Source organism: Leptodactylus fuscus, chromosome 6 (assembly GCF_031893055.1).
Source record: "Leptodactylus fuscus isolate aLepFus1 chromosome 6, aLepFus1.hap2, whole genome shotgun sequence".
NCBI classification, from domain to species: domain Eukaryota; kingdom Metazoa; phylum Chordata; class Amphibia; order Anura; family Leptodactylidae; genus Leptodactylus; species Leptodactylus fuscus.
Window position 1 is genome coordinate 21,403,072 of NC_134270.1, and position 60,948 is coordinate 21,464,019.

Genomic DNA, 60,948 nt, shown 5'->3' on the forward strand with positions numbered 1-60,948 from the left:
ATAACTGTTTTCTTTCTTCAGTTTCATTTTCCTTCTTCCTTTCTTCTTCCTCTTCTTCTCTTGCAGGACGGCAGGAGCTCGGCAGGGATAAGCCCCGCCTCCTCCTCTCATTGGTGGGCAGAGGACAGGCAGAGAAAGGGAGGGGGGAGAGAGGGGGAGCGTCCTGCAGCGCTGAGAGGAGCCAGACCTGCAGCTCCTGTGTCTCAGCCGTTGCTGCAGCTTCGGGGCCCCCTGTTGGTGGAAAGTATTCCACCAACAGGGGGGTCCTGATCATTGTACTCGGAGGTCCGAAAAGACCTCAGAGAAAAATGATAGCAGCGGTAGCAGCTGTCACCGGGCCCCTAATGTCCCGGGCCCTGTGGCAGCTGCCTCTGCTGCCTCCGTGGTAGTTACGCCACTGGTTGGGAGCTATGCCTCATGTATTCATGGGTTTTTAGCATGGTGATGGATTCACAGGTCAAAAAATATCTCCATTTGCCATTAATAGGTATTTGTAAGGCCTCATTATTTTACTTCCGTGTGCCTTGGCTGTAAAACGGCCAGGAAAAGGAGCTGTCCTGAGTTTCCAGAATTTCTTGCGCAAAGTAAACCAAATTTAAAATAGAGTAAACTTAGTTGGCAATTTCTTTTCACATTGGAAAGAAAGATAGATTTATGAATAAGTACGGGTATAATAATAATAACAACTTTATTTACATAGCTCCCAACCATTCCGGTGGGACAATCCTGATTATACACTGTTGTCCCCCCCCCCCCGGTCAGTGGGTGCAAGTCCAAGTGATCAGGCACATGAGCGCATGCAGATAATACAACAAACAGCGCTCCGAAAATAATTTGAAAAAGGTGAGTATTTCCTAGAGGTTTGTCCCGCTACGCCCTTGAAGTGTTTTACTGTTGATAAACTTTGATAGGGTAGAGTAAGGCTAAATGGTAGATGCTAAACCATAGTGGGCTATGATGTCATCATGACTCTGTGATCAGACTCTTGTGTGGGCGGAGCTATTCTGGATAATACAGGACAGTGCGGTGTTACATAGAAAGAGTAAGCTGCTGGGAATGGAGAATGGTGGAAGGTAAGGAGGAGAGAAGAGACAGCGTGACTGAGCAAGAGGGGGGAACTGGGAGCAGATGTAGGGGCAATTAAACTGAAGGCAGATGAAGGGGGACATTAAACTAGTGTCAGATGAAGGGGACATTAAATTGGTTATAGATGAAGGGGGGCAATTAAACTGGGGACAGATGAAGGGGGTCATTAAATTGGTGGCAGAAGAAGGGGGACATTCAACTGCGGACAGATAGAGGAGTGGCATTAAACTGGGATGGGGCCGATGGAGGGTGAGATTAAACTGGGGGCAACTGGAGGAGGACATTAAAGGGATTCTATCAGTAAAATGTTTTGTTTTTTTTTGTCCCTAACACGTAGGAATAGCCTTAAGAAAGGCTTCTTTAGATTTCTTCTCCGCGCTGCTGTTTGGTAGAAATCCTGGTTTTCTTCTGTATGCAAATGAGTTCTCTCGCAGCACTGGATGCATCCTAATGCTGCAAGAGAAATCTCCAGCTCCGTCTCCATCTTCTTCTGGAACAGCCTCTTGCTGCGTCTTCTTCTGGTGCTGGCTTCAAACTTCTAAGCATGCGCATTCGGCTCTGCCATCGTTCCTCGGGCAGAGCCGTCTGCACATGCCCGCAGCCATTTTCTTGTGGCTTCTTACCCCAGCTTAGTGTGTAAGTGGTCACAAAAAAATAGCCACGGGCATGTGCAGTCATCTCTGCCAGAGTCTCGATGGCAGAGCCAACTACGCATATGTAGAAGTTTGAACCCAGTTCTGGAAGAAGACACAGAGAGAGGCCATTCCACACGAAGATGGAGGTGGCGTTGGAGATTTCTCTCGCAGCATTGGGGACGTCCCGAGTGCTGCGAGAGAACACATTTGCATACTGAAGAAAACCGGGATTTCTACCGAACAGCATCGCGGAGAAGATATCTAAAGGTAGGAGAAAAATAGCCTTTCTTAAGGCTATTCCGACATGTTAGTGAGAAAAAATAGCATTTTAAGAATCCCTTTAAACCATGGGGTAGCTTGAGTGGGACATGTCGGCCTCTAGTTGCCCCCAGTTTAATGTCCCTCTCCAACTACCCCCATTGTTAAATGTTCCCCTCCAGTTACCCCAGTTTAATATCCCCCCCTCAAGTTTCCGCCAGTTTAAACTGGGGCATGAGGAGAGGGACTTAATACAGTTGGGCAATTGAAGGGGAACACTATAATGTGGGGGCATATAATGTTAGGGTGACTGTAGGAGGATTATACTGTGTGGAGCTAAATTTGCCGCACTGCACATTTTATCCCTCTTTCTGTCCTTTGGAAGTTGGGACGTCTGTATTTACATAGCGGCAACATATTCTGCAGCGCTTTACAAATCAGAGGACACATGAACATATAATATTTGACATTATGATATGACTTACAAACAATAGGATTGAGGGCCCTGCTCAGTATTGACTAATGTGCCCCAATGTCTTTACCAGCTGCCCTCTACTGAAAACCTCAGATAAAGGGGATGTTGGACCTTGGGCCTTTTTTGGGCTGGATGATCTGAGGGAGATTAGACTAAACACTGGTTTTAGCAGTAATAAATCTGAGGAGAGTTCTGAGTTTGAATCTTCGTGGACAGTGGCATAACTAAACCCTTGTGGGCCCCACTGCAAATGTTTACCGGTGCCCCTCTCTACAGCATACAGTTGTACTCCTGATAGTGATGGTTATGGGGGCTGCTGTGGAATCTCACAAACATGAAAGGGATATAACTACTGCAACTGCGGTTAACAAGAATACAGTGAGTGAATCCTGAAGAGCCCTGAAGGATGAGGGAACCAGGAGAGGTGAGTAGAAGCATTTCTTATTTGTAATCACCTCCGCTGGGCACAGTAGTATGCTAGTCCCTTATCCATTAACAAAATGTATAGCAATTGGGGAACCAAGCTTCCCCCGATCGGTATCATAGTTCTGTGGGGCACTACTAGCAATCTCCAGCTGGCCGCGTTCTGTGTACCACTCCGATCACACCCCCTGTGACCACCATCATTACACCCCTGTTCACTAATTTCCATAATACTAGTGCGACCACCAGTTCTCTGTGTATACTAGTGTGCATTGCCCATAAATGTGAACCACCAAATACGTGTGATCACCACACCTCACCAGCCATACATGTCTGCCATTCATATATACCAGTGTTTCTCAAACTTTCTGAAGGTGGGACCCACTTTTTAATCGGAATTTTGCCGGAGACCCCCCCCCCTCTTCTGTACTTAGTTGCATTTATGAAATGTCCCTACCTGTATTCTGCCTATTATTCCCTCTGTAGTCTTCCTTTTCTGCCTTTTAGCACTGTATTCTGCCTTTATGTTCTACTCTGACATTTTGGGGTCCCAAACTGGCACATTTGTGTGCCCCCCTTCCCCTGGATGTATCGTACAGTTTCCTTTCCTGTGGCCCCCTCAGTGCATATATAATGTTCCCTGGTGCTCCCCATACAGTATAAAATACTGCACAATGTCTCCACATGGTATGATGCTCTACAGTGGCCCCAAACAGTATTATACTCCGGAGCAGCCCCCATGGTATAATGCTCTACAATGGCTCCACACTGTTTAATACTTCAGAGCAGCCCCCACAGTACAATGCTCTACAGTGACCCCACACAGCTTATTACGCCACAGCAGCCCCCATGGTATAATGCTCCTCAATGGCCCCACACAGTATAATAATACTCCAGAGCAGACCCCACATTATGACGCTTTACAGTGGCCCCACACTGTATAATGCTGCACAATGTCTCCAGAGAAGTCGCCCACAGTATAATGCTCCACAGTGTCTCCACACAGTACAATATGCTCCACAGTAGCTTCATACAGTATAATGTTCCAGAGCAGTCGTAAATACGACTGGCGGCCGGAATAGCTATGGACACAGCTCTGCAGCTTCTTGTGCTTTGCTACTGATAGAAAGGAATGCCTAATGTGGAACAGCCAGACAAGCCCAGGTAACGTGGCTGTCAAATCACTCAGGACAGTCCGAGATCTGTGTTGTCTCCATCCATGTGCTGCTTCTACATCAGGTCATCTGGCTGCAGATCTCATAGTGTATGGAAACCATCAGCAGAGGTCATTCATTATGATGGGGGAATGGGGGGGGGGTGTAAAGTGGCCCCCTGTGTAAAGTCTGACTTCTCCCTGGCTGAGCGATGCTATCAAGTGGATTTTATTGCTGTTCTGTGATAATAGAAAGTTGTGTCCCAGATTTAGAATACAGTTGATTCCAGAGGTTACCAGATAGGTATATACCCATATCCTTCATTTCACAATGTGTCAGAGAACGTGGGCCGTAATACTTCAGTCTGGGGAAAGGCGCACGCCACTGTCGATATGTGGAGCACCAATTTAAGGACAGTCCATGGCTTTCATGGTCCACTTGGTCAATGCTCTGAGCAGCAGCAGCCACATTGCGGAAACGCAGGATCTAGTTCCACCATGATTGTGCCCCCCCCACCATAATTGTGCACCAGCTCTGGGGGAAGGGGCTCTTGGGGGCATATAATACTATGTGTGGGCCATTGTGGAGTATATAATACTGTGTAAGAGCCACTGTGCAGCATATAACGCTCTGTGTGGGCCATTCTGGAACATATACAGTCATGGCCAAAAGTTTTGAGAATGACACAAATCTTCTATTGTCACATGATCTGCTCCCTCTGGTTTTTCTGTGTGTTTGTCAGATGTTTTTATCACATACAGAAATAGAATTGCAATCATATTATGAGTAACAAAAGCTTATATTGACAGTTAGAATGAGTTAATGCAGCGTTGCAATATTTGCAGTGTTGACCCTTCTTCTTCAGGACCTCTGCAATTCTCCCTGGCATGCTCTCAATCAACTTCTGGACCAAATCCTGACTGATAGCAGTCCATTCTTGCACAATCAATGCTTGCATTTTGTCAGAATTTGTAGGTTTTTGTTTGTCCACCCATCTCTTGATGATTGACCACAAGTTCTCAATGGGATTAAGATCTGGGGAGTTTCCAGGCCATGGACCCAAAATCTCTCTGTTTTGTTCCCTGAGCCATTTAGTTATCACCTTTGCTTTATGGCAAGGTGCTCCATCATGCTGGAAAAGGCATTGTTGATCGCCAAACTGCTCTTGGATGGTTGGGAGAAGTTGATCTTGGAGGACATTCTGGTCCCATTCTTTATTCATGGCTGTGTTTTTAGGCAAGACTTTGAGAGAGCCGATTCCCTTGGCTGAGAAGCAACCCCACACATGAATGGTTTCAGGATGCTTTACAGTTGGCATGAGACAAGACTGGTGGTAGCGCTCACCTCGTCTTCTCCGAATAAGCTGTTTTCCAGATGTCCCAAACAATCGAAAAGGGGATTCATCAGAGAAAATAACTTTACCCCAGTCCTCAGCAGTCCACTCCCTGTACCTTTTGCAGAATATTAGTCTGTCCCTGATGTTTTTTCTGGAGAGAAGTGGCTTCTTTGCTGCCCTCCTTGAGACCAGGCCTTGCTCCAAGAGTCTCCGCCTCACAGTGCGTGCAGATGCACTCACACCTGCCTGCTGCCATTCCTGAGCAAGCTCTGCACTGCTGGTAGCCCGATCCCGCAGCTGAAACACTTTTAAGAGACGGTCCTGGCGCTTGCTGGTCTTTCTTGGGCGCCCTGGAGCCTTTTTGCCAACAATGGAACCTCTCTCCTTGAAGTTCTTGATGATGCGATAGATTGTTGACTGAGGTGCAATCTTTCTAGCTGCAATACTCTTCCCTGTTAGGCCATTTTTGTGCAGTGCAATGATGACTGCACGTGTTTCTTTAGAGATAACCATGGTTAACAGAAAAGAAACAATGATGCCAAGCACCAACCTCCTTTTAAAGTGGTGTCATTCTTACTTAATCATGACAGATTGATCTCCAGCCCTGTCCTCATCAACACCCACACCTGTGTTAATGGAGCAATCACTGAAACGATGTTAGCTGGTCCTTTTAAGGCAGGGCTGCAATGATGTTGAAATGTGTTTTGGGGCATAAAGTTCATTTTCTAGGCAAATATTGACATTGCAAGTAATTGCTGTTAAGCTGATCACTCTTTATAACATTCTGGAGTATATGCAAATTGCCATTAGGAAAACTGAAGCAGTAGACTTCGTAAAAATTAATATTTGTATCATTCTCAAAACTTTTGGCCATGACTGTAGTACTGTATAGGGGCCACTTTGGAGCACGTAATACTAAGCAGGGCCACAGAGGAGCACGTATGAGCCACTTGAAAAGCGATGAAGACCATGCCGGTATAACCTGGGTATATACTGTATATAATTATATATGTACAGCTGGTATATAGTTATACATCTTCTTGTATATAGTGATATGGACCATGCCGGTATAACCTGGGTATCTCCTGTATATAATGATATATATACAGCCGGTATACGTTACACATATTCTTGTATATAGTGATATATAGAAATATAAATGGTTAGGAAATAAAAAAAATAGTAAAAAAAAAAAGTGGATTTATTTTCCGTATTTTGAACAATATTAAATAACTTGTTTTTCTTGTACAAATGTTTGTGATAAGAAAAGTTGATCTGTCATATAAAATATCAGTTCGGTAAGTACATCCAGAATGCTGAATGCTCTGAAAATAAAGCCGATTCTTTGTACATTGTGGAATGTGAGACTAAAAACGTAGAAAACATTCTAAGCTGCCAGTCCTGCGTCTTTGGCCATCCCATAAAATATTCCTCTGGCTGCGATGAGATTCGTTGGCGTGTCGAATTCTGCGATCTGCCCTTTGTCCAGAACTAGAACTCTGAAAGAGATTAATAAAATTACTACAAGTAATATCAGACAGATATGAAGTACATGGCTGTGATAATAACCTGCAGTAACTAATAGTGGCCACTGGGGGCAGTGACAATAAATCATGGCTTCCTGGCTGTCAGTATACGGCTGACCCATCCTCCTCTTACATGTGGAAAGAAAACCATAAGTTGAAAATGGGGGAGCAGGGGATCAAAGAAGGCTGAAGCTCCTGGGTCCTAGTGCCAAACCTGTATTAGTGCGCCCTCCACCCCCAACACTTGCCTATGGTTTCCAAATAGTTCACATTTCTGGTTTCCTCAAACTTGTGGTTTTGTCAGTGCGTAGATGGTGCCACATACCTTGTGTAATCCATGATGGTGTTGAGCCGATGAGCGATGGTGAGCACCGTGCAGTCCTCAAACTGTGTCCTGATAGTCATCTGTATTAGGTCATCGGTTTCCAGGTCAATGGCGGCAGTGGCTTCATCCAATATCAGGATGCGGGTTTTGCGGAGGAGAGCGCGGGCCAAGCAGACAAGCTGCCGCTGACCAACACTGGAGAAGAACAGAGAAATCTCTTATAAGGCTAGGGCTACATGGAGACATATGGCGTCACGTGACAAGTGCCATATAAGTCACCAGCTAAACATGGTCACTGACTAATATAATCTCCAGTGAAAGATAGAAATTTAGCGGTGACTACCCGCCTCCCTCCATATTAGTCCTGCTGACAACCTGAGCATAGTAGATGAGGTTGGATGAAGACACCGGTCCATAGAAGGTAACCTACAACCCTACAGTGGTCCTACATACAGCAGTACTGTACAGATCTCAGCTAACTTCACTCCTATGGCATTGACTGATCGGGGAGGGATCAGCTGCATTTCCTTTATACGGGGGGCAGTATGGACGTTTGAGGCTTTTTGTACCTGAGGTTTTCGCCACCCTCTGAACATTCGTAGTCCAACTTCTCAGTTTGGCTGGAAACAAACTTTTTCAAATTGGACAGTTCCAGCGCTTTCCAGAGCTCGTCATCTGAATATTTATCAAAGGGGTCAAGGTTCATTCTGAGGGTGCCTGAGAAAAGGACCGGGTCCTGCAAAGACACAGACATAAAAAGAGGACATCATTCTGAGGAACACTGAAGCCCCCATAACTATTACATTCAGGTCAGCTGATGGGGGAGGAAGGAGTGGACCGGGATGGGCAGCCACGTTTAACTTTCATGGTCAGGTCTATTATCCTGTTACCTGTCCTGTACCCAGACAACTGACCCCAAGTAGCTCCGGACTGGGCTTTGCCCCTTATTGCCCTAGGTATCTGCAGGGAGCGGTGTCGGATTCGTATTCTCCTCATCTTCCGTACTCCAGTTTCGCGTTGCTCCAGGTTGTAAGGCTTTGGATCAGGCTAATTCGTTTTGGGTCTATCATTTGATCTGCCTCTACAATATCAGATTCATTCCAAGTGGAGTTCCCCTTTAATAATTGGCTCCATCTAAGAGATGTGCCCTGATCATCATGGCATGGCAGCTCACCTGTGGGATGATAGTCAGCATAGATCTGAGGTTGTGCAGCCCGATCTCTGAGATGTTTATGCCATCGATTTGGATGGTTCCTTCTGCTGCTTCCAAAATCCGGAAGAGACAAAGAGTCATGGAAGACTTCCCAGCTCCGGTCCTGCCAACGATTCCGACCTGTAAACCCATATGAGAAGTTATACAAAGGAATAGACTTTTACTAAGTAAGCTGTAGGCTGTAGTAGCTTATATAGAAGGCTGTAGGTCTATAATGGAATAATCTTACAATGACCTTTTCTCCTCCTTTTACAGATAGGCTCAAATTCTTTAGCACCAAATCCAAGCCGGGCCGGTATCGGACTGAGTAGTTCATGAGCTCGACCTCCCCTCTGCTTGGCCAGTCCTCTGGAGGTTTCTTATCTTCTATGATCCATGGAGCCTGGAGATAAGAGAAGGTAAAAGTCTTGTATGTGACCAGATGACATCAGCCAGGCCCCTATGAGAGTCTCAGTAGGAGCATAAGGAACCATGGACTCTCCTTAGGAGTAACCTTCAGCATTGTCCATGTTCCTCAAAATGTCCTATGTCTTCTACTGGTGGCAAACTCACCTCTGTTTCTGTCTCAGCGTATTCCTTGACACGTTCCACGGCCACGATGTTGGTCTCCAGGTCAGAGGTCATTCTCACCATCCAGTTTAATGACATTGTCACCTTAATAATAAATAATGGAAATGGTGTCAAGAATTTCTGTAACTTTCATTTGGTCTATAAGGAGAAACTACAGCCATATTAGACATTCTGGGCAGAGATGAGCTGGATCCCTGAACTTTCTCAACAACCTCACAATCTTCTAGGTGGAGGTCATACTGTATAGTGGTCATGCTCCAAGGACTGGTGAAATGGCTGATAACAGGGAGCAGGTGACTGTACGTACCTGTCCTACAGTTAGCCCCTACCTGGCCTCCACTTTGGATGTAGGACAATTTGGGTGACACCTGTAGGAATACAGTGAGGTAGTGAATCTATAAGACCTACCTGTAAGGCATAGGATACAGAGAGACCTACAAGACCCGGACTCAAATTCTCTCGACCAATCACAGCAAAGAGAGCAGCAAAGAGGACGACACAATTTCCCACAAACTCAACCCGGATTCCAAGCCACCTGGAACAATGGAAGAAACATTTCATCCCTTTGCAGACATGTTGCCACCTTGGCTATATGCCCTAAGATGTGCAGTCACAAGACAGGGGGTTGAGTACAATTGCAGCAGATTATTGTTTCATGTTGAGCCATGTTTTACCTGGAAATACATAGAAGCAGATTCTGAGTGCGGAGTCTGAGCGAGCGGCAGAGAGAGGGAAGCGGATGTAGCGGCTCCGGTCATGCAGGCAGCAAGAAAGTGAGAAAAGGCTGAAGAGATGGAGGAGAGGAAAGAAAGAAAAATCGCATCAGCCGGGCAGGACCCTAAGCAGCCGTGCACTGCCAGTATTCACACTGATTGTATAACTCCTCACCATTTTCAGATCTGCTTACTTGCAGTGAATGGAAACCTTCACCCTACATGATCTAGTCCTGCTCTTACAACATGGCAGTGTGAGAGACTGCTATCACCCTGGAGTATCTGACTCCCCCACCGGATACATTGTAGCAGTGCAACAGCAGGACCAGATCAGGGTGGGATTATAACCCTAAATTTAAAATGGGCCTCAAAGAAACAAGAAGAAACATCTGAAGCAGCGGCAGATTGGCTGTCCTGTGATTCTGTATATGGTCCTGGCTCATGGACCTTTATAGGCTGCTATGTAGACTCTGGGCCGTGAACCTGTGACAGGACAGTGTGCAGTGCGGGTTATAGGCAGTGACTGTGCAGTGACAGATCCTGTGACAGGACAGGGTGCAGTGCAGGTTATGGGCAGTGACAGATCCTGTGACAGGACAGTGTGCAGTGTGGGTTATGGGCAGTGACAGATCCTGTGACAGGGCAGTGTGCAGTGAGGGTTATGGGCAGTGACTGTGCAGTGACAGATCCTGTGACAGGGCAGGGTGCAGTGCAGGATATTGGCAGTGACTGTGCAGTGACAGATCCTGTGACAGGACAGTGTGCAGTGACAGATCCTGTGACAGGGCAGTGTGCAGTGACAGATCCTGTGACAGGGCAGTGTGCAGTGCGGGTTATGGGCAGTGACAGATCCCGTGACAGGACAGTGTGCAGTGCGGGTTATGGGCAGTGACTGTGCAGTGACAGATTCTGTGACAGGGCAGTGTGTAGTGCGGGTTATGGGCAGTGACAGATCCCGTGGCAGGACAGTGTGCAGTGCGGGTTATGGGCAGTGACAGATCCTGTGACAGGGCAGTGTGCAGTGCGGGTTATGGGCAGTGACTGTGCAGTGACAGATTCTGTGACAGGGCAGTGTGTAGTGCGGGTTATGGGCAGTGACAGATTCTGTGACAGGACAGTGTGCAGTGCGGGTTATGGGCAGTGACTGTGCAGTGACAGATCCTGTGACAGGGCAGTGTGCAGTGCAGGATACTGGCAGCAGTGGCAGTGACAGATCCTGTGACAGGGCAGTGTGCAGTGCGGGTTATGGGAGGTGACTGTGCAGTGACAGATCCTGTGACAGGGCAGTGTTCAGTGCGGGTTATGGGCAGTGACTGTGCAGTGACAGATCCTGTGACAGGGCAGTGTGCAGTGCAGGATACTGGCAGCAGTGGCAGTGACAGATCCTGTGACAGGGCAGTGTGCAGTGCGGGTTATGGGCAGTGACTGTGCAGTGACAGATCCTGTGACAGGACAGTGTGCAGTGCGGGTTATGGGCAGTGACAGTGCAGTGACAGATCCTGTGACAGGGCAGTGTGCAGTGCGGGATACTGGCAGCGGTGACAGTGGCAGTGACAGAGATCTGTGCTTGATGCAGCCAGAAACAAAAGCAGTAAAGCAGCAGGAAACACCAAGCCCCACAACATGAGCTACAATACAACACCAGAAACAACAACTGGAATAAAATTACAAATTGAAAACTGTTCTTTATTAGCTGACGGCTGTAGGTTACAGGCCCAGAGCCTGAGGCTGCACTACTGGAGTCTGGTGATAATTTATCAGGACTAGTTTTGCACACAATCCATCATCCACATCGATGCTCACAAATATCTGCCACTCTTCGGTCCAGGTAGGATATACTTATTGATGTAGATGGTGATCGGTATCTAGACATGGAACACCAGCTCTATTTCACCCTCAAGAATGGTCAGTTACACAGAATCTACTACCAAATGGCAGAAAAGATCCCAAACATTCACCATTCACTAGGCCGGAGGGCGTTGTAGCTACACATGGTCTATTTTTCTCAGTAGTGCAGCCTAGGCCAGGGTAATATCTAATATCATACTGGGGTCATGTTTCCCGTAGTGTCCGCCCTGAGGGTGTCCCCCATGATTCGCACCTGTTTGACGCTATGCCCGGGTAGTAGCTTTTCTGATTCTCATCCACTTTATGGTCACTGAGTAGAACGAAGCTGCTCTGGCGCCCGTAGGCCCGGATGATGCTGGCACCGGTGATGGTTTCTGAGAAATGAGAGTAGATAGGAGACCGGCTGACGGATTCCAGGCGCTTCAGCTGGCGGGACGTGGCCACGTAGAATCTCTGCAGTCACACAAGTGTATACGGTTAGTGGATTAGTCATGTAGGCTATATAGAGAACTGGTATTGTAAAGGGGCACTCCATGCTGGTCTCTGCCCGTTCCAATAAGACCGCTGAAGGAAGAGGAACCACATGGTTTCTACACATAGAAACATCAGGAAAAACACTTAAAGCGACAGTCCGCCTTCCAGCATCAGGAAATATCAGAATTTATCTTTATAGCAGTCACAGCTCCATTTTCCTAATACAAAGCTCCAAATCCCCTGCATAGACAACTAATAAATTACAGTAGATTCTAACTACTTGCTGCAACCATTAGAGGGAGCTCAAACACAGGTCATCAGTTACCCCATAGACGGTAAGCTCCTGAGCGCCTCTTACTGGTGGTGACCGCAGGAGGAATTTTTACTTCTAATTGCAGAGGATTTGGATCTCTTTATCAGACAATGCCGCTCCAACCTCTATAAGATGGATTATGAAATGTTTGCAGAATTTTAGACCTATCTAGATTTCGGTGATCTTGTTGTTGATCATTTATCTTTGTAAGGGGGTGCCCAGGTACAAGTCAGTAGCATGTGTGCACCAATTTCTCTTTTTTTTATGTATATTGTGAGCCCCGCATAGAGCTCACAATGTACATTTTTCCCTATCAGTATGTCTTTGGAATATGGGATGGAAATCCATGCAAACATGAGGAGAACATACAAACTTCTTGCAGATGGTTTTATGTCCTTGGCAGGATTTGAACACCAAGACCCAGCACTGCAAGGCTGCAGTGCTAACCACTGAGCCACCGTGTGGCCCCCTACCAATTTGTCTTTTATGGCATCTTAAAAATGAACTAAGACAAGTGCAGATTGACTTGTGGGACTAAGATGTCACCTATATGGCAGACATTGTAAAACGGATTCACTTGGCCTGTGATTGTTTTCTACCAGGGAACTTTAGTTCCATCTTCTGGTAAGAGCTGAGTTTGCAGTCCCCATAGAAGTTCTATTTGTAGAGACACTGCCCCCCCTAGAGCGAGGCTGGGAATGTGATGTCACATAGGTTATATAAGGACACGGGCCCAACCATGTGCTGCTGACCCTACCCCTGATGCTGCTGACAGATTATGTGGCTAAACAATTATATGGGTCATCTGTCCATTGTGGTGAGTAACTGGTTAATACTCTGGCACTGACCTGGACAAAGAAGTAGATGAAGGCCAGGGGTATGATGACCACTGCGAACAGCGGCGTGCTGCACACTATGACAATCATGGTGGAGACTGAGGTGAAGAATGTGGCCAGGAACATGAGGATGGTGGGAGGGATGACTTCATCGATAACATAAATGTCTTTGGAGAAGCGGTTGATGATACGACCGATGGGTGTGGTGTCGTAGAACGACTGCGGGGTGTGCATCTTGTTATCCAGCAGCGCTAAGTGCAACTTCCGGGCCGCACCAATCCCAGCCATGGCCAAGGTGAAGGAAGACGCCATCACCAGGACACCTAGACAAAGACAATGTTACATGTGACACATGCTGACTGACCCTGAAGATCTCACCGCTGACCCTCACATGTCCTGACCTTGTAATAACCCCAGGGCGGCGTACACCCCGACTCTCATCTGCGTGTTCTGCTGAGTCCCATTGATAACCGGCTCGTTCGACCAGTCGCTGAGCCACACGTTGGCCCCGATGGCGGAGGCGTTTTGGCAACAGTACAGGAAACAGATGAACAACGCAACCGCGAGTCCAACCGCCTTGATGTACTGCCAGAAGACTGTCATCTTCACCTGAGGGGCACAACGGGAGACATCAGTAAGATACACATGTAACCATCGCTCGTATCCAGTACGCAGGACTACTGCACTCACCCTGCCAGTCTCTGCGGTTTCTGTCTGAATCAGTTTCTCCATCGGAGGTCTTTTCACCGCTGCGGTTTCTGACGGTTTCCTTTCACAGAACTTTCTGCGGGTTGACATTGCATGTGATGGTTCTGAGTCGGAGGAGAGGACACTGATCTGTCTGGAGTTGAAAGAGTTAAACATGTTACATGATATTTCAGATCTTTCCAAGCCTGAGACCGTGTACCACAGGGGGGCAGCCCACCCCCCCCTATGTGTGAGCCCATCTGTCCCTATGCTGTCTCTCTTAGGACCCCTCGCCTCGCTGTTCGCCCCCTGCTGTCCAGACACATATTCCTCACCTGATGAACTTCTTCCGGGCCTCGTTAGCGACAGGCTCATTATCTACAAGATCCGTGTGGTTACTCAGTGTCTCCTCTGCCAGAAGGACTTCCTCCTCATCCTGGACTGAAATACAGAAGAAAATGGAATAAACTGGGAGCGATGTCTGGGAGATGTTGGGGGGCGCAGAGCCGTCACTTACTTGTCAGCTCTTCTTCCTCCACGTTGTCATCAAATGAGTAGTTACGTAAGAATTCAGCAAAAGCGCCATTCTGATCCATGAGCTCCTGGTAAGATCCCATCTCCGAGACTTTACCGTCCACAATCACCACAATATGGTCGACTTGGGGCAGAAAACTTATTCCATGTGTGACCAGGACCCGAGTCTGAGAGGAACATTGACAAGTCAGGATCAGTCAGGAGCGACCAAAATGTCTGATACATGGCAAAGGGATACAGAGAATGTAGATACGCAGCTCAGCAGACAGTATCACACATGATAGGATTAGATACACAGCTCAGCAGACAGCATCACACATGTTAGGATTAGATACACAGCTCAGCAGACAGCATCACACATGTTAGGATTAGATACACAGCTCAGCAGACAGCATCACACATGTTAGGATTAGATACACAGCTCAGCAGACAGTATCACACATGTTAGGATTAGATACACAGCTCAGCAGACAGCATCACACATGTTAGTATTAGATACACAGCTCAGCAGACAGTATCACACGATAGGATTAGATACACAGCTCAGCAGACAATATCACACATGATAGGATTAGATACACAGCTCAGTATACAGTATCACACATGATAGGATTAGATACACAGCTCAGCAGACAGTATCACACATGATAGGATTAGATACACAGCTCAGTATACAGTATCACACATGATGGATTAGATACACAGCTCAGCAGACAGTATCACACATGATAGGATTAGATACACAGCTCAGTATACAGTATCACACATGAGAGGATTAGATACACAGCTCAGCAGACAGTATCACACATGATGGATTAGATACACAGCTCAGCATACAGTATCACACATGAGAGGATTAGATACATCGCTCAGCAGAGTGTATCACACATGATAGGATTAGATACACAGCTCAGCAGACAGCATCACACATGATAGGATTAGATACACAGCTCAGCAGACAGTATCACACATGATAGGATTAGATACACAGCTCAGCAGACAGTATCACACATGATAGGATTAGATACACAGCTCAGTAGACAGTATCACACATGAGAGGATTAGATACACAGCTCAGCAGACAGTATCACACATGATGGATTAGATACATCGCTCAGCAGAGTGTATCACACATGATAGGATTAGATACACAGCTCAGCAGACAGCATCACACATGATAGGATTAGATACACAGCTCAGCAGACAGTATCACACATGATAGGATTAGATACACAGCTCAGCAGACAGTATCACACATGATAGGATTAGATACACAGCTCAGTAGACAGTATCACACATGAGAGGATTAGATACACAGCTCAGCAGACAGTATCACACATGATGGATTAGATACACAGCTCAGCAGACAGTATCACACATGAGAGGATTAGATACACAGCTCAGCAGACAGTATCACACATGATGGATTAGATACACAGCTCAGCAGACAGCATCACACATGTTAGGATTAGATACACAGCTCAGCAGACAGCATCACATATGTTAGGATTAGATACACAGCTCAGCAGACAGTATCACACATGTTAGGATTAGATACACAGCTCAGCAGACAGCATCACACATGTTAGGATTAGATACACAGCTCAGCAGACAGTATCACACATGTTAGGATTAGATACACAGCTCAGCAGACAGTATCACACATGGTAGGATTAGATACACAGCTCAGCAGACAGTATCACACATGATAGGATTAGATACACAGCTCAGTATACAGTATCACACATGATAGGATTAGATACACAGCTCAGCAGACAGTATCACATGATAGGATTAGATACACAGCTCAGTATACAGTATCACACATGATGGATTAGATACACAGCTCAGCAGACAGTATCACACATGAGAGGATTAGATACACAGCTCAGCAGACAGTATCACACATGATGGATTAGATACACAGCTCAGCATACAGTATCACACATGAGAGGATTAGATACATCGCTCAGCAGAGTGTATCACACATGATAGGATTAGATACACAGCTCAGCAGACAGCATCACACATGATAGGATTAGATACACAGCTCAGCAGACAGTATCACACATGATAGGATTAGATACACAGCTCAGCAGACAGTATCACACATGAGAGGATTAGATACACAGCTCAGCAGACAGTATCACACATGATGGATTAGATACACAGCTCAGCACAGTATCACACATGATAGGATTAGATACACAGCTCAGCAGACAGTATCACACATGATAGGATTAGATACACAGCTCAGCAGACAGTATCACACATGAGAGGATTAGATATACAGCTCAGCAGACAGTATCACACATGATAGGATTAGATACACAGCTCAGCAGACAGTATCACACATGTTAGGATTAGATACACAGCTCAGCAGACAGTATCACATATAATAGGATTAGATACACAGCTCAGCAGACAGCATCACACATGTTAGGATTAGATACACAGCTCAGCAGACAGTATCACACATGTTAGGATTAGATACACAGCTCAGCAGACAGTATCACACATGATGGATTAGATACATCGCTCAGCAGAGTGTATCACACATGATGGATTAGATACATCGCTCAGCAGAGTGTATCACACATGATAGGATTAGATACACAGCTCAGCAGACAGTATCACACATGATAGGATTAGATACACAGCTCAGCAGACAGTATCACATATAATAGGATTAGATACACAGCTCAGCAGACAGTATCACACAGGATAGGATTAGATACACAGCTCAGCAGACAGCATCACACATGTTAGGATTAGATACACAGCTCAGCACAGTATCACACATGATAGGATTAGATACACAGCTCAGCAGACAGCATCACACAGGATAGGATTAGATACACAGCTCAGCAGACAGTATCACACATGTTAGGATTAGATACACAGCTCAGCACAGTATCACACATGTTAGGATTAGATACACAGCTCAGACAGTATCACACATGATAGGATTAGATACACAGCTCAGCATACAGTATCACACATGATAGGATTAGATACACAGCTCAGCAGACAGTATCACACATGATAGGATTAGATACACAGCTCAGCAGACAGCATCACACATGTTAGGATTAGATACACAGCTCAGCACAGTATCACACATGGTAGGATTAGATACACAGCTCAGCAGACAGCATCACACAGGATAGGATTAGATACACAGCTCAGCAGACAGTATCACACATGTTAGGATTAGATACACAGCTCAGCACAGTATCACACATGTTAGGATTAGATACACAGCTCAGACAGTATCACACATGATAGGATTAGATACACAGCTCAGCATACAGTATCACACAGGATAGGATTAGATACACAGCTCAGCAGACAGTATCACACAGGATAGGATTAGATACACAGCGCAGCAGGCAGTATCACATATAATAGGATTAGATACACAGCTCAGCAGACAGTATCACACATGATAGGATTAGATACACAGCTCAGCAGACAGTATCACACATGATAGGATTAGATACACAGGTCAGCAGACAGTATCACACATGGTAGGATTAGATACACAGCTCAGCATACAGTATCACACATGGTAGGATTAGATACACAGCTCAGCATACAGTAACACACATGAGAGGATTAGATACACAGCTCAGCAGACAGTATCACACATGGTAGGATTAGATACACAGCTCAGCACAGTATCACACATGATAGGATTAGATACACAGCTCAGCAGACAGTATCACACATGGTAGGATTAGATACACAGCTCAGCACAGTATCACACATGATAGGATTAGATACACAGCTCAGCAGACAGTATCACATATGATAGGATTAGATACACAGCTCAGCAGACAGTATCACACATGGTAGGATTAGATACACAGCTCAGCAGACAGTATCACACGATAGGATTAGATACACAGCTCAGCAGACAGTATCACAAATAATAGGATTAGATACACAGCTCAGCAGACAGTATCACACATGATAGGATTAGATACACAGCTCAGCATACAGTATCACACATGAGAGGATTAGATACACAGCTCAGCAGACAGTATCACACATGATAGGATTAGATACACAGCTCAGCAGACAGTATCACACATGATGGATTAGATACACAGCTCAGCAGACAGTATCACACAGGATAGGATTAGATACACAGCGCAGCAGGCAGTATCACATATAATAGGATTAGATACACAGCTCAGCAGACAGTATCACACATGGTAGGATTAGATACACAGCTCAGCATACAGTATCACACATGAGAGGATTAGATACACAGCTCAGCAGACAGTATCACATATAATAGGATTAGATACACAGGTCAGCAGACAGTATCACACACGATAGGATTAGATACACAGCTCAGCAGACAGTATCACACATGGTAGGATTAGATACACAGCTCAGCATACAGTATCACACATGAGAGGATTAGATACACAGCTCAGCAGACAGTATCACACATGATAGGATTAGATACACAGCTCAGCAGACAGTATCACATATAATAGGATTAGATACACAGCTCAGCAGACAGTATCACACATGATAGGATTAGATACACAGCTCAGCATACAGTATCACACATGAGAGGATTAGATACACAGCTCAGCAGACAGTATCACACATGGTAGGATTAGATACACAGCTCAGCATACAGTATCACACATGGTAGGATTAGATACACAGCTCAGCACTGTATCACACATGATAGGATTAGATACACAGCTCAGCAGACAGTATCACACATGATAGGATTAGATACACAGCTCAGCAGACAGCATCACACATGTTAGGATTAGATACACAGCTCAGCACAGTATCACACATGATAGGATTAGATACACAGCTCAGCATACAGTATCACACATGGTAGGATTAGATACACAGCTCAGCATACAGTATCACACATGGTAGGATTAGATACACAGCTCAGCATACAGTATCACACATGAGAGGATTAGATACACAGCTCAGCAGACAGTATCACACATGGTAGGATTAGATACACAGCTCAGCACAGTATCACACATGATGGATTAGATACCCAGCTCAGCAGACAGTATCACACATGAGAGGATTAGATACACAGCTCAGCATACAGTATCACACATGAGAGGATTAGATACACAGCTCAGCAGACAGTATCACATATAATAGGATTAGATACACAGCTCAGCAGACAGTATCACACAGGATAGGATTAGATACACAGCGCAGCAGGCAGTATCACATATAATAGGATTAGATACACAGCTCAGCAGACAGTATCACATATAATAGGATTAGATACACAGGTCAGCAGACAGTATCACACACGATAGGATTAGATACACAGCTCAGCAGACAGTATCACACAGGATAGGATTAGATACACAGCGCAGCAGACAGTATCACATATAATAGGATTAGATACACAGCTCAGCAGACAGTATCACACAGGATAGGATTAGATACACAGCGCATCAGGCAGTATCACACATGATAGGATTAGATACACAGCTCAGCAGACAGTATCACACATGAGAGGATTAGATACACAGCTCAGCAGACAGTATCACAAATGATAGGATTAGATACACAGCTCAGCAGACAGTATCACACATGATAGGATTAGATACACAGCTCAACAGACAGTATCACACATGATAGGATTAGATACACAGCTCAGCAGACAGTATCACACATGAGAGGATTAGATACACAGCTCAGCAGACAGTATCACAAATGATAGGATTAGATACACAGCTCAGCAGACAGTATCACACATGATAGGATTAGATACACAGCTCAACAGACAGTATCACATATAATAGGATTAGATACACAGCTCAGCAGACAGTATCACACAGGATAGGATTAGATACACAGCGCATCAGGCAGTATCACACATGATAGGATTAGATACACAGCTCAGCAGACAGTATCACACATGAGAGGATTAGATACACAGCTCAGCAGACAGTATCACAAATGATAGGATTAGATACACAGCTCAGCAGACAGTATCACACATGATAGGATTAGATACACAGCTCAACAGACAGTATCACACATGATAGGATTAGATACACAGCTCAGCAGACAGTATCACACATGATAGGATTAGATACACAGCTCAACAGACAGTATCACACATGATGGGATTAGATACACAGCTCAGCAGACAGTATCACACATGATAGGATTAGATACACAGCTCAGCAGTCAGTATCACACATGATGGGATTAGATACACAGCTCAGCAGACAGTATCACACATGGTAGGATTAGATACACAGCTCAGCAGACAGTATCACACATGATAGGATTAGATACACAGCTCAGCAGACAGTATCACACATGATAGGATTAGATACACAGCTCAGCAGACAGTATCACACATGATAGGATTAGATACACAGCTCAGCAGACAGTATCACACATGATAGGATTAGATACACAGCTCAGCAGACACTATCACACATGACTGTCTTAGATACACAGGATTGGCATTACATTGCCCCAGGAGGTTATTTTGTCACACGATGAGACATGTTCTGGGAATCTGTAACATGTAACATTAGATTTCAGGTTTTTCTCGTACTCACTTTTCCTCGCAGTAATCCGTCAGGACCAATCACATTGTCAAAGATATGTTTGGCCACGTGAGCGTCTACAGCCGAGAGGGGGTCGTCCAACAGGTAAACATCCGAGGTGCTATACACGGCCCGGGCCAGGCTCACCCGCTGCTTCTGCCCTCCAGAAAGATTTATACCCTGCGGGGTGAATAAGGGACACATCACGTCAATCATTGTATATACAGATCACCAAGACAGCGACATAGCGGAAGGAGCAGTGTCACCCTAGAAGCACAGAGTATTTCAGGAGACAAGTGTAATGGACAGGATCTCAAGCACAGAGTATTTCAGGGAGAAGTATGAGATATTAAGTGCAAGGGGCTGGATCCCCAGCAGCGCAGAGTATTTTAGGAAGGTGTGAGATATATAGTGGGAGGGGACTACTTGCTGGCTGCACAGAGTATTTCAGGAGAGCACTGTGAGATATACATTATATGGGTCACCTTTTCCCCAATCTCGGTCTGGTCTCCCCCCGGCAGCACCTCCAGGTCGGTCAGCAGGGCGCAGGCTTCTAGAACCTTTTTATAATTTTTCTCATTTTCTGGTCGACCAAACAAGATGTTGTCCTTCAGCGTTGAGTTCTGTATCCAGGCCTGCTGTGGAACGTACGCCACCGATCCCTGCGGCACACAAGAGCATAGCACACACACATATATATATATATATATATATATATATACGGTATATATATAATATATATATATCCTAGGTTACTGCAGTCGCCTATTCTGCACCTACACACACTCTTCTTTACTGCGCTGACAGTTCATTACTTTGTACAAGGATGATCTCGTGCTATGTAAGGCTCCGTTCCCACGGAGTAACGCGCCGCTCATTCTGACACGTAAACACATGTCAGAGTGACTGTTGTAAAACAGAATTCCATTGATTTCAATGGGTGCTGGTCTTACGCACGATACACATTGAAATCAATGAGAGGCTTTTAAACCCATTGATTTCAACGTGTAGTGTGCGTAAGACCGACACCCATTGAAATCAATGGTATTCTGTTTTACTGCGGTCACTCTGACACGTGTTTACATGTCTGAATGAGCAGAGCATTACTCCGTGTGCATGCACCCTTAGTTATTTGGAAATCCTACCGACCCGCACAGACACGTCTCCTTCCATCTTCTCCATTTCTCCCAGAAGAGCCGACACCAGGGATGACTTTCCACAACCGACATGACCAACGATGGCGACCAGCGAGCCGGAAGGGACCAGCAAATTGATACTGAAGGTAGAAGAGAGCGATGTTCATAGACTGTACTGAAGGGAAGTAAGGTCTGAAGACTCAGGGGGCATCATGGAGGGGGTGCAGGTTTAGGGTTCCCAACATATTATCTCTGTCCTAATACAGTCCTCATCACCCCCCCAGAAATTACATTGATCAGCCACTTGGTGGCACTAAACTTCCTTACTTTTTCAGTACTGGATCACTTGATTTTGCCCAACTGAATGTCCCTTCCTTGACCGTGATGGCGACGCCTGGAAACCATAAGAGACAGAGAAGACAAAGAGTAATATATTATTATGTTCCCTGAAAAATCCTAAGAGTCGTCCAAATGGCAAATGAAATGTAAAGTAATAGACGTCCATAATGGCGTCGCGCTCACCGCTTACTGACTTCTCCTTGTTGACTGCGGTTGGATCTAGCTCATCATTGGCCAGAAAGTTCTGGATCCTCTTAATGGAGACGCTGGCCTGGGGTACAGGAGTATATATATATATATATATATATATATATATATATATATATATATATATATATAATTTACAGACATCTGGTATACATAAGATATATCTGATAACGCAGTATTTATGAGGTTATATCAGTGCCAGATTAAAGAAATGGGATTATTAGATGTTACTACTATTAATGGGGCTGGATTATCAGATATTATCATGATTAATACTATTGTCTAGCACTCCAGATTAGTGGATGATGGATTAATGGACTCTCTCTGGATAGTGTCTCATACCTGCGCCAGGTTGCTGATGACTTGGGGTAACATGTTCAGAGGAAACCTTAAAATATTAAATAGAGAGAGGGAGACAAAGGCCGTCTCTGCGTCCAGAATGTTCTTCTCGTCTACAGACACGTACACGGCGAATGTAGTCAGCGCCACCTGAGGAGATATGTGACATCCTCATCACCCACTGAACCTCTCCACCAACTACAACTCTCAGCAGGTAAATCGGGAGTTTCCCAAAACCTACAGAGCCTATCCTATAGCCATGATTGTCTGGTCTTACCAGGAATGGCGCACTGGTCCATGCAAAGGTGGATAATGCATTGAGGTACGCCGACTTTTTTAGGACATTGAGCTCCTTGCTGCGGATCTCCAGAACCTTCTGAGAAAAAGAGGGCTCCCAGGCGTACAGCTTCAGGACCTTGATACCGTTCAGGATTTCATTCATCAGCTTAATCCTAGAATCCTTGTACTGCATCTGCTCCACCTGACCACAAGGAAAGGACAGATATGATACATGGAGAGGGCAGTCAGGGTATACAATACCACTGCCCTCCAGCAGGGGGCCGAACAGAACTATTGCTGTACAGTACAGTGCAGAGCTAAACTACTGCTTTAAAGCAGGAGGCAGAACACTACCATTGACCTCCAGAAGGAGGCAGAATAGTACCACTGCTCTCAAGCAGAGGGCAGATTAACTTTACAGTATAGTGCAGGGTGACAATGCTGGTTCACAAAAGGAGGAAGAACACTACCCTTGCCCTCCAGAAAGGGAAAAACAGCACCATTGCCCTCCAGAAGAGGGTATCACAACACCACTGATCCCTGGGAAGGAAAAGAACAGCCCACTGCTCTCCATCAGGGGAAGAACAGTGCCATTATTCTGCGGCAGGCTGAAGACGAGCACCATTGCTCTCCACCAGGGAGCAGAATGTCACTATTAGTCTTCACAGGAGGCAGAACAGTTCCATTACCCTCCAGCAGGGGGCAGAATAAAATCATTACTCTCTAGCAGTAAACCTCATGTCTCCATCCCACATAATGAAGATAAAACAATCCCTATAATTGTCACTTACTTGGAAGGCCCTGGTTTTCATGGCTATAAAAGCATTAATAGGGATGAGGAGAATCATGACGGCGACTCCAGCCAGCACAGAAGGCCCCAGTGTCTGTAAGAGGAAGATCAATAAGTCAACATATTAATATATCTGAAGGCAGCAGGTACCTTCAGTAGTCCTGCCCTGAAGTTATAAGCAGTGCAGTACCATGACCCTCCACTAGGGGCAGTGCAGATTTCTCCTTTATCCTTTTAATTAGTTAATAATTAACCTGTCCATTACCTGCCAGAGAAAATAAAGTGCCAGGCAGATCTGCAGCGGAGCCGACCACAGCATGTTCAGGAAAGTGGTCAAATCCTGGAAACGTTGAGCGTCCACTGACATGAGGTTCACAACTTCTCCAACAGTAGAAGAACGTTTTGCAGCATTTGTGATCACCAGCGACTTTAGAAAACATAAAATGGATAATTTAAGGTGAAGTAGTAGACAATATATAGCACCAAGCCAGGCAGAAACCCTGCACAAGAACAAGGGGTAGCCCAATTTCCCTATCAGATTTCGTAAATGTCATGCATTGACATGTCATGGCTAAAGAGGATGTGCACTGCTTCACGGCTTACCTTACTCCACCCTGAGGAGCATTCCTTGGATCTGCAAAGAAGGCTCAACATCCATTGGCTAAAAAGATTGCGGCAGACACCTTCAGTACTCCAGAAGACATCTCTGGTCAGCATTTGTTATCTACCTAGCATGGACGGCTGCAGTACCCATAAACCTCACCTTCCTGTATATGACACCAGTGATAGCACTTCTCAGCCGCATCCCAGTGATGAAACAGTAGTGGAAATGCTGATGGAGGATCAATGTCTGAGCCACAGAGGAGAGGAACATCAAAGCCGCGATACTGAACCCCCACCATGCAGGGGCCTGGTCATCTTTAATGAAGTCAATGAGAATGCTGGAAGATAAGAGGCAATCAAGTATTAGGAAAGGGTGACAGAAATGTTTCTGTTATGGTCCAGTATGTGTGGACCCATGGCGAAGCCTGTGATAGGGTAGGCGTATGTTCCTGAAGGGCTCATCCCTCTAGATGTCCCATGACGTACCTCAGCAACTGCGGGTTCACAAATGACAAGAGGTCCTGGAACAGCTTGAAAACAGAACCAATCAAAAAGAAAGGACCAAATGTCTTTATCAAGACCTTCAAGAAGGAAGGCTCCATCTTCTTTTTGCTGTTTTCAATTAGGACATCGGACTCGCCGATTTTTTCATCCACATGGTTCATCTCCACCTCCTGGGTTTTGGTGAACTTCACTTCACTCGTCCTGCAGCAGAAAAGAATTATGGAAAAATATGTGAATGATAAAACCTACATTTATAATATTACGTGTATATTATTGTGTAGATCCAGGGGAAGGACACAAGAACAATGGTGGGAAGGTCCAACCCAAGGCAAACTACTCCTGGTGCACAGTGCTGAAAGAATGGTGTCCTCATTTGGGACAAATACAAGAGACTGGGTCACTTATATGACCTCTGTTTTGAGTGTACTGTAGCTTGTATATATTTTGGTACTCTAGAAGGATTGAGACATGAGCCTTGTCAACAGAAGGTTATTGAAGGTTTGGCCGATCTTGCAGGTTAATCCACCAGTGAGGTCCATTATCTATAACAAACCTGATCTTGTTCTTCTCCTTTTCCCATTCTTTAATGAGTTTTGAGACGACTGTTTTAGAACTGTCATCTTCATTCAAAGACCAAAGGTCCTTGTCTTCCAGAGGTCTTTTGTAGCCCAGTATTGCCAGCCTATGGGGCAGAAAATATCAACATTATCATCGACATCATCAAAAACTCAGGTATTACTTTCAGAGACAATCTCTAGTGGCCTCGAATCATGAAGACAAGGCTGTCAATCATTTACTGATGAGCAGGAGATCATCTCAAGGCTGTCGATCACTTTCTAATGGACGGTGAACATATCGAGGCTGTCACTGGCTCACTGATGGGAAGTGGATAGTCACTGAGATCGGGGAAAGATCTCAAGGTGTTCAGTCTCTTATTCACTGACTAGGATTGGTCTCAAGGCTGTCTGTACTCAATGGTGGTTGGGGAAAGGTTTCAAGACTCTCTCCGAAGAGCGGGGGAAGTCCTTAATTCAAGCTGTCAATCATCTTTACATATCAGCAGGGGAATACCTCATGGCTGTATATAATGCAATGATGGGCAAAGATACTCTTAAAGATTATCCATCAGTCACTGATATCTCCAGCTTATGAAGACAATGTTGTCGATCCTTCACTGGCTCACGAGGGAATAACTGTGCCCCTGTGTACATGGCCCTGTTGAGGTTGATCAATCCATATGGCTTACCTGGTGAACCACCAGAATGTTAATCTTGATAGAAACCCGGCATCTGACTCTGGAGAGGGATTCTGAGGAGAAGATATGAGCGACACTCAGTGTTGGTTCCTACACATTGTAGCAGATATTAGTAGAGAACATGGACTCACGCTGTCTGATCTGACGGGGGAGAAGAATGGTCGCGCCTCTTTGAAGCAGGAGAGAATAAGCTCCACCACAAGCAGAGAGAAATAAATAAAAAACGTGGTGAAGCGGAATCTATTTGTGACACCCTAAACATGGGAAGATACAAAATATTAGTCATGATGGAGGATCATCCGGGGCCAACAACACTACACAGTTACTACGAGCTCATCCCATTACCTCCCCAACTGAAGACATGACCTTGGAGCGGAATGGTATAATGGCGCATAGTGTTGATAGGAACCAAAATATTATTAGCACCCCTGAGGATTGGACACCCCTCAGCCTTTCATACTGGATAAGTATTGTTGCTGCGATCTGCAAAATAGGAAAAATTTGAGGCATTACACTACATACATGTAACATTAATGGGGGTCCGGGGAAGAGGCTCATCCTACTTTCCTACTCTTCTAGTGTTTGGTGGAGATTTCTGGAACTTGAGACTCTACTTTTCTATGTAAGCACCAAAAGCCAAGATTCTCAAAAGAAAATTAGAACTTTTTTTTTTTCACTTTTTGCTATCCTGATTAAAGACGTTACAGGCCCAAACCCTGAGGCTGCACTACTGAGAGAAACTTTGTTGTAGTGTTATCATGGAGACCTTTAAGAAGACCTTTCACCACCTGTACCAACTTTTCAATAGGTGCCGATCCAAGGACCTTGATGCAGCTGGAATTTTTTCTTGTCCCCACTGTCCATGAATAATCAGGGCTCAGTTTCAGCACTTAATATGCTAATCAGGCTCTGTATTGTCAGGTGGGCGGTCCCAGACACCTGCTCCAGCCTAGGACTGCCCTCCTGTCAGTAGAGAAGCTAAGTAGCATATTGAGTGCTGAAACTAACAGCACCAAATGCTCAGGAATGATGGGGGCTAGAGAAAAAATCCCAATCAGTGACATGATGTCTATTAGACAGTGCAAAGAGTTGGGAGTGGTGGAGGTGGAGGAAGGTCCTCTCTAAGCGGATCAATCAATATTTATCTGCCTATCAGTTGAAATGTGTGAACATTGATGTGGATAGTGATCTGGGTAATAATCAATTAAGATAAAAAAATCATAATCAATACAAACCATAGTTATTCCGACTATGAGGGGGGTGATGAAGTACACTGGTGGAGGAGGGTCGCCCTGTATAAGACTATGGAAAGAATAAAACATGTCCGCCCAACACACGCACCACAGCAGCACCCCGAACAGCTGAAAGATAGAAGTGAGGTGTAATGATTATATCTGCGGTTATATCACCCTGCGGTATCTTATACATACTGCCATCTGCACATACAGAGGAAGTCACGACCGTCCTTACCGTTTTGGCTTTGCTTAGCATCGACAGCACAATATATCCTTTCCTGTTATACTTTAAATAAATAATATAAAATGGCAGTATGGCCCAGAGGTAGATGCAGGGGATCCAAGCGACGACCGTATTCTGGAAGCATGGCGTCAGGTCTGGGTTGTCCGTGTAAAGGGTAAGGTTGGAATCCTAAAAGATAGAAACAATGATTTTAGTGGGTCCGTTACCCTGCATCCCTCATTGTCTATTGTGAGTGGGTGGATTCAAGATGAATACAATGATGGGATGGGGTCTTGAATTTCCAAGCGGTTGGGTTGTAGTGTGGTATCACCAGACCAAGCAGGAACCTTGTAGGGTTGGGGTGAACATTGTAGGGTTCCTATGAAATCCATTCTCCAGAGAAAGGTCCATATTGTGGGAACAACTTTGTCTTTGGTTCAAACAAATGGGTCAAGAAATGTCGTCACAAAGTCCTACCTTTGAGGGTCACCCTATTATTAGGTATGTTCTGTGTATCGCAAAGGGTGATGGTTGGAGACTGACCTATGAGTCTACCTGTTTACTACCCTCCAAAGTCCTGACAGTCCAGGGCAGTAAAAGGGATTTCTACAATAATCGGACTGGTGTCAGACATCTGCAGGTTAAGAAACTGAACAGTAAGATCCGTCACCAGCAGCTAACCAGCTTGCTGATAGTTTCCATCCAGTAACAGAAGCCTATTCTAGTAAAATGAGGAATAAGGTCATACATATGAAGTCTACAGATACTGGATTTTACTCTGGAGGTCTGGAGACCAAGTTTCACTTTTATAGTTGTGTACATATATTAATGACTGGTTAATACTTTCCTGCAAATCCTATACAATGAGCGATTCTACACATGTTAGAAATCAGGTAATTTTATGTCTCAGGACGGATACTGTATCCAGAAAGCTGGGAATCCAGCGGATCTCACATTACCAGCGTCTGCCCTCATTAAAGCGAATGAAGCGTATTGAGCCAAGGGCTGATGAATGACTGGATTGTTATATAATATAAAGCAGACCCGAGAGCTATTCATCTCAGCCAGGCTGCCGACTTCTTCAGTGCGATGCTGCGATGCTAAAAGCATTTTTCTCCCCCAATTTAAATGGACCAAAACCTCTAAGTACTAGTGCTAGTAGTCGGGTATATGATGTCTGCTGGCCCTCCTACTCTGGAAATCCATGGAGTATAAAGAAAAAGTTATTTACAATGGTGAAGCCAACCTACCCCCAGTCCACCACCACCAGTCCCTACACTGAGGCCACTATGTTGTTTCCAGCTTCGAAATATGAGGACTCAAATGACCACATCCCCCTTCTCTAACGTCTTCTGAAGGTCAGTGGTCCCAGACTATTACAATATCATGGCCATTATAGGGAATTCACCTTCAATTATGGCTTAGTAATGTTAGTAGAGGTTGGGTCACAGTAATGTTGGGTCATAGTAAGGCATGAGATGTCTGTATGTGATAAAATGGTTTCTGGTATTGTGTCCCACCAGAAGTGAAATTAATAACTCAACAATTGGTGTGCTCCCTCTCCTTGCCTGGTTACCTGTTGCCGATGGGATTCTACTAGACCTCTAATACCGAGGGTCTTCTAACTTCTGTTATTAATCTTTAGCCTATAGGCTTCTGCTATACCTATACTACCTGAGGCCTTCTGACGAAAGTCTTCTGCTATACCTCTACTACGTGAGGCCTTCTGCTATACCTCTACTATCTGAGGCCTTCTGACTTAAGGCTTCTGCTATACCTCTAGTACCTGAGGCCTTCTGACTTAAGGCTTCTGCTATACCTCTAGTACCTGAGGCCTTCTGACTTAAGGCTTCTGCTATACCTCTAATACCTGAGGCCTTCTGACTTAAGGCTTCTTCTGTACCTCTACTACCTGAGGCCTTTGCTTTTCTACTATACCTTAACTACCTGTGGCATTCTCCTACACCTCTGCTAATGGTGGCCTTCAGTATCCTGTTATACCACTGCTACCTGTGGCCTATGGGACTTCTGTTATGTATGCACCTCTGCTACCTGTCCTGATGTCCAGCTTTGGATTCTGGATTATCTTACCTAAAGCCAATGGAATCAGAGCTACCAAGCATACAAGCTGAGTTGTTACCCAAAAGGCAGAAGGGTGTCATCAGACTGTCGGTAGATTCCACCAAAATATCAGAATCTGATGTGGTGGACATTTGTTAGGATGACTAAGCATGGATACACAGAAATCACCTGGAAGAACTGTCTTCAGTTTACTAGAAGGTCATCTACTGTCTTGTTTAGAAGATAATGGCCTGTGACACTGAAATAATCTAGAGACGGCGAAATCCACCAAGTGGGTTCCCCTAAGAATGGGTGACCCAAGTGCTCACAATGCAGCAAGGGACAAGATGTCTTCCACACAGTGCAATTAGCATCTAGTACACTACCGAAGATACACATATCCTCCACGTGGCTCCCATTCTCAGTATAATAGGAGATGTTGACTCTCCTGCAGTACACTCAGGCTAAGCTTTGATAAACAAGTGGGGGAGGGGACCCATTTATGCGGAAGTGAGCATATTACGAGCACTACAAAATTATCTTTGCATAAACATTTCCCTGAAGCGTAATCTACTCCAGAGAGCGGCCATTGTGACTACAAAGGTTTGGCTGTGCGCTTACTGCTCTTGTTCTATTTTACTAATGGAAATGACAAAACATGCAAACTATAGCGCGGGAACAAGAGAGCAACTACAGGAGAAAGAGCTCCGAACAATGGAGAAGTGTCAGCACGATCCTACAATGCAAATCCAGCTTTATTACAGGCTACAAGATATACTCCAAATTTTATGACTACAGGACATCATACTTCACGTGTCATAACTTATCTAAAGGGGGCACAATTGTAATGATATCAGGGGCCATTATCCCGTTGCAAATGCTTTGGCACCCTGCTTTCTACGTGAGGCTGATTTTGGCTTGGCTAGGGACTCGTATCAGGGTAATATTACGCCTTATTATCTAAGCTCCTAAGTAATTTCTTCTTCCAGTCTTTGTACTGTCTGCTGAATGGCTAACCTCCCACAGGTATTCGGGGAAATTAGATTTTCGTAGCGGTTCATTCTCAGTCCATTCACCGCCTTTCTGTGTTCTGTGTCCAATAATTTGTCCTTTCAATAAATTACAGCGAGATACAGTTTCTTACAATCTAACAATAACCTGGCAGGCGGCCTAATTCATGAGACGCGTTGTCCTTGTGGGGTTCATGTTATAAAATATCCAAGTGAGCTCATAGACCTGTGGCTGGACGCCCAAATGAAAGAGGATAGACATAGAACGGTAATAATAGTGACTAATGGATGTGAAGTAATGTAATAGTGAGCATCAATGAGACGCTGTGTCGTAAAATAAAGCAGAGCCCCAGGCTAGCCGTGGGTGACATCTCTGAGTAACCATACCATTCTGAAAATGTGGTGTATAAAAACCTACAACTGTATACTATGACTACTCGTACTGTAAAGAATACTTGATATATACCTACCTCTCTCTCTCTCTCTCTCTATATATATATGTATGTATATACACATCTCCGCTTCTCTTACTGTAAATAGCAACGTTGCAAGTCTAGAGAATCCTACCGGATCTTTTCCTCTGTTACTATTAATATCCCTCATTCTTCGATTTTGTGGCCGAAACTGCAAATAATCCTTTATCCATGAATGAATCCGATCCTTTTATTGTCCGGGTAGATAAGTCACTAGCAGACATGTCTATAGCGGCCACTGGACACACTGGAAGTACAATTATGCCCTGCCGAGCCCGGCATGGGTATGTGACAAGGAAGAGCAGAATGCTATCTGAATAAGAGGAACACTATGGTGACTGTTTATGGCATAAAATGGAATATGGGTCCTGAAAATTTGAGGAAGGAGTTAAATGTAGGACACAATGCAGGGGGTCAGTACTGTTCACATAAATGTAGTCTTCTAGTAAGGTCACATGGCCAGTCTCCTGAACTGACCACCATTGCTATCTGTTTCTTGGCATTGACTTTTACCATATTGCAGAGAGGAAACCTCATTATGAACCTCAATTCTAAGACACCGTCACTGACTATACAATATTAGGTATTGGGTTGAATCATAGGATCGAACAGGAATCCAGTTGGTGACCAATCAATGGTTGTAGTGGTCACATACATGTACAGGTCTGGGAGGATCGCTGGCGAACAGGGGCTGGATCAGGCAGGTGCACACTGATTCTTCTTCTATCTTATGCCATTGGCAGGTAATTTTACATTTTTTATCATCTGGAAAATCCCCTTAAATCACCATAATCTAGGTATATGGGCACCATCTGAGCTCATGGTTCTCTAGGGATATTACAAAGTCCTGAGATGATGTGTACACAGTGTTATCAGGCATCTGATATCCAGGAAGAGGAGGACAAAGAGACATTATGCAATAAAATATGAGGATGTAAAGTAAGGCCAGTGCTGGGAGAATGATACCAGGTGCAAATTATAATCCATCTCAAGATGGCGGGTTGATCCTTGTCCTATTTATTTATGTTGCAGGCAACGTACTGAATGTTCACCCAATCTATTATGTGATCCAATAGTTCTATATATAGAACTGATCTCATTTTGACCTTGTTGGATGTGATCACTGAAGACACATGCCGCCATTATCTATTGGGCTTCACCAACAATTATGGGCCTAAAGGATACAGTCCAGCTTTACCTTTCCCCCATATCTGAACCCTTTATATCCCACAATGAGAGGAAACCTCCTGGTTATCCCTATTTTTACTGGAGGGAGGGCTATTGCTATTATTCTACAGACTCTTCCATTGCCCCAAAGACATCTCACCACCAACTGGATGAGGTGAATCACAATTTTCCCAGAGCTCCTGTAAATGGCATCTTACAGCCAACCAGAAAACTCCTCTGTAGGAAAAGGACAAACAAAGCCAAAACAGTCTAAGGCTCATTCAAGGGTTGGGCAATGTTATAGGGACGTTCCCTACGGTGGCCCTAGGGACAGTTTTCTCTTATTTTGCAGACTTGTTTCCAAGGATATCTTTACCTTCTGAGAGCCATGTTTCCTGAAGAATGTGATCTTGTACAGAGGTGTAACGTGAAGCTCCTGAGACCCAGTGCAAAATATGTGATGGGGCCGCCACTTACTATGTGCTATCTTTAGTAATGATGTCTTCCAATGTTGAAGAGAGGCCTTTGGGCCCCCTGAGGCTTCTGGGCCTGGTAGTGATGGCTACCAACATACCTGCTATAGCTACGCCCTTGTTTGTGAACGTGCAGGAAGAAGACGCGCAGTTATATGAGGTTACATACTGTGCAAATATCATTAGCATTACAAGATACTGGTCTATTGTACACATGGTGCTGGAGTTCAATGACCTCTCGGCCACCCATTCACATGGTGCTCAAAAATTTACAACGTTGGTTTTTCTTGAGCTGGTCCAATCCAGAAATGTGCACAAATAAAGCACAAAAACACTAAAAATAAAATGGCCAACACCCATCATGAAGGACTAGCACCTCACCAACATGTCAAAACACTTAAAACTTTCCACAGCAGTGACAGCGACTGTGCCAGCCGAGGCTGATCGCTTCGCAGCTTTACTTCTTGGTTGTCTTTTCATCTGAACATTGACAACATTGAGTCACAGCAGAATATTCCGAAAAATCATCAAGTTTAGAATCAGAGTCCAAACCCAAACAATAGGAGGAAAATAAATGGTACATTTTTCTTAATTACACAATTTTCTGAATCTACATGACCTATGTGACCGTGAAATAAACCCCTCAAGAATTGCAAAGGTTTATAATATATTTGAGGGAGAATTTTTACCATAAACTTCAATTTATGAAAACCATCTGCAGCTCGCTGAGTATTTGACGTCTTCCAGCGCCGACTTTCGCCTTGGTATGCGGTTTCTGTAGGAACTGTCGACAGTGTTAATATTTAATTCTGATAAATGTCTTGTTACGATGAGGTGCGGTTACTCAGCGGCGTAGTAATATATGTGCATATATACTTATCTCTGCAGGCAGTAATGTAACTAATCACCGGGGGAAATTACTAACAGGTTTCCTGTCTGGACTCAATTGTGACTTTCCTCTCGGATGTTTTTGGTTTACCACCTGGTCACCAGTACTAGTCTTCAGTTTTCAGTCGAGTAGTATCATGGTGACAACACACCTGGATGTGACCGTGTTGTGCCCGCAGTAATGTGTGATACAGTGACCGCTGTAAAACACAATCCCATAGACTTCAATGTGTGCCGCTTTTACGCGAGCTAGACATTGAAATGAATGGGAGGCTTTTAAACCCATTGATTTCAATGTGTAGCGTGCGTAAGAGCGGCACACATTGAAGTCTATGGGATTGTGTTTTACAGCGGTCACTTTGACACGTGTTTACGTGTCTGAATGAGCGGAGAATAAACTTCGTGTGAAGGCTCTCTTAGACTGATAGACAAATAGATGGATAGATTTGAGATATTAGATAGATAGGAGATAGATAGATAGATAGATAGATAGATAGATAGATAGATAGATAGAGTATATTATTGTATCTGCCTTCTCCTCACATCTCCCCTATGCTGTTATGCTTGGAACAATCCAGATCAGGTTGTTGGAAATATGACTCTAGAACATTAGATATCCATTGGCTATCTGGACTCTAGTCACTGGAGACAAGGACTTGCCCACTATATTATATATATATACTGTATATGTGTGTATATGAAATAGATGAATATTTTGGTAGCCCTCAGATATAACCTACCACTGCTGGTCAGTAGACTGTATCGGTCTCGCTCTATAGACATGTTTTCTATGGCCTGCCGCCAGCTATGGGATTCTTTGGCAGCAGTTCTTATAGTCACTGGCCTGTTTCACTGTTATTCTTGAGGAGATCTCCACTTGGTTGAACCTGACCGCACACATCACAACCTCCTCCTCCTGACGTCTCGAAGTATCTGAAGTTCACTTGAGTAGATTTGTGGCCTCAGTCAAAGAATGTGGCGGCAAGCAATTCATTGTAATGTTTACTGGCCACGTCCTATAAGATTTTATCCTCTACAGAGGGAGTAGCATAAAGTGATCCACCAGATTTACTTATAGAAGTACCAAGATCTTCTAGATAATCCTTCTGATCTCTCTTCACTCCTGTGTACTTTATAGGATATCACACTTCCTCTCAGAATAGAGTTTTGAGGGTTTTTTTTTTAGATTTCAGCAGCATCTTCTAGGACTTTTAGCTGGTTCTGTCCTCCATCTTTGCTGGTTTTGTAGTTTTTTTTCCTCACTGACATATTTATACATATCTCCACACCATACTACAGACAGGTTATTTGGTTCTTCTATATTAGTGACATCTAAGCAGCTTCCGCACACTTGGAGTGTCCCTTTAAGGAGTATATGATGAGGTCATGGCATGGTATCATTTAGATGCCGGAAGCCATGGTGTCATTACCACAGGTCCCCACATTACCGCCGCACTCGGCTGAAATGTTATAATCCCATTAACCTGCTTATTTTCCACCCACAGAGGACTAAATGTCAGCAGCAGGTAAAGAACACGGCGTGTGTGAATAGAGGACGTGGGTGGATGGAGTGGTACGTTGAAGGCCCTCAAAGCTTTCTCCAGCTGCCAGATGAAACACAATGCTAATTCTGTAGCGCACAATGTTAGTGTTATTCCTGTCAAAGCACAAGCTGCTAAACCCGTCATATCCACAAGAAGACGCTGTGTCAGAGTTGGAGTAACACAACACTGTAGGATCACGGCTCGGAGAGGGTCATCAATCTTCCACATGGTATTCACCATGCATGGGCAGTGAAATGTTAAAGGACCCTCTCTTCCACCTCGCACCAACCGTGATGAAGTGATTATACGGGGTCCATACGTGTGAGACAACATTGTATTTATGTGGGCACCAGGCTAGAGGGCAAGGTAAGGGCACACACAAAGAATACAGTTGTATCTCAGACACGTCATAGTAAATACACTGCAAAATGTCCATGCGCTCAGACCAGGATAGTGGATATTGGTGTGGACCATTTTTATGTAGCCCCATTTGCTATAGGGTCAGTTCTTTTTTATGCCACTCCATGGTATTAGACTACTCCAGGTTGTCCAAAGTGCCATGTACGATGATCAGCATTATATTCAGGATTCATTGATGTCCCCATGTCAGCTGTGGCACCTCCAGACATGTGCTTATACCTACAATGAAGCCATTGGGTGATGGGCATCAGCAGCTCTGAGTAAGGCCAGGTTCACACCTGCGCCCAGCCTTAGTTTAGCAGGTTTACGTTTCCTGCACAAAACTGGGCAGGAGACGGAAACCTGCAGACATTTTCAAGCCCTTTCATTTGAATGGGTTTGAAAAGTGCCTGGCTGTGAGCGCTGGTGAGCGTTTTGCGCTCTCCGCGGCGAAACTGGTTTTTTTTTTTTTATCCAGACAGAGAGTCGGACATGCAGGACTTTGTATCCGGTTTAAAAAAAACTGTTTCACCGCGGAGAGCATAAAACACTCACCGGCGCTCACGGCCGGACTCGGTCTGACAGGTTTCCGTCTTCTGCATGCAGAAAACGGAAACCTCAGATCGGAGACCGAACGCTGGTGTGAACCCAGCGTAAGGGAATTTTCGCTATGGTTGATAGATTTTCATTGGAACTATTAAAAATGTCCTTAGATTTGTAGGATCAGAGATAAACATATTTTTATAGACTCTCTACATATAGATATTACATACAACCATCTATACGTCTAGCAAAAACATTGTGATTGTGAAGACACCGTCCTGGAGGTGCCCTGAGTACACCCTTGTTATTATAATAAAGGCCTTGCCCAAACAATAGGCAGGGCATTGCTGGTACAATTTAATTATCAGGTTTGGTAGATGATACAAGACTGGAAGAGCGTGACCTGGAAATGGAAAATGTCTGTCAGAGCAAGGCCTAAAGGAAAGATAAAATTCAGAAAGCAATTTGGCCTCAGATATGTACCAGGATCTGCTACCTTGTTCTAAGGAGCTCCTAAACAAATGTTGTGACTGCATCTCCTGCACCTCCAGATGATCTCCTGTATTGTAGAAAACCCCCTGTAGATAAAGCTTCTCCACTAAAGTTCTTCCTGTAGATGAGCTCCTTCTGAAGACAATCCCTCCAGGCTCTACTAGACAAGTTCCTCCTGCACAGATGTTCTTCTTGTAGATAAATCTCTTATGTAGATGAGCTCCTCCTATAGATGCCCTAAAGATGTTCTTCCTGTAGATAAATGCCTTATGTAGATGAGCTCCTCCTATGCCCCAAACAAGAACTATGAGACCCTAAGGACACTCAAACCCCAAGCCACAGACCCCCTATCCATCCCCCTCCACCCCCCCCAACCCCCTTTTCTGCTTTGGCAACACCAAATGTTTTATTCTTTGGTAATGCTAATAAAGCTCATTTGTATCTTGATGAGATCTTCCTCCTGTAGATGGCCTCCCCCATACAACACCTCATTAGATACTCTACTTCTGTACACAACCTCTTCCTCCTCTTGTCACTGACCTCCTCCTGGTGATAAGCCCCCTGCCCCCACATTCTCCTGAAGATAACTCCTGTATATAATGCCTGTAGATATGTAGATAACACCTGTGGATATGTAGATAACTCCTGTAGATATGCTCCACCGATTGATAAGTTCCTCCTTTAGATATGCTCCAACTATTGATAAGTTCCTCCTGTAGATATGCTCCACCGATTGATAAGTTCCTCCTTTAGATATGCTCCAACTATTGATAAGTTCCTCCTGTAGATATGCTCCACCTATTGATAAGTTCCTCCTGTACATATGCTCCAACTATTGATAAGTTCCTCCTGTAGATATGCTAACCCTATTGATAAGTTCCTCCTGTACATATGCTCCAACTATTGATAAGTTCCTCCTTTAGATATGCTCCACCTATTGATAAGTTCCTCCTGTAGATATTCTCCACCTATTGATAAGTTCCTCCTGTACATATGCTCCAACTATTGATAAGTTCCTCCTGGAGATATTCTCCACCTATTGATAAGTTCCTCCTGGAGATATTCTCCACCTATTGATAAGTTCCTCCTTTAGATATGCTCCACCTATTGATAAGTTCCTCCTGTAGATATTCTCCACCTATTGATAAGTTCCTCCTGGAGATATGCTGCCAGTCATCAGTGTCTGAGATATGGAACATTAGAGAAATCTATGGTTTGGATTATCAACTTCATAGCCCTGGAGACTTCTACAGATAACCTCCTCCTATTGACGTGTTTCTTCTGTATGTATAAACCTTCTGTAGATAATATTTCCCTCTAGAAGAACTTCTCCTGTATAGTAGCTCCTCCTATAGAGAGCCTCCTCCAGTAGACAAGCTCCTCCTCCAGTAGACAAGCTCCTCCTCCTGTAGGCAAGCTTCTCCTCCTATAGACAGCCTCCTCCTGTAGACAAGCTTCTCCTTCTATACGCAAGATCCTCCTCCTGTAGACAAGCTCCTCCTTCTGTAGGCAAGCTTTTCCTCCTATAGACAGCCTCCTCCTGTAGTTAAGCTCCTCCTCCTCCTGTAGTTAAGCTCCTCCTTCTGTAGACAAGCTTCTCCTCCTATTGACAGCCTCCTCCTGTAGTTAAACTCCTCCTCCTCCTGTAGTTAAGCTCCTCCTCCTGTAGACAAGCTCCTCCTTCTGTAGGCAAGCTTCTCCTCCTATAGACAGCCTCCCCCTGTAGTTAAGCTCCTCCTCCTGTAGTTAAGCTCCTCCTTCTGTAGGCAAGCTTCTCCTCCTATTGACAGCCTCCTCCTGTAGTTAAACTCCTCCTCCTCCTGTAGTTAAGCTCCTCCTCCTGCAGACAAGCTCCTCCTATAGATGATATGCTCCTTTTGTAGAAGAGCTTCTCCTGTATACTAGCTCCTCAAATATACCTGCTTTCTGTGAAAAACGCAAAAGAAACCATGATGCGTTTATACTATGGTCTTGTTGCAGTATTGCTTTGCAGCGTTTCGCTGCACGGGGCCTAAGCCTTACCCTATTTCCATCCAAAAGTGGTGCAGCAAATTTCAAAAGGTAATGAAGCTCCTGGTCTGACTGAACGAGATCTGGAACAACAAGCCAGTACCAACAACATTACAAATCCTATTACAAAACATCTTGGATTGATTTCAAAACCAGCACGTACTAATAACTCTCATCGTCCATCTTGTTCCTCCACCTCCTGTGTGTAAGCCAAAGCCACGTGCTAAATATATCCTTGTGTCTTCCACTTATGAAACATGGCGGCCTGAAATGCAGAGTTGGGAGCTGCCTGGGCAGATGAAACAAGGTCAAAAGACGACTACAGGAAAAGGAAAATAGAAGTGTATAAAATGCTTTGTAAATAGGATTTCCGAAGTTGAAGGTTTCGCCACCAGCCAGGGTCACGACCTAATCATCATACACCGACAGTGCTGAAGAGGCACGTGATGAGAATTGTGGATCTGTCAACAGCATCTTGTCTATGGATTCTGGATAGAACTAGACACGATACGCTGGACACTATATGAGAATGGGTCTGTTTGTCCCTTTGTGGAAAAAGAAAGTCCCCCAGCTGCACAGAGTATTGTAGGAGAGGCGTGTGCTGATCTTATAGGGAGATCACAGATTGAGAGTTATATAGTGGAAGGAGCAGGGCCCCCAGCAGCACAGAGTATTTCAGGAGAGGAGTGTGCTGATCTTATAGGGAGGTCACAGATTGAGAGTTATATAGTGGAAGGAGCAGGGCCCCCAGCAGCACAAAGTATTTCAGGAGAGGAACGTGTTTAACCCTTTATTTTACCATGGTCTTGTAATTTCTGATTAATTAAAGAATTCATGTAATATTTGGGAATCTGAGGGATTTTACCTCCTGAAGAATTTGTAAACTGCGGTTTGGATTACGGAATATCAGCTTTTGTATAAAATACTCCCTGTGTTTTCTGTGCTGTTACTGCCGGCCAAGTAATGTTGTTTATATCTGAGAGACACAGATGTTTGTCTACGGAGACGCTAATGGAGTCCGCGGTCAGACTGCGGCAGACACTGGAGAAATACTATGAAGGGGGAGGAGCTCTCATATCTATATCTGTACCGTGTATCTAAGCCTATTATGTGTGATACTGTCTGCTACGTAATCCTCACATGTGTGATACAGTCTGCTGAGCTGCTGTATCTAATCCTAGTGTGCCACTCTCCACTGTATCCAATCCTACCATGTGTGATACTGTCTGCTGAGCAGTGTATCTAATCCTATCATGTGTGATACTGTCTGCTGAGCTGTGTATCTAATCCTATCATGTGTGATACTGTCTGCTGAGCTGTGTATCTAATCCTATCATGTGTGATACTGTCTGCTGAGCAGTGTATCTAATCCTATCATGTGTGATACTGTCTGCTGAGCTGTGTATCTAATCCTATCATATATTATACTGTCTGCTGAGCTGTGTATCTAATCCTATCATGTGTGATACTGTCTGCTGAGCTGTGTATCTAATCCTACCATGTGTGACACTGTCTGCTGAGCTGTGTATCTAATCCTATCATGTGTGATACTGTCTGCTGAGCTGTGTATCTAATCCTATCATGTGTGATACTGTCTGCTGAGCTGTGTATCTAATCCTATCACGTGTGATACTGTCTGCTGAGCTGTGTATCTAATCCTATCACGTGTGATACTGTCTGCTGAGCTGTGTATCTAATCCTATCATGTGTGATACTGTCTGCTGAGCTGTGTATCTAATCCTATCATGCGTGATACTGTCTGCTGAGCTGTGTATCTAATCCTATCATGTGTGATACTGTATGCTGAGCTGTGTATCTAATCCTATCATGTGTGATACTGTCTGCTGTATCTAATTCTATCATACGTGATACTGTCTGCTGAGCTGTGTATCTAATCCTACCATGTGTGATACTGTCTGCTGACCAGCTGTATCTAATCCCATCGATTCCTCCATTTCTTGCGTCTTGGGTTACTCTCGCTGTTACTCCGGATCCATCCACCACACGATGGGAATTCACAAGTGTTTACTTACATGGGGGCCACACCCGGCACATTGTATGGAGGCGCAGCCGTTACTGGATGATGAATGGGAGGGGGGGGGGCTCTGACGCTTCAGTAATTTAACTCCTTCAAGTATGTGCTCACCTATGTGACATTGGATCAATTAATTGTCCCGGGAGCTAAAGGCAGCACTGAAGGGAAATAATGGATAATAGCGATGGGGGGGCCGGGGGGGAAATATCACTGCTTTCTTCTTTCCTGAGATATAATGCAGCTTGAGTATATTACCTACTATCTGAGTATAAAGGCACTTGAAATCCACCCATCATATTCTGTGCCTCACTACTTTACACTGCAGCCTTGCTTTATTATACTGTCTGCTCTGTACATGGAGAAAAGATGACGTCCAATATGTATTATATTAGGCAAAAGAGGCAGCTGGAAGACTAGGAAGGAGGGTCAGTATGTGTAAGTCACAATTACCCAGAATTCCTGGCTGCAGCAGTGGCCCTGTATACAATATATAATATTTTTGTGTTAGAGTGTTCTGTTTTTCAGACAATGAATTCTGCTGAGGGGACTGACAGGAGGAGTGACAAGAGGAGCGCAGAATGACAGGAGGAGCACAGATGTACAGGAGGAGCACAGTTGTACAGGAGGAGCACAGATGTACAGGAGGAGCACAGATGTACAGGAGGAGCACAGATGTACAGGAGGAGCGCAGAATGACAGGAGGAGCGCAGATGTACAGGAAGAGCGCAGATGTACAGGAGGAGCACAGTTGTACAGGAGGAGCATAGTTGTAAAAGAGGAGCACAGATGTAAAGGAGGAGCACAGATGTACAGGAGGAGAGCAGATGTACAGGAGGAGCGAAGATGTACAGGAGGAGCGCAGATGTACAGGAGGAGCACAGTTGTACAGGAGGAGCGCAGATGTACAGGAGGAGCGCAGATGTACAGGAGGAGCGCAGATGTACAGGAGGAGCATAGTTGTAAAGGAGGAGCACAGATGTACAGGAGGAGTGCAGACGTACAGGAGAAGCACAGATGTACAGGAGGAGCGCAGATGTACAGGAGAAGCACAAATGTACAGGAGGAGCGCAGATGTACAGGAGGAGTGCAGATGTACAGGAGGAGCGCAGATGTACAGGAGGAGAGCAGAATGACAGGAGGAGCACAGATGTACAGGAGGAGTACAGATGTACAGGAGGAGAGCAGATGTACAGGAGGAGAGCAGAATGACAGGAGGAGCACAGATGTACAGGAGGAGTACAGATGTACAGGAGTAGAGCAGATGTACAGGAGGAGAGCAGAATGACAGGAGGAGCATAGATGTACAGGAGGAGTACAGATGTACAGGAGGAGCACAGATGTACAGGAGGAGTACAGATGTACAGGAGGAGCACAGATGTACAGGAGGAGCGCAGATGTAAAGGAGGAGCGCAGATGTAAAGGAGGAGCGCAGATGTACAGGAGGAGCGCAGATGTACAGGAGGAGCGCAGATGTACAGGAGGAGCATAGTTGTAAAGGAGGAGCACAGATGTACAGGAGGAGAGCAGATGTACAGGAGGAGCACAGATGTACAGGAGAAGCACAAATGTACAGGAGGAGCTCAGATGTACAGGAGGAGCGCAGATGTACAGGAGGAGCGCAGATGTACAGGAGGAGCATAGTTGTAAAGTAGGAGCACAGATGTACAGGAGGAGAGCAGATGTACAGGAGGAGAGCAGAATGACAGGAGGAGCACAGATGTACAGGAGGAGTACAGATGTACAGGAGGAGCACAGATGTACAGGAGGAGCGCAGATGTAAAGGAGGAGCGCAGATGTAAAGGAGGAGCGCAGATGTACAGGAGGAGCGCAGATGTAAAGGAGGAGCGCAAATGTACAGGAGGAGCGCAGATGTACAGGAGGAGCACAGATGTACAGGAGGAGCGCAGATGTAAAGGAGGAGCGCAGATGTAAAGGAGGAGCGCAGATGTACAGGAGGAGCGCAGATGTAAAGGAGGAGCGCAAATGTACAGGAGGAGCGCAGATGTACAGGAGGAGCGCAGATGTACAGGAGGAGCGCAGATGTACAGGAGGAGTGCAGATGTACAGGAGGAGCACAGATGTACAGGAGGAGCATAGATGTACAGGAGGAGCACAGAATGACAAGCAGCACTGCAAAACAGAGAATCGCCACAGGGGTCCGTGTGTCATTATCCTGTACCCCAAGTGTCAGCCTGTCATAGTACAGTACATTACATAGTGCACTGTCATTGTACATATTTTGCTATGATATAGGGCAGTAATACAGCAGCAGTAATAATTCAGGGCCACACAAAACTTCTGACTATACAATCTCTGCAATATTTCCTTCCTGTTTAGGTTTTGACAAAGTTTCAATCAAAGAAACCACAAAACAGCAACATTTCACAGACAGCAACAGCCTAGACAACATGGACCCATACTGGACTGTGTGTCCTCATACTAGACAACATGGACCCTTACTGGACTGTGTGTCCTCATACTAGACAACATGGACCCATACTAGACTGTGGGTCCTCATACTAGACAACACGGACCCATACTGGACTTGTGCCCTCATACTGAACAACATGGACCCATACTGCACTGTGTGTCCTCATACTAGACAACATGGACCCATACTGGACTGTGTGTCCTTATACTAGACAACATGGAACCATCCTGGACTGTGTGACCTTATACTAGACAACACGGACCCATACTGGACTGTATATCCTCATACTAGACAACATGGACCCATACTGGACTGTATATCCTCATACTAGACAACCTGGACCCATACTGGGCTGTGTGGTCTCTTATTAGATAACACGGTCCCATACTGATCTGTGTGATCACATACTAGATAGCAGTTCAATACTGGACTAGATATTTTATTCTATTTTCTGTACATGATTATGAGGGCGGCCATCTTGCCTTAGCTTCTCCATTGTTCTGTTAACAGTATTTAGTGATATGCTTTACAGCAGTCTCATGACCATAGGTGACAATAATCTAGAGCCGGCTCATTGATCTCTATGTGAGGAGGAGGAACTAAACTGTGATATCATCTATGGTCCATAGTGGATGCAAAGATGGATTAGTGATGTTATCGATAGAGGTGTTATCTTCTATTGTAATTCTGCTATTGACATATTCTTCTATTGACATAATAATAATACAGGCATACTATGTATTTCTGTACTAAATCTATCACTATTTTCTCGACATATGTTTATCCTTTTAGCTTCAGACACCCCATAACTTTGTTTTTTAGTTTGTTCTGTTCCACCTCTCACCTGGTAATGTATTTTATTCCATACTACCTGGTATTTTATTTATTTTTGCCCCCTTACAATTTTAGTTCTTGTTCTTTTTGCTCATCCCACTGTTCCTTACTATAGCATTTCTCTTGCCTCATGGCTTTACTTCCGGCAGCCTTGGATCCATCTGTTCCTGTCAGACTATTGTCACTTTCCCGTTATCTGAACATCTCAGTAATAACAATGCTAAGCTGGAAAGTTTCCAGACAAGCCCATCTCTCCTCTGTGTGTATACGCCCAGTCCTCAATAAGGTTTTTAACCCTTTGTATACCACACAGCTGAGTATGTGTCCATATATCTGGCATATTCTGATAAGTATCACTGTCGGGTCATGAATATGCCATCCCCCAGCGGGGTCCAATGCTTTTACATCCCCTTTAGGGCCACAGCACTAGAGGCCCCAGGACTGGAGCAAAGGGTGATAAATTAACGGCACATTAGTAATTCTACAGCAGATCTGATAGTACCAAGCCTGTTACTGAGGGTGCCGGGTAGTGGAAATAGATAATGATATCAGACTTAAGTATCTGACTTCTGGAATCTTCTTCTTGCATAAGATATAGATAAGAGAAATTCTACTGAATAATAGAGAAAAACAGATTCCAGAGATTCCGCTGTCCTAAGGCCTATAACTTATTTCAGTAATGCTTCACATAACATCGCTTCCATCTTGCCATGATATCTAAGGTTCCGGACCATCAGAAGATGATAGAAATGTCCTACTTGTAATCTCCTGGTTCTAGATCTTGCAGTTCTGGAGATGTTGAACTATTTGACATTGATTAGTCCAATTTGTAAGGTTTCCAACCTCTTAGAAATGGTGACATTGTTCTCTGGTTCTAGATCTTCTAGTTCTGTGTTGGAAACAGATGTTGGAGAGTTTCTGGACTATCAGATTTGATAGAGAAGTCCAACTTGAAAGGTTTCCAATGGGGACATTGGTCTCCTGATTCTAGATCTTTCAGTTCTGTCCTGGAAGCAGACATTGGATCATTTCTGGTGTATTAGATGTGGGATGAACAGACCTTTAGGTGTCTATAGTAGAAATCTGGGTGTGATAAGTGACAAGTCCACACCTCTGGAGTTATTACAGATCTGTCCTTGAAGGTGACCGGAGCTGTAGGAAGTGCCAATATTTGTTTGCCTCTGGTCTCCTAGCGTCATAGGCCGCACACAGCCCTATATCACACATGTGCGCAGTGCTGTCCTTGCTTGCACCCAGTATGAACAGAAGCCATCGAGTCTCTAGTACGTTGCATTTGCCTGTCAAGCCTTGTGACTGCCATGTCTGAGTGATTAACATCTGATGTGTAGGGTGATACCGCACATCGAAACGTAAGGTGAAGTAGAAAGAGTCACATGTCTAGTAGAGATACAACTGGTGAAAACTGACATAAATATTAGGGAAAATATCTAAAACTGGCTAAAGATAGTGTGAAAATGTTTGGAGCCAATACCCCTATGGCCACAAACCCAAACTACTCTGCTCATGTTCTGTTATATCCCCAGGCTCAGAGAACATGAGGGATAACTTGTTTCCTATTATATAAGCCTCCAGATTGTGGCCTGGTGTATCAGTGTGTATTGCGGTAATATAGACACATGGAGTCCATCCCATAGTTATACACTATGGACCTGTACAGATTCTGTATGTCGCTATATGGGATCTCCATACTACCCCCATGTCCTCTATAACGTGGGTCTGATGCTGCCATTTTTTTCCTCTTCAATTCTTTTCTTGCCACAATTCTTTTTTGCCGCAAGGGCCTATATATTCTATGGGTGCTACAATACAAGCAGGTATGTAATGCCAGGGACACTTACATCTTAGGAGGGGTTTACATACAAAACACAATATACACAAAAAGTATAAAAGACTAACATGAGCTTACAATCATACTCTACACACGCAGATAACACATGTAACACACCTCTACTGTGCACACATATTGTATACAAACATATACTGTACCCAACACACTGTACACACAAATACCATAAACACACATATGCTATATATACACACACACATAGTCCAAACACACATACATTGTACACTCATATGGTAGACATGCACACTGTCCAAACACAAATACTGCACACTCATTATATACCGACACACATATATACTATAAACACACACAGCTACATACACATACTGTACACACATATAAACTCTACATACATATACATACTGTGCACACATATTGCTCCATACACACAAACTGTACACACACATATAACTCTACATACACATACATATTGTACACAGATATATACTGTAATTCTACATACACATACATACTGTACACACATATAGCTACATACATACTGTACACACATATAACTCTACATACACACACATAATGTACACACATATAGCTACATACACACATACTGCACACACATATAACTACATACACACATACTGTATATAGCTACATACTGTATACAAACACTTGAAAATTCTGTAACATGAATATGATTAATAATAACCATTATTATATACAACCAATATTGGTCACAAATGTTCCCTGGACAGCACTACAAGTATCCCTGTGTGTCATATAAAACCTCAATATGATTCATTAAAGAAAGGTCAATGCTTTCTAATATCTCCGAGCAGCTACATGGAGCATTGCGTGTAGTAAAAGCCACAACACAAACCACCAGAGACTGCACATGATGAGTGAGTTACACAGACCGCACTATAACCTACAACACTAAACAATGCTTCACCGAGTTATATGACGACATCCAGACAGTGTGTCAACCATATCCACAGGTATACATGTGACTGTGTATCTACCTATGTGGTGTATGTATCCCTGTATATATATATATATATATATGTATACATGTCTGTATAATTATAAATACAGGACATACGTATCTATGTATTTAGCTAATAAGACCACTGGGGTGTGATATATCAGGCAGCAAAGTGAACCGTCATTTCTAGAATTTGATGTGTTGTAAGCAAACAAAAGATAAAGTTCTTAGTGACGGCAACACGGGCCAAATTGTGATGGCAAAGTGTCAGAGTATCTCCACAATGGCAGGTCTTGTGGAGTGTTCCCTATACGTGGTGGTTAGTTCCAACCAAAAGTGGACCAAGGACCAGCAACCAGTGGCCACATAAGGCTTATCAATACGTGTGGGGTGAACATGTCAGGTCCAATCCCATAGGAGAGTGATAGTAGCACAAAATGCTGAAAAAAAATCCCTGCAGGCTATTACAGAAAGAGGTCAGTGCATAAATGACATCACAGCTCGCTGTATACAGGGCAGAGGGTTCAGAGCGTCCATGTTGACCCCTGTCCATCACCAAATGCACCTAAAATAGGCAGGCGAGCACCAGAGCTGGGGCATGGAGCAGTGGAAGAAGGCGCCAAGTCTGATGAATCACATATTACATCACATGGAGGGCCGGGCATGTGTGGATCACTTATCTGGGTTAGAGGTGCACCATAATGGCTAGTGTGATACTCTCAGCAATGTCACCAGAGAAACCTTGGGCCCTGGCGTCATGTGGATGCTACTGTGACAGCTACAACCTGCCTAAACATCGTACAGACCAAGTACCCTCCTCATGCCAGAGATTCCTTCTCATGCCACGCTGCAAAAACTGAAATGAGGAACATGACTAGGAGGACCAGGTGTTGACTTGGCTCCAAATTTCCCAGAACTTAATCTGATCGATCATCAGTGGGATGTGCTGGTAAGACAAGTCTGATCCATGGAGGCCGCAACTCACAGCTTGGAGGATGTAAAGGGTCTACGGCTAACACCTTGTACCAGATACCACAGGACACCTTCAGAGACTTATGGAGTCCAGGCATCAAGAGGTCAGGAATATGAGGAGATAGGTGGTACATATGTGTGTACAAATATATATCTATGTGTGTAAGTATATACCTATATGTGTGTATGAATGTATATAAGTGCATAAGTAGAAATGTATATGTGGATATAAATATTTTTCTATTCTTTTCATTTGTAAATGTATATACATTTTTTATGCATTTTCTGAACTATTTCCAAATGCTGCTTATATATTTAGAAATATTTTTGTGAACTTTGGATGATGCCGGACATCACCGAACAAAAACCCATTAAAAATGATCTGCAACAATCAGATAAACTATAGATAAAACCCAGAAAAACACGAAAATGTTACTGTTTCTTTTTGGATATTTTGTAACGATCAATGAAATAAAAAACATTAATACAAAAGTAAGGTAAAATACACAGAAATTCTTACCCAAAACTTGGAGCCCAATTTCCCGTCGGTTCCACAGAAGGCGTCCATGTTGCTATTATTTCCAGCAGATGAGCGGCTTCCTATGATCTACATAGAGCTAGTGATGAGCTGCACACCGGCGGGCGCACTGTGCCCTGGTAAATGCCCCCTGTCAGCTCTGGCTCCAGTGAGTGACATCCACTCCAGGGTAAGGTGCTGCTCTGAGGGCGGTGGAGATGTTTGTGCTGCTGTGTGAGGACTCCTGACAACCTCCAGGCGTACAGGGGAGGTCTTCTGACTTCTGCTTTTTTCTGTTGCATGGATTGATGGATTGTTATATGTGCAGAGGGTGTAATTTCTATAAGTATTTCCTGGTTTTTTTTTTTACAAGCACCCGCCTCCTCTTCCTCCTCCTCCTTGAATTTGATGCTGCTCCTCCCTACATGATGTGACCATTTCTCCACACCCAGCCCCTGCTAGGGTAGGCGTCTAAAATACTCCTGCCTGTCCCCTGCCCCTAAATATGTAACAAGTCAAGTTAACGTAAGGTAAAACAGCGCTGATGTATGGAGCCGAGCAGATGTTTCGTGTAAGCCCAGGACACCGCATACACCACATGGTGTCATTGATAAACTTACTTCATCTGTGTTTGGAAGGCTCTTACTTCTTATAACACAGCTGGGACTGTGACGTGGCCGAGACATGAAGGACTGGTGTATATAAGACCGACTGCAAGAAATATCATTGCAAGAGTGACTAAGCTGTGAGCAAGAGTTGTATGAAAGGGTTAAAAAGACAAGTATGTCTATAAACTAATCGTATAGATCGTGTAAGGGGAAGCAGACATTGTATCACAGTATACAAGAAAATGTATAACATATACCAGCTGTACATATATAATTATATACAGTATATGCCCAGGTTATACCAGCATGGTCCGTATCACTATATACAAGATGTATAACGTATACCAGCTGTACATATATAATTATATACAGTATATGCCCAGGTTATACCAGCATGGTCCGTATCACTATATACAAGATGTATAACGTATACCAGCTGTACATATATAACTATATACAGTAATGCCCAGGTTATACCGGCATGGTCCATATTACTATGTATAACGTATACCAGCTGTACATATATAACTATATACAGTATATGCCCAGATTATACCGGCATGGTCCATATCACTATATACAAGATGTATAACATATACTGGCTGTACATATATAATTATATACAGTATATACCCAGGTTAAACCGGCATGGTCCATATCACTATATACAAGAGGATGTATAATATATACCAGCTGTACATATATAATTATATACAGTATATACCCAGGTTATACCGGCATAGTCCATATCACTATATACAAGATGTATAACTTATACCAGCTGCACATATATAATTATATACAGTATATACCCAGGTTATACCAGCATGGTCCATATCACTATATACAAGAGGATGTATAATATATACCAGCTGTACATATATAACTATATACAGTATATGCCCAGGTTATACCGGCATGGTCCATATCACTATATACAAGAGGATGTATAACACAGGTCAACAGCATTTTTGGGGCCAAAGATATTTCAACGAATTTAGGGTAACTTTGGGGTGCTGATTCTGAATATGTCATCAGTTTTGCCAGATTGGCTCAAGTTTTTGAGATTCCATGTTAGGATACTCCCATTTTCGTTTCTTATGCTTATTGAATCCTTGCACTTGCACTGCACAGAAATAACAGTCATCATGATGATTTTTTTGCTCTCTCCACACCATTGGAACACCAAATTTGAAGCTTTTTCTTTGTCCTTTGCTCCATTTTCGTAATAATTCGATACATGCTTTGCACACTGTGTGTGGTGCCCAAGACTTGTCTTGGTCCCCAAGCATAACCTCAAAATAGGCCAAATACACTTTTTTTATGAAGTCTTTTATGTTTCTTCTATGTTTTTGCAGTGTATATTCACCACAAATGTAACAGAATGAGTCTGGATCGTTAAGACAACTTCTTCTTGATGAGTTCATGCTTTTCACTGGAAAACAGACAACAACATAAAGTTAGTGCAAAAATCAAGCTATGAACAAACTTTTAGAACACTAATTAACAAAAAACTATATTGAGAACTGCTCAGTTCAAGTACTAATCCAAAGAAATTAATGAGATGATGCGTTGCATTTACCAACAAGTGCTATAAATAAGATACCAAAAATCTCAAAAACTTGAGCCAATCTGGGAAAACTGATAGCATATTCAGAATCAGCACCCCAAAAATACCCCAAATTCATTAAAATATTTTGGACACCAGTAAATTTTTTTTTTTTTTGTTGACCTGTGTAATATATACCAGCTGTACATATATAACTATATACAGTATATTCCCCGGTTATACCGGCATAGTCCGTATTACTATACAGTTATAATAACTTTAATATTACTTACAACAATTTCCTTTTATGTTTTTTTTGTGTGTAAATTACCTACATTGTGAATAGTGGCAGCAATTCTGTAAATTCCCTAAAACATTCAGGAAGGGAAATGCGCCTGATGTAATGGTCTTCCTTCCTGTCTGTTCCTCTGCGGCTCACTAGTATTTCTTTTATTACGTCTATCAGTGATCGGGTTCGGAGAGTTTCTATTCTGATTGTACTATTAACCTCCTTTTCCTTTATTCTAGTATAATATTTCCCCATTAGGATGACTTCACCTATTCAGGGACTTCCCGACATCCTAACCTGAGTCACATCGATGTTCTTGGGACTTCTATAGACAATATTTCACAGACATGTCTTTACGCTGGACCTTGATAAGCCATGATAAGAATCCTTCAGTGTACATTGACATGCTGTGGCTTATAAACCCACGCTGCAGGTCACTTTGTGCTGTGTTTTTTGGCAGACCATGGACCAGACTTGTTTATATCCCTTTGCTGTTACTGTACTTCATAGGGGACGAGCCGGAGACAGCCTAATATAGCGCCCATTGTTCCAGCTGACATAAACAGAGTACAGAGCAGGGGTGCCTCTGACTGACCATCGCTTCATACAGAAGCAAAACACCCCTGTCCTCTAGATCGGTAGAGGTTTCAGAGGTTGGACCTTCACCTTCTGCAACGTATCCCCTACATCATTCACATGACCTCTGACGCCAATGAAATGCCCTCCAAAACCCTTTAAAGACATTGAAGATCACTTTGCAGGCCATGTCATGCGAACAATGTCAAGAAGACTAATGGCTCTTTTTGGCTGCTGTCTAGAGTGCACAATTGTACCACTGAAAGACCTCGGATCCCCAAAGCTGTCCTATGTGCTAATAAGACATTGTGGGGGTTAGCTGTTCTGGACATCTTCAAGTACTATTGGGTAGCCCATCCTAGGCATTACTAGGGTGTATAATAGGTCGACTGACATAGGGACTGGCCACAACACATCCTAATTCGTTGTTGTGGGGGATTCCCACCCTTCCACTACAACTCCTTCTGGGCTCCATACGATTCGAGAGAAATCTGGCTATTCTGTAAGTAGCATTTTTGCGTGGCCTCGCCCTGCTCCTCCCTTATACCCATCCTCTTCATTCCCCTGATCTCGGAGGGTCTACACTCCAGTACCCCAGCCCTCTTACATAAATCCATGATCTGTTCGCTTCACTGAGAGATGTATGTTTGATGATCTCACTGACTCTCTCAATGACTCCTTGGAACAATTCCAATAGACGTGGGACTCCTGGGATACATATTGGTAATCTCGAATCTCCTGAGTGACGGTAATAACATGTCTGGCAACTTCCTACCCTACCTCCTAGTTCTCCCCGTGCTCCCGCTTCCCCCTCTTTCCTCCTGTGTATTCCTGTATCATGTTTTTGCTCATTTGATGAGTGTTTTATATGCATCATTTTTGTACACTTTTAGTGTATTTTGGTTGTCTATCCATTTTGACCCCCTTTGCTGGATCTTCTTTGACGGTGCTAAACTGCTATTTCAGTTATCCATTTCTCTTTTTGCTCAGATGTATTCTGCTTATATATGATCGGCCTGACATCTCACTGACGTATATTGCGCCATATATTGGTAAGTGTCCTTCATAAACTGATTCTTCTATTTTGCTGTTGAGGTGAACCATCAGGTCTTCTTGGGTTTTTGGTTCACTGAGTGATGAGTTATCTTATGTAGGTACCCAAGCTCCTTCAGAGAACATTATTCTACAAGTTAGACATATGATGCTCCACCTGGGCCATAAGACTGGATCCAGCTACAGAGGAGAAACCATTTATGAAATCAGTTTCCAGGATCGCTATGTTTAGTCTCCTTTACGGGAAGCTTCTAGTACATCCAGGTCTGGATACTCTAGATATATATAGATGGATGTTGAAGAATTCGATAAATAACTCAATTACAGTCCCACAGGCATCAGAGGATGAAGGCGAAACCTGAACGCACATTAGATTAATTCTCTATAGTGATGGGTTATCACACAGCAGTGGAAAAGCTTTCAATTGTACACTTATTGACATAAAAAATCGGGCCCCATTAAGGAGTTGTTGGAATGGACTGAAGCTTTCTCGACGTGACTGTAATGATGATTTATGGACGTGATGACAATATTAGAACAGAAGGGAAGTTTATTGGGGAAAACTGTACAAATGGGTGGAGGGTCTAGTACTCTGTTGGCACTTCTAGCCTGGATACAAGATGGGATATGGTTGGACATGGAGGTGTACAGGCTCTGTATGATATCCTTTACTGAATTTGCCCACAGATGCTGCAGTTGAGCCTGTACATCCTGCACACTTGTAGGCTGCCAAAGCTAGTGCCCCACTTGGTCCCATAAATACTCAATATATATAGCAACTGGAAAGGCCAGGGAAGTGTTGCAGAAACTTTCCTTGGAATCCCTTGCAGCGTGTGGGTGAGCATTATCCTGCTGAAAAAATGCCACTTGGAAGCCCTGTCATGAAAAGCAGCAAAAGTGTCCTGCTCATATTGCTGAGCTGCTGGTGTCCCTCACACCACTACTATGGGTGACCGACTGTTGTATGTGATGGCTACGCAGATCATCACACCAGCAGGGGGCAGTGTGTCGCTCCATAGTAAGGGCAGGACTGAAGTACTCAACAACCATTGGATTTCAGACATGTAATGGAAGCCATAACACCAAATTTCCTTCTGGAAATGATGTGGTCACGAGTTGGCATAATATGTAATGAAGGCACCTCTTGTATTGGAAGAGTAGAAACTAATCTAGAAGTTACTAGAATGACTAGAATGCCTTTAACCATGGCAGCGGGGTCATCATGGAACACTACTTAAGGAGATGGCACTTACACTTGGCAAATAACAAATTTGACTATGGGGTCAAATCCAGATCACTACATCATAACGCAATGTCAGCAAATTTGTGTTTTCCAGGAGTTTTCTGGATCTGATAAAGTCCTGACATAAGTCTGCTCTGCCTTTACAGCATTTTATCCACAACATTGCTCCAGAATCTATGCAGGTAATGATGATAATTGTTCTCAGACATCATCTTTTCCTGAAGTGGGACAATACCCAAATCCTTCCAAATCTCTGTAGACTTTGCCTCGTAGACTCGAGTCCAGCTATGGATGTTGCTCTTGATTCAGTCATTACTACATATAGAGAGAGATTTAGACATGGCTGCAATACTCCCTATTACTCTTCTGTCTGATCACTTCTAGCTTGTATTTACCAGACGTTAAACGTTGACATCTGAATTAGATCCATGAAAGATGTTTTTTTCACCTTAAAATAGAAACTTATACCCAGACACATGATGCCATATTATCTTATCTGGGCTGAATCAGTTCCAGAACTAATCCAGTCATTACTATGTATTTTCACATTGGACTGATAGTGATCAGCGGGGTTTAGGCCAAATGAAACTATGGCTGAGCGCATGAATAAAGAACTCGGAGTTATTTTCTTTACTTGTATTCATGTCGGTCTTTCAGGGTTAAGCCTCTTGACTAGGTCATGCGATGAAAAGAGGAAGAAAGCTTATTCAGTATTGTCTCATCACTGGGAGCCTAATAAGACAACTTATTGGAGAAACCAACAAATGTCCTTTCTTCTGCTGGATACTTCGGGAGTCTTCTCTCTGCCCGCTGCAGGATTGTAGGGTGATCTGGCCACCGACATCGTCTCTCTCTGCCCTCCTCACTTCTCTCCAGGGTGTATATGTTGTGCGTCATTCTTGTCTATAGGGTGCACTGGCCCTTTAAGAAGATGTAATCTTTTTGCAGTCTTCTCCAAGGCAATCTTCTGCATGGTTAGTTAAAGTCTAAAGTAGATTCCTCCACAGTAAAATGCCCAAAAGGTTCCTAATTGCTGCATTGTTTGTTTACCTGTGTATTGGCTTATTCTCTGACTACATCACTGTCTGCTTCATACATGTGCCTGACCTTGGCCAGTCCTTGACCATTACACACCTACTTGTTCCTGACCATGCAGTAATTCCTTAAGCTCTGACTTCTGGTCTACACCCAATGCTAGCTATCACCAGCACTGGAACGGCTCCAAAAGGTAGTAAAAGGAGTCTACTTTACAGTAAATTCTGGATTCCTCTATAGGGGTTAAAGGCAGTGGCGTAACTACCGCCATAGCAGCAGAGGCAGCTGCCACAGGGCCTAGGACATTAGGGGCCCGGTGACAGCCACTACTGCTGCTATCATTATACTCAGGGCTCTTTTCGGACCCCCGAGTATAATGATTGGCGGACCGAGAGAGGTAAGAAACATAAAAAACACTGTTACTTACCTCTCCACAATCCTGCCAGGCCTCCTTCCTGACGTCCTTTCTGACGTCTCTGACGTCACATGAACCCGGCCTGCGTCCCGGGTCATGTGACGTCCAACCTCATAGAAGAAGGACGGCAGCAGAGAAGACAGCGTAGGAGCCGAGGGACAGGTAAGAAACAGTGTTTTTTTTATGTTTTTATTCCCCCGGGTCTCCAATTATTATACTCTGGGGTCTGAAAAGACCCCAGAGTATAATGATTGTTATGGGTATCCACAGTGGGACATAATACTGTGTGCAGGGACCACTATTGGGGATAATACTGTGTGCAGGGGCCACTATTGGGGATAATACTATGTGCAGGGGCCACTATGGGGGATAATACTGTGCGCAGGGGCCACTATGGGGCATAATAGAACACGCAGGAATGTGTAGGAGGGGTCGGTCGAGGTCTTCGGCGTCGGTCGGGGGGGGGGGGGATGGGCCCCATGTCAAAAGTTCGCCATGGGGCCCTGCCATTCCTAGTTACGCCACTGGTTAAGGGGTGAAGACCGGGGAGGTTACAAAGACAGCACCCTTAGGAGTGCATAGGATGTTATACTGATAAGGTGCACCCATACGATGGTGTACTCACAGATGTGGTATGGTGCCCACCCTATGATTAATTGGCACATTGGTGGTATCGAATACACAAGAACACAATGGACATTATACTCCTAAATTTGGTGGATCTTCCACTGATCATGGAGTCCTCAGTTTGGTCAACTTCAGCAAATATTTTTCCTACTTTCCAAGAGAATCTTAACTACTTCCAGGGCACCCATTAGCTTTTTACGGCTGGACGGTCCATATATATGTTCTTGCAGTGTTAAGATAAGATAATCCTTTAATAGTTCCACAGTGGGGAAATTTCAGCATGTTACAGCAGCATAGTAATACAGATACAGGATAATACACAGTAATATATTACAGACGTAGGCACACATATGCTGAGAAGAGAAGATATACTAGGAGTTCATAGTAGCTAAGGAACGGAAGAGAAAGAAGGAAGACTTCATAATCATAATCATTAGTTTTCTGTGCGGAGTGATCTTCGCTTGGACTGATGTAGATTATACAGCCTGGTCGCGGTTGGAAGGAAGGACTTGCAATAGCGCTCCTTCTCACACTTGGGGTGAAGCAGACGGTCACTTACAGTGCTGCCAAGTCCCATCAAGGTCCCATACATGGGGTGGGATTTGTTCTCCTGCATGGAGGTCACCACGGACAGTATCCTTCTGTCAGCCACCGCCTGTACTGGGTCCAAGGGGCTCCCCAGGACAGAGCTGGCCCTTCTGATCAGCCTGTCAAGTCTATTTCTGTCCCTGGTTGATATACTGCTCCCTCAGCAGGCCACACCGAAAAAGATGGCTGAAGCAACCACAGAGCTGAAGAAGGCCCTAAGAAGTGTCCCATAGACTACGAAGGCCCTCAGCCTCCTGAGCAGGTAGAGTCTGCTGTGGCCCTTTCTGTGCAGCGCCTCCAGGTGATCAGCCCAGTCTAGTTTATTGTTGAGGAGCACACCCAGGTACTTATAGGTTCTGACTATCTCAATACATGTCCCTTGGATCTCCACCAGGGTCGGAGCACTTCTCCATTTACTAAAGTCCACCACCATCTCCTTGGTCTTCCCAGCATTAATCCTGAGATGGTTCTGCTGGCACCATTCAACAAAATCCCGGTTTAAGTCTCTGTATTCCCTATTGTCGCCATCAGTGATAAGGCCTACTATAGCAGTCATCGGAGTACTTCTGTAAGTAACAGCTGGATGAGTTGTGCCTAAAGTCAGCAGTGTACAGTGTGAAGAGAAATGGGGCAAGAACTGTACCTTGTGGTGCCCCCGTACTACAGATCAGAGTGTCAGACACACAGTCCTGGGCTAACACATACTGAGAGCGGTTAGTCAGGTAGTCTAGGATCCAGTTGGACAGGTGATGGTCCACACCACCAAGGTTCAGCTTCTCCCTCAGTAGCCCTGGCTGAATGGTGTTGAACGCACTGGAGAAGTCAAAGAACATTATTCTCACAGTGTTCCCGGGTTTCTCCAGGTGAGAGAGAGCTCTATGAAGAAGGTGAATGATGGCGTCATCTACCCCAATGCCCGGCCGATAGGCAAACTGGAGGGGGTCCAGAGCGGAGCTCAGTAGGGGGCGTAGGTGTGTCAGGACAGGTCTCTCTAGGACCTTCATCAGGTGGGATGTCAGTGCTACAGGTCAGTAGTCATTGGGTTTCTTTGGGACTGGTACCACACAAGATGTTTTTCACAGTTGAAGTACCACTCCCAGCTTTAGACTCATATTGTACATGTGCGTAATAATACCACCTAGCTGGTCACTGCACATTTTAAGAACTCTTGCGCTTATACCATCAGGTCCTCCAGCTTTGTCTGCTTTAATCGTCTTGATTTCCCTACATACCTGAGACTCCTGGAGGATCAGATAGTCAGATTGCAGTTGACTGCAGGTTGGTGGGGGTTGGGCATTGGTGTGTGAGGGGAGGGGGGTTGACTGACATGCTGGTGGAGGGAGCATTGGCTTGGAGTCAAATCCATTGAAGAATAGATTAAGCTCGTTAAGCCACTTCCTGACACCTTTTATCTGAGGGCCAGCCTTTTGTTTGTGTCCAGATATAGCCTTAAGACTGTCCCAGTATCTGCAGTAAGTTGTGCTGCAGAAGAATTAGGGGGGACGACTACTGTTACTACAGCCAGACCTCCTATAGGGAAGGCAGGGATGGTTTATTACAGTCCTTGCTATCCTGAACACTGTGTGCACACCGCCTAATGAGTTATGGCAGCCATGATGCAGCTCCACTTCCGAGCCCGGATGCAGCCCCCAAAGGTTTATTATGATCTTATGGAGGATGGGAGGTACAATGTATAAAAAAAAAACAAAAAAAAAACAAAAAAAACAAATGCCTCCACCAAGCCCAACAAGAATTGTTGCCTACATAAAATTTCAGTAACATAGAGGAAAAACTATTTGAGGTTAAGACCCCATGTAGCAAAATACAGAAAAAAACCACTGTAAACAAAAAACACTGCGGAAAAAAATGCATGTTTTTTTTTCCCAAAAAATATTTTACATTGCATTTTCGTAGAGTTTTCCTCTGTGGACTTTCTGCCCCTATTATACCTATATGGAAAACCCCGCAGGTATAATTCACATGCTGCAGGTTTTTTTTTTCTGCAATGTGTGAATTGCATTAGCCAAAATCCCATCCACTTTGCAGCATTTTTGCAATGTGAGGCTTCAGCCTAAGGCTGGGGCCCCATGGGTTGGAAAATGCCGCGGGTAAAATCGTGGCATTTTACAGCAAGTGGAAAGTGGATGGGATTCTAGCAAATTCCATGCCCACTTTGCAGTAAATACTGCAGTGCGGATACACCTCAATTTCCAAAACTGGCGCGGTTTTGGAAATCACAGCATGTCAATTATATCTACGGAAACGCCGGTGGTTTCCCTATAGATATAATTGTAACAGAAAGTCCGCACTTTCTGTTTAAAGCGCTGCAGGAAGAACCATGATGCTTTGCCGTTGCGGTTTTATTCCGCTTTATTGCTGCGAGACGTCCCATGGAGCCTTAGCCTTAAATAGTTTTTTAGTAGCAGTTTATTGCTATAAAAAAATATGAAAAATGTGAAAAACAGATGTATCTTCCCTCCTTTTTGTTACCATTTTATTAGATATTAAAATAAAGAAAAAACTTGTAAAAATAAAAACAACACAAAAATAAAGCCCTATTTATCACCAAAAAAGATGCAAAAATTAGTAAAAAATGTTATAGCCCTCAAAACCTCATACCATACCCGAAAATGTGTCTGGTCCTGAACCAGATGGTTAAAGGAACACAAATGTATAAAGGAAAGTGAAAAGAGCCAAATGTACCATTAAGAAGAAAGCTACTCAAAACTAAGTAATGTAACATCACCGCAGCATGCTCATGTAAATAGTGGCTGTGACTGATATACCCTTCACAAGTCACCGACCGCTCAGCGCGCAATACAATGAAAGGAATAGCAGAATCAGCATTACTCATCACATTTCGAGTACCGGAGCTTTCCAGGCGCTGCGCTCCACGTGGTCTATTATTACAAACCAGTTCCAGTGAGTATGCATTCAGAAAGTGTTGCTTCTCTCAATTACACACCCAATGTAAACCAGAGTGAACTTTCACATACATGTCGAAATGAAGATTTCCTCAGAATTGAGCTGGTGCCTGACTGTGTGTTCTGCTGCTTTTATCACTGTGACCACAAGAGCAGATGTAACAGGCTGATGTTTCCTGTTTTCCATAGCTCATTTGTCAGCTTTGCTGTGCAGAATGAGGCAGAAGGAGCAGAGCCATCTCATCATCTCTCACATCCCCGTTCAGCTGATCAGCTCGGGACACTCACAGCACACAGCTGATTTTACCGGAGAAAGTTATGATTAGCCAGGCCACAAATGTTGTACGAAATGATACACATGATACATGGGTGGAGACAGATGACAGCTTAGAAAGTGGAAATATATACTAAAACTATACACCGATATGGCTCTGTATGAAGCTCCTTGTCATTTCATGATGTCTCCAGGGAGGGGCTATACTCCATTCATATTAGATGCCATATAGTAGACGCACTGTGTATACAAACAATGCAGGAAGGAAGTGTATGTCCTCAATATGGATGCCCTGGGATGTTTTAAATAAAAAAAAATAGTAGCTGCAGCATTAAAAAACACAAAGCACATTATTTTGCATACAAACTGCGTGACATGGTGCTGTAAATCATTCATTGTGGTAAATTCAAGGTTAAGGGGAGTCTGCCATCTCTCCAAATATATGTAACTCTCACCACCATGCTACAGGGCACACTACAGTGACACAGTCACACCTTTGTAATGTATGTCATTTTTGTAGAGTGTAAGAAAAACAATTATTACAACAATGAAGCACTTAGGGCACCGGGGGCGGGCCTTCACTTTCCTGGAGCACTGCTCTTTCCACTCAGACTCCTGCCATTTTGTTTTTGTGCGACTCTGTATATTGGGAGTTGATCCTCCCGCTGATATAACATCATTCGTCCTACTTGAGCAGTAGGAGCAGCGCTCCCAGGGCTGAAGACCCGCCATTAGTGCACCAAATGCCGCTTTTGAAGACTTCACAGCTATTTTTACAGAAGTGATATATGGTACATAGCAATGGTGTGTTTTTTATGGCCAGATACATCTGCCTTCGGGTTTCCATACTGGGAGTCCGCTTGGGGACCCCCCTGGACGGAAACCAATATGCATAAAAAAAGCGGTTACCTAAGGAGACTCACGGACCCCATAGACTATAATGAGGTCCATGTGGTTTCTGTTCAGTTTCTGCATGAAACATGCGGAGAAAAATGCTGCTCACAAAGCAGGTCATCTTAGGCCAGGTTCAGGCGGGGGTTTTTTGGTCAGGATTTTGACGCAGAATCCGAATCAAAATCCTGCTCAAAAACTGCCTCCCATTGAAATCAATGGGAGCCAGTCATTTCCTTTTGTTGGTTTGTCCCCACTCGCGGAAAAAAGAAGCTACGTGCCCTTTCTTCAGCCACGGACATCCGCCTCGCGACACCTCCCTCCCG

The 60,948-nt window shown here is 44.2% G+C and overlaps 1 protein-coding gene across 1 annotated transcript; it reads right to left on the minus strand.

Moving 5' to 3' along the window:
• Positions 1–6,614: 6,614 nt before the first annotated feature.
• ABCC3 (ATP binding cassette subfamily C member 3) lies at positions 6,615–48,882 on the minus strand. The gene is made up of 31 exons (XM_075279509.1): positions 48,554–48,882; positions 27,907–28,083; positions 27,672–27,797; positions 26,782–26,919; positions 26,568–26,690; positions 26,428–26,489; positions 25,735–25,863; positions 25,164–25,382; positions 24,838–25,015; positions 24,340–24,501; positions 24,076–24,168; positions 23,283–23,486; positions 23,009–23,155; positions 22,643–22,730; positions 22,448–22,514; positions 22,134–22,260; positions 21,470–21,646; positions 20,997–21,164; positions 14,390–14,573; positions 14,208–14,313; positions 13,876–14,026; positions 13,587–13,794; positions 13,198–13,508; positions 11,816–12,015; positions 9,410–9,536; positions 8,984–9,085; positions 8,667–8,813; positions 8,393–8,551; positions 7,788–7,954; positions 7,219–7,413; positions 6,615–6,866 (listed from the first exon to the last, which is right to left on the minus strand). The coding sequence occupies exons 1-31, from the start codon at positions 48,599–48,601 to the stop codon at positions 6,755–6,757; spliced, it is 4,602 nt and encodes a 1,533-aa protein (XP_075135610.1). The 5' UTR covers positions 48,602–48,882; the 3' UTR covers positions 6,615–6,754.
• Between the last annotated feature and the right edge of the window lie 12,066 nt (positions 48,883–60,948).

Coding starts and splice junctions, on each gene's coding strand:
- ABCC3 (XM_075279509.1), bottom strand. CDS start 48,601: ATGGACGCCTTCTGTGGAACCGACGGGAAATTGGGCTCCAAGTTTTGG. Junction 27,798..27,906: donor TGCTAAGCAAAGCCAAAACG/GTAAGGACGGTC, acceptor TCTATCTTTCAG/CTGTTCGGGGTGCTGCTGTG. Junction 9,086..9,409: donor CTGTATCCTATGCCTTACAG/GTAGGTCTTATA, acceptor TTTATTATTAAG/GTGACAATGTCATTAAACTG.